General features: G+C 40.4%; 9 protein-coding genes across 10 annotated transcripts in view; 5 read left to right on the forward strand and 4 right to left on the reverse strand.

Annotated features, from left to right (window-relative positions):
- Window positions 1-1,892, reverse strand: part of kiss1rb (KISS1 receptor b) — a 3,383-nt gene extending 1,491 nt beyond the window's left edge. Inside the window, exons 1-3 of the mRNA XM_069682531.1 lie at window positions 1,451-1,892; window positions 987-1,221; window positions 507-631 (exon numbers count right to left, since the gene is read on the reverse strand). Of these exons, the coding sequence (XP_069538632.1) occupies window positions 507-631; window positions 987-1,206 (345 nt within the window). The 5' untranslated portion in view covers window positions 1,207-1,221; window positions 1,451-1,892. The remainder of the gene's footprint in view (window positions 1-506; window positions 632-986; window positions 1,222-1,450) is intronic.
- A 3,764-nt stretch (window positions 1,893-5,656) lies between these two features.
- isca1 (iron-sulfur cluster assembly 1) lies at window positions 5,657-9,914 on the reverse strand. Its single transcript, XM_069683321.1, has 4 exons — window positions 9,824-9,914; window positions 7,733-7,786; window positions 7,175-7,280; window positions 5,657-6,762 (listed from the first exon to the last, which is right to left on the reverse strand). The coding sequence occupies exons 1-4, from the start codon at window positions 9,902-9,904 to the stop codon at window positions 6,614-6,616; spliced, it is 390 nt and encodes a 129-aa protein (XP_069539422.1). The 5' UTR covers window positions 9,905-9,914; the 3' UTR covers window positions 5,657-6,613.
- An 830-nt stretch (window positions 9,915-10,744) lies between these two features.
- On the reverse strand, window positions 10,745-25,329 carry tut7 (terminal uridylyl transferase 7). Its single transcript, XM_069683161.1, has 29 exons — window positions 25,252-25,329; window positions 23,866-24,307; window positions 23,409-23,557; window positions 23,091-23,207; window positions 22,676-22,853; window positions 22,443-22,531; window positions 22,018-22,069; window positions 21,823-21,892; window positions 21,507-21,633; window positions 21,266-21,385; window positions 21,032-21,166; window positions 20,611-20,788; window positions 19,149-19,831; window positions 17,673-17,823; window positions 17,217-17,303; window positions 16,962-17,062; window positions 16,636-16,693; window positions 16,121-16,224; window positions 15,947-16,036; window positions 15,702-15,815; window positions 15,500-15,577; window positions 15,205-15,382; window positions 14,200-14,247; window positions 13,991-14,082; window positions 13,790-13,905; window positions 13,506-13,702; window positions 13,210-13,283; window positions 13,036-13,099; window positions 10,745-12,484 (listed from the first exon to the last, which is right to left on the reverse strand). Exons 2-29 carry the CDS (start codon window positions 24,287-24,289, stop codon window positions 12,426-12,428), a joined length of 3,933 nt encoding a protein of 1,310 aa, XP_069539262.1. The 5' UTR covers window positions 24,290-24,307; window positions 25,252-25,329; the 3' UTR covers window positions 10,745-12,425.
- Window positions 25,330-26,682: 1,353 nt separating this feature from the next.
- LOC138610971 (cyclin-O) lies at window positions 26,683-27,981 on the forward strand. The gene is made up of 3 exons (XM_069683864.1): window positions 26,683-27,012; window positions 27,154-27,339; window positions 27,421-27,981. Exons 1-3 carry the CDS (start codon window positions 26,683-26,685, stop codon window positions 27,979-27,981), a joined length of 1,077 nt encoding a protein of 358 aa, XP_069539965.1.
- A 1,526-nt stretch (window positions 27,982-29,507) lies between these two features.
- mcidas (multiciliate differentiation and DNA synthesis associated cell cycle protein) lies at window positions 29,508-32,029 on the forward strand. Its single transcript, XM_069682332.1, has 7 exons — window positions 29,508-29,597; window positions 29,675-29,747; window positions 29,866-29,945; window positions 30,377-30,437; window positions 30,590-30,813; window positions 31,373-31,483; window positions 31,595-32,029. Exons 1-7 carry the CDS (start codon window positions 29,508-29,510, stop codon window positions 32,027-32,029), a joined length of 1,074 nt encoding a protein of 357 aa, XP_069538433.1.
- Window positions 32,030-37,601: 5,572 nt separating this feature from the next.
- gpx8 (glutathione peroxidase 8 (putative)) lies at window positions 37,602-39,522 on the reverse strand. Its single transcript, XM_069683109.1, has 3 exons — window positions 39,306-39,522; window positions 38,882-39,143; window positions 37,602-38,154 (listed from the first exon to the last, which is right to left on the reverse strand). Exons 1-3 carry the CDS (start codon window positions 39,510-39,512, stop codon window positions 37,991-37,993), a joined length of 633 nt encoding a protein of 210 aa, XP_069539210.1. The 5' UTR covers window positions 39,513-39,522; the 3' UTR covers window positions 37,602-37,990.
- Window positions 39,523-40,813: 1,291 nt separating this feature from the next.
- LOC138609769 (cell division cycle protein 20 homolog B-like) lies at window positions 40,814-48,743 on the forward strand. The gene is made up of 11 exons (XM_069682417.1): window positions 40,814-40,822; window positions 41,273-41,489; window positions 41,910-42,016; window positions 42,317-42,377; window positions 42,765-42,878; window positions 44,113-44,330; window positions 44,486-44,580; window positions 45,517-45,745; window positions 46,661-46,786; window positions 46,869-46,992; window positions 47,751-48,743. Exons 1-11 carry the CDS (start codon window positions 40,814-40,816, stop codon window positions 47,846-47,848), a joined length of 1,398 nt encoding a protein of 465 aa, XP_069538518.1. The 3' UTR covers window positions 47,849-48,743.
- Window positions 48,744-51,082: 2,339 nt separating this feature from the next.
- On the forward strand, window positions 51,083-55,019 carry LOC138610737 (uncharacterized). 2 transcript variants are annotated; one of them, XM_069683544.1, is made up of 5 exons: window positions 51,083-51,197; window positions 52,081-52,449; window positions 52,555-52,863; window positions 53,107-53,211; window positions 53,300-55,019. In XM_069683544.1, the coding sequence occupies exons 1-5, from the start codon at window positions 51,152-51,154 to the stop codon at window positions 53,365-53,367; spliced, it is 897 nt and encodes a 298-aa protein (XP_069539645.1). In that variant the 5' UTR covers window positions 51,083-51,151; the 3' UTR covers window positions 53,368-55,019. The 2 variants fall into 2 exon arrangements, with proteins under 2 accessions (XP_069539645.1, XP_069539644.1); XM_069683543.1 differs by having other exon boundaries at window positions 53,107-55,019.
- Window positions 55,020-56,742: 1,723 nt separating this feature from the next.
- Window positions 56,743-60,009, forward strand: LOC138610262 (granzyme A-like). Its single transcript, XM_069682988.1, has 5 exons — window positions 56,743-56,828; window positions 57,029-57,170; window positions 57,449-57,587; window positions 58,737-59,012; window positions 59,103-60,009. The coding sequence occupies exons 1-5, from the start codon at window positions 56,765-56,767 to the stop codon at window positions 59,259-59,261; spliced, it is 780 nt and encodes a 259-aa protein (XP_069539089.1). The 5' UTR covers window positions 56,743-56,764; the 3' UTR covers window positions 59,262-60,009.
- The last annotated feature ends 2,393 nt before the right edge of the window (window positions 60,010-62,402 follow it).

Below are 62,402 nucleotides of genomic sequence, written 5' to 3' on the forward strand. Positions count from 1 at the left end.
TTGCTGGTTAAAAATTTAAACAACATGAAGCAGTAGGAGTTCAGTGTTTATCCAGTGGGTTTAAGAGTTTTTATAACTGTGTATCAAGGTGAGAAAATCCCTCCTCCTTTCTGGTTTTGGAGGCATAAAATTTATGTTTTCTAAGGATGTGACCATGCAGCCACCGGTGCGATTATAAGCTCATTTTTCCCACATTTTTAAAGATAGCAGTTATTATCAGAATCTACGCGTTGTTTAGCTACGAAAATAACTAGTTTGAATTTTCTTGCAAGAATGTAGTCTGGTTTTTTGGCATTACTTCGGTGGCTACACATATAATTGTAGTTTTTCTGCACATAGTATAGTGTCCATAATGCTACAACGACTCATGGGACTTTTAAATGTATTTTTAAAGAAAGACTATCATGTTATTTTGGTCACATTAATATGATGCTAAATAGTAGCTACTTCTTTTTAAGTAATTCTAGGACTTTTTTTGTGTGTGTTTATGTGTTTGTGTATCTTACTTGCTGAAGGTAGTTCACCAGTCGACACATGAACTCCCCAAAGATCCAGCTGGGCAGAGGGTACAGTGTGGCGGTGAAGGGCACGCAGCAGACCAGGAACAAGATATCTGTCGTGGCCAAGTTTACTGGAAGAGAGAACAAAGACAGTCAGCGTTAAAACAGAGAGAACACATGTCGAGGAGAAATGCATTTATGTGAGAAAAAAAATAACAAAGTAACAAAAACATTCTGCCTTTCATAATTCACCAACTATGTTGATGTTGCAAATAAGAAGGAAATGCATCCAACATGTTTTTAGATCTCAATTTTATTACATTTCTGTACTGCAGAAAGAATCCCCTCATCTATATTTTATTTTGAAAAGTCACAATTTCCTAAAGAAACTCTTTCTAAGAATCCCACTTCCTATATTATCGACCTGTGTGGCTTTAAAAACATAGTTCTTGCACACTGAAAAAAGATAACACTAACACAAGTTACCGATGTAGAAGTTGGTGACGGTCTTCATCTGCTGGTGCTTGGTGACCACATGAATGACCAGCGAGTTCCCGACCAGGCCGACCAGCATGATGAGGCCGAAGAAAGTGGGGACCAGCCAGGCGTCGACTAACACCGGCGGCCCCTGGCCCTCCGGAGCTGTGGACTTGTTGCATACAGAGCCACAGTCTGTACCGGGAGAGGCTTCTGACTCCATGATCATCCTCACAAATCAAAGCTTAAGACAGAAAGAAAGAAAAGAACATGCAAAGGTACTACATGAGATTTCAATATTTAAGGAGAAATTATTTTTAAAGGTCAAGAATTTCAGCAAAAAACACAGTACAACTTTATGCACATATTTATGCATGCATATGTATGTGCACAGTTTAACGTACATCCTAGACATCAGACTACCTTAATGAAATACTCAAGAATATTAAATAAGTAGAAAAAGCTTCTCTTACCTGTCTAGTGCCTGTTTGCTTCTGCAGTGATTCCACTTTCTGTTCTCTAACTCTGGGTTTAGAAGGTTTAGTCCCGTGTCGGCCAGTGCTGTGCTGCCGTTCTGTCTCGGCAGGTCTGAGATGAAAGCAGTGCTATAGAGCAGCAAAACTGGGAAGGGGAGGGGAGAGGAGGGGAGGGGGTATTTGGAAGTGACAGGAGTCAGAGAGAGAGAGAGAGAGAGACTGAGGTTGGAGAAGGAGCTTTAAAACAGAATCTCCATCATCACCTGTAATCACCCATGGCCGAGTGCCCTGTGAAAATGACTGCAGGTGGTTCTTCGTTATGTTAAAGACCCCCTCCAGTGAAAATCAAGTGTTTAACCTTGTAAACATCTCCATGTGGTGTTCTTCATGAGCTACAAGACATATCAGGGACAACATCAGCAGTCATCTCCATGGCTGGGCCTGTCTGCTTTTAAACTGCAGTGCACCAAGGACAGGCTGAACAACACGTTTTCAGATTGGCAGGTTTGAGACATCACAAACCTAAGGAGCCAATCCCGTTAATGGACGGGGTGATGCTATGCATATCATTATGTTTTTATTAAGTTATTCCTACATGTTTTTATTTCATCAGCAATGCAGGGAATGTCGATTCTCCTACAAAAGCAGGGAAATCACGTCTGGTACCGACCTACAAACCAGAGTGAATGAATCATGGAGGCAGACGGGGGTCGTGGTGACAGTACAGCTCGATCTCTCGCCTTCCCTTTGTGCACAACAAACTGTTTTAAAGCTGTCATTACATCTCTGAAAGCGATGGCTGCGAGGTAGAAAGTGGCTCAGCTTGCCAATTGCACAGTGTGAGAGAGATTAAGAGTTTTAAGAGCAAACATGACGTTTGTTGTTTTTGCAGTTGTTGAAATATGCCAGCAATGAAATGTCATCTGCAACTGAATGTTTCATCTTATATTAATAGAGAGAATATATTCAGCAAAAGAAAACGGATGTATTATCTACAGAAAACAAAAGGCCTATGTCTTGAGATAATAATAATATATATAATATAATAATTATGAAGACTTTCTGGTTCATTTGATCACATGATTTTAGCCTTCAAGATCCCCGTCATGCATCGGGGAGGATTCATAAAAGAACACACTGATGCATTGATCAATAATGGGTCCTATGCATACTGGCATACTGGATCTCTGACTAACATATGCAGTTAGATAAAACAACCTTTTGTTTTCCTACAATAAAGAAAAAAAAGGAAACTATCTGAGTGGTTTCAGTGTGATTTTATGATTCTTGTGTCTGTTGCTTTCGTCACTCATCAAAAGAGGTTGATCCTTATGAGTTGTGGTGAGTATTTTTCCAAGACGTCTGCGTGCTCTTCAGGACAACAGCTTCCTCTGGAGGTCCGTCAGTCATCAAAGTACCACTCATTGGTCGGACCTAGATCAGAATTAAAAATTTAAACAATAAGTGAAGGATGCACTGTTGACTTATGATCTGTCTATGTACCAAACCTGTGACCTGAAATGATCATCGTGTTTGCCATTTTGTGAATTAATATTTCATGATCAACTTAAACTTTTTTTCCATAATTATGAAAGTATTTTCATCGCAAGATTATTGTCATAATAACATTATTAAGGTTGTCAACATGTCAAATCTATTATTAAAATGCCTTTACTTTGACATCAAGAAAAACCTGCAATAGCAGGAAACACAACAACACAACTAATTTCTTCTGTAATCTTGTAAAAATGCAATAATTTATGTCCATGCAAAAACATATATAGTTATGCGCTGTAAGACAAGATTTATTATGTTAATCTGTCATTTATATTTTACTTTCAAGTGATAATCTCGAAGGTTTTTATTTAAATAAATGTCTGTTAAGTCTCTATCTATCGCTGAATGAGATAACACAATGGTGACTGAGTCTATGGCCCACTGATGAAAGCCTTTGCATTTGCAGTATTACAGACTGGGTGTCTGTGGCGACTTCTGCAGAAAACATCCCAAGCAGCGCCCAGTTAGTGACGTGTTTTCCATCACCCAGCAGTGGTTGGTCTGCCAGAGAGGGTAGGCGGAGCTAAGCGGCTGCTTTTCCGGTCTCTGCAAGTGTTGCGAGTAAACAGTAATCTACTATGGCTGAACAGACAAAGAAAAGATCGATGACTACAGATACAACTTCAAAAATAAGTGAAAATCCAAAGAAAAAGAAACAAACTCGACGCTCAGATGAAGGAAAACAGTCTAAAAAGGAAAGTGACCGTCAGCGAGGAAAATCAAGAGTTACATCCGGAGCCAACCGTGGACGTCACACATGCAACACTGTCTGGATATCTGGGAAGTGTGCTCCTGCAATTACCGTTTATCACCATAGGTGCCGCCAAAGAGAACGAAACTAAGATCTTCACGATTACCACTTCAAAGATCTGTTACAAACCATTAATAAGGTGCAGATACATTCGTTTTTTTATTTGCTATCATTGGCATTACGTCTTTCTGTGGGGATAAACACCGGCAAAAGGGGTGATGTAAAAGTTATCCTTATCAATTACTTATTATTGATTTATAAAGCATGAACATATTAGTAATTAACATTAATAAAGCTATTAGTTACAACTTGAAAACCCTTATAAAGCCCTAAAACCCCTTGGAAAAGTGGTACAAATGCTGACCTAAAAAAAACACATTTATAAGTTTCCATTAAGGATATCACAAACCGACTACAGCATCATGAGAAAAAAGTACAGTAAAATAGATATGAGCTTTCAGACTGTGTGGAAGAAGAGAAGGAAAGCATCTGTGTGTAACAAGAAATAGGATATTTACCAGTTTGAGAGATCTGTTTCGGCGGTGTCATTTGTGGTCCACTGGACTGCTGTTTGGTCCAGGCCTGCACACCCAGGATGTGTGGATGTATCTCATGCTTTTGAAGCTGTTCTCTAATGGAAGAGACGGACTCAGAGGGAGGCAGCATCTTCGACTTTTTAACCAGCTGTGCAAGAACGACAGTTTTGAAGGATGAGACCCCCGCAGGGATGAGGATAGAAACAGGTGCTGAGGCAGGAAGGCTTTCACTCAGGTGATCCCGTCTCTTAAACTGACACTTGGACAACTGGCTGATGTCTTCAGGAAGCTCGGCTCTGGATCTGAAGGTCTGGCAGGTGTTTGACGTGCCTGTGTTATTTAGGGTGGAGAGGGTGGTGGTGATGTTTCTAGGGTCAATACATGTGGTGTCACAAGGTTGTGGTTTCCTCTCAGCCAAAGCCTTCAATAACTCTGAAATCTGAGGGAAGCAGCAGAGCAGCAGAGGGGCAGTTTAACAGAAAAGTGATTAAATATCATCAACGACTTTTATCCCTCATTTCCTGAATACATGATAAGATAAGATCATCCTTTATTGATCCCCAGGGGGAAATTCGGGAATGATCCAGGCAATGATCCAGAAGTCCAATTTTAATGGGTGGTTGTGGATGTTTTTAGCCAACATACGCTTTTTGGTCATAAATAAATTGTGCTTCAGAGCATAAACAGTCAAATTAATATGAAATATAACCAAAGGAAAATGAAAGTACACCATGTAAATACTTTTTCATGACGATGCAACTTACATTTTCTAAGTTCAAAACTGTAACTTTCCCAACAATAAATCAAAAGCTGTGATAATCAATCAATTCCAAGCTGTGTTTTATGTTACAAATAGATCAAATAATGCGTAGAGACAAACCCACAGAGCATCAGTACATTACTCTTCTGTATGGGCAGTGTGTAGTCACCTTTAGACTTGATGATTACAGACCAAAACAACTTAATGCAAACGTAACATTTTAGAATGATTAATATCATGACAATAAGGCCAGTTTATACTGATGATAAGCCATATGTAAATCTAACAATTCTGATTCATTCATTTTTTAACTACCTTAAGGCCATAAGACTCTCTGCTGTCAGAATATCCATCCTTGTTTTGATCATCCATGACCTTAAAAAAAAAACACAAGCAAAATACCCACTTGTTTGTTCAATAATATTAAAACAAAAAGTGAAAATAAACGTTTAAAAATGTCCACACCTCCTTCTCCCCCTGCCTAAATACAAACAAATCAACAGAAAAGAAAAGGTAACCAGTTTGCCGTTTTCTGCTGATTTTACAGTAACAAGAAATCCATCTGGTTCAGACAACTGTGATGAAGATTCAAATGATAACAAGCCATCTCCATGACAACTGTCATGATGTCACAATCATCCTGGCCCAAATCAAACACTCAAACTGCTGAACTTAAAACAACCTCCACACAATTTTATATTACTGAATTTAGCTATTTATTATCTTATATGTACACAGACAAATTGCACAGTTACAAATATTAAGAGCACACAGTCTATCATACAAAGTTCTGGCTTTTATCAAGCAAAAAGAAAACCAACATAAACCTCATGTACTCTTGAGTGAGGGATACATGTTTGGTGCGTTGTTTTTTTGTGCGTTTGTGTGGTTCAAGGGAGATTTACATTCTTTGTATTTACACACAGAGATAAATATATACTTTATAAACTAAGAAAGCAAGACACTCAAACTCTTCCACTTATGCATACTGCTGGTACATGACATGATGGGATGATATTACACTTCAAACAGTAGATGTCGACCTTAAAATGTATGGACTTTGGTGGGTAGATTTAAACTTAAAAACGGAATACTAAATAGTATCATGATACTTCATCTTCCTCCTAGCTTTAACAACTAAAACCTGAAGTTCTTGAGCAAAGTTAAACCACTTCCTGCTGCGTACAAGTCATGGTGAAATTTTACGTAATTTCTGAAAATAATGTGCGTATGAATATGTGTAGGCAGCCAGTCACTAAATGTAAAAAAACATTGATTTCTGCATTAGATAACCGAGTTTTTGAACCTAAAGTTAATATGTATGAGACGGTTCCAACACTGATGGTTTTGAAACCTTCCTCTAAGCATAAACGTGGATATTTGATCTTAACCAGTGTGTGTATACTAGTGGTCCAAGGAAGAGCGTTGGCAGGAACACAGGCACGTCCACATCCCAGAGATCTCCTCATGTCCGACTTATTCGGTCTCTCAGTCTTTACGGACGGGACGGGGTTCAGAGCAGGGAGGGTGCAGGGAGGCAGGAGACTCCTGGATGCTCACATGTTGAAGCTTTCTCCGCAGCCACATGTGCCCTTGATGTTTGGATTGTTGAATACAAATTCACTGGACAGCTTCGACTCCACAAAGTCCATCTCAGTTCCCAGAAGGGTGAGCTGAGCCTTTTTCTCTATAAACACCCTCACACCTGCAAGAGAGTCAAAGTAGAGCCGTCACTACTCATAAGTTTTACCTTAACACTTTTATTTAACATTGTAAACTGTTAAAATCCCTTTAAACCCCACAAGAGCATGATTAAATTACAGCCATTGTGTTCATAAAATAATTATCCAACTTCAGCACCCCCTAGAGGTAGTATCAAAAAAGTATTTGTTCTTCATTTCCCCTTCATAACCTCAAAATTCTAAATCTTTTACTATAAGGAAAGGTAAGGCAGCTTTATTTTACAGCACATTTCATACACAGGGACAATTCAAAGTTCTTTACAGAGTAATAAATAGATGTAAAGGCTTTATCGTTTAAAAAATGCAAAGTCAGACAAACAAAAGACTCAAGACTGAAAAAGTAAACCAGTGTAAAGGAAATGAGACATAGCTCACCATCCTGCAGCACTTCCTCATCTGATTTGTCTCTCTCCTTGGTGTAGTCCAGTGTATAAGTCAGTCCATTACAGCCCCGTGTTCTCACTCCAACCTTCAAACCGATCTAGAGAGAGCCACGCAGACATTACTATACAGATTAATTTACCAATAACTACTCCAACTTTGTTATAAGATAAATAAACATGCAGGGCTACAGGGAGATGGGAAGCAGAAGCACCATAGAAATACAGAGTTTGTAGTTGTCCCAGTAAGCCAGACACAAAGCATTGAAAAGCGAGCCGTCAAAGAAAGGTGGCAAACCCATATTGAATATATAATTAACATGGGTATGTTAGCAAACCAGCAAAACCATTAACAGTTTTATGATAAATGAATATTAAGAGAAAGACATTGAAACCCATAAAAAATCTACTTTTTAAGAAGCAGGGGATACATTCCTAAGATGACTACAACCTGCTTTATAAAAAGTCTAAGCCTGAAAACAAAACAGAACCCTGTTCATGTTACAAAAGACAAAGAGAAGCTCAGAGAATGTTATCTGTATCAGTTACTCACATATTCCGGCTTGCCCTGCAATAGATGTCTGATCTTACTCACAGCCGATGGAGTCTAAAGCAAAGACAACAGAAGATGAAAGGTTACTACTCAGTTGCAGCCAACATATACACTGAATTGTGTCCACAGTTTAATGAAAAAAACTGCACCCTTGTAGCTCCAGCTGTAATTGAGCGTTTAGGCTTCCCTGTTGAGACGTTTAGGAGACTGAGGTGAACCACATAAGCCACACAGTTCTAATCTCTTAAAGCCGATAGGTAGCTGCATGTGTGAAACTGAGCTGCTGATGCCAAATGTAAAATACATCCCAGCTGTGTCAGAGCCTTTAGTGGAGCCTTCCTATCCACATAAAAACTGCAGAGTCACTCCAAATGTGTAAGTCCCTGCTAAAGACCCATCTTTTCGCGATGGCCTTCAACTCTAGTTGAGCTCAACCCTTCCCATTTTATCTTATATTGTCCAGCAATTGTTTTATATTTGTTTATTTTTTCCGGTTTTATCGCTGCTCTTATCTGCTTTATTATTCTTTTATTTTATTTATTTTAGTAATTGTGTTATATTGTGTATTTGGATCTTCTTTGTTGTACAGCACTTTGGTCAGCATAAGTCGTTTTAAAATGTGCTCTATAAATAAACTTGACTTGACGGACGGTTCCAGACAAAGGTTAATATCAGTGATCACATGACTGGTTTGCCTTCAGCCTTGATTTGTTTCATAACAATACTGTCAACCAAGTGTAATGATGTTGTCCAAAACCCTAACCAATATGCCATTATTATTCCTATAGTTAATAGCATTAAATCTATTTTCAACCGGAGTTTATATATTCTTACTTTTTTATTGTATCCTAATTTGCAAAGGGAATGAGGTTTACAGCACAAATTGAATTTATGATCATATTTGGTCTTGGTCCCAGACAGACAAAGAAAATAACTACAGCAGAAACCTTAAACGACACATCATCTGCAATTCTCTTTGTTGGGGGACATCCCACTACTTAACGTTCCCTTCAGCTTGAGGCCTTTATCAGCTCATAACACCATACACACACATTATCTCACAAGCACAGCACCGTAAGCAGAGTGCATTAGGCCGAAATTCACCATCAACATATTTATCCCGCCCATAACAACAAACCATGGCTATGCATTGACAGCTAGCGACACTGAGAGTTAAATTAGATCACATTGCCTGCTATTCTATTACCAGCAGCTTTCCGAAGTATATTCTGCTCCATTAGACCGCTTACAGTAAAGAGTGACGGTGAATTTAATGAGAAATTGAAGAGGTTGGCATGTAACAAATGTCTCACTGCAATCAAATCGAATATGTAACAGCAAGATATGGTCCACAAACATGAGGTGCGGTGCCGCCGTTTGTCATCAGTCTTGATGGTTTCTCTCTTTATTTCAGCACGCTAGCATTAGTTTAACTTTCAGTATTGCCAGATTGGGCGGGTTTCTGCCCAATTGGGCTTTTTTTAAATCACCTTGGACCATGCATTTTGGCCAAGGTTATGAGTTGGGCTCATTTTTATTGTTGGTTTTGAGTTGTAATTGGGCTGGAAGCAGTCAATCTGATCTGGCAACACTGGTAAGTTTATAAATTGTAGCAGAGGATAGCCTTAATTTTGTACAGCCTGGCGCAGTTTTCCGTGTTGTGTTAAATTGTTAATAATTGCCAACAAGCGGCTAATGTCAGTTTTACGGAACTGGTGGTAAAATACCAGGAAACTGCGTAGCTAAGCAACCTTGCCCGAGTCTCCAGTTAAGCCCATGACAATTATAACGTTACGACTTAGCGTCTTACTTACATAACCACTCTGTGTTTAATCGGCTAATATGGGTTCACCAACAAGAGGACAATATTAATGTTACGTGAAAGCTCGTAAAAGCAGAACAAATTGTACTGCGTGTAACGCTCAACTCACAGATGGTTAGCTTGGGTCGCTAGCTTAGCTAACTTTAGATCACGTAACGTCGAGACTACATAACGGCCGCTGGTGTTAACGCCACACTGTCTGAATTACAATACACTGAACAGGCAGAAGAGTGTTTAACATTAGTTTACAGCCGCTGTTTAGAACTTACCAGTGTCAGTGCTGCTCTTGTGGGCAATATCTTCCTTTTGCTGACCGCTCGGACGGTCGCTCGCACCATGGAGGCAGACATGTTTCTACAGTTGAAATCACAACATTGAAGTGCGCATGTGTGTAAAAAAATTGTCAACCGCCCCAAATACGCAGCCCGTTGAGTGATTGGTTAATATTCTGACAGACAGGGGCGGGAGCCAATGGCCTTACGGATAGAAGTTTCTAAATATCAGTTCCTGTTGTGTAACTTACTTGAAATATTACAGAGGTGCTGTAAGGTTTATTCTTCCCTTATAGGGATTGTTTCATCTCATTATTCTCCTATTACTTCTACCAATTGTGACTAAAAATGTTAATTCAATGTCCCTTTACAACTAGATGACTTTGAACTATATTAACCAAGGTCAATAATAAACTTAATTATACTCGCATTCTACTGTGCTGTATTCTGTGTCATAAAGGTCTGACTGAAAGGTTCGGGTAAAAAATAAACAAAAAATCCCTTAACCAGAATAAACTAACATTACAATCCAAACCTGAATAATACCCTGTAAGTGAAAGTCAACTTTCTTGAAAAATACTACACTACACAAAACATTTAAAAGGAACAGAAATAATTGAAAATGCCTTTAATCATTATAGATTTTTTTTTTAGAAGTATACCTTGATGGTGCAGTTTTTGTCTTTATTGGCTGCATTGCTAAATGTGTATATATATGAGACAAAGAGGGAAACCGATCTAAAATAGCAATCCATAATTTAAGTTTAATGAGTTATTTTCTGGGGTTGGCACGTCACTTCTGCGTCTTTCGCTTGAAACCTAGATATACTGCTTTCTTTCATTTCTATAAATGCACAAACACTTGGATAACCATATATTGTCTCCTATATATTTAGCTTCAAAGAAATATTCCACACCTGGATTTGATTTCAGTTTAATGAATTCTTTGAGACACAAAATGGATTGCAAGCCAACCTTTCCTGGCAGGATCGGGGTTGTTTAATAACAAATTAAACCTTCAAACTGAGTCCAACAAAAGAAATCCAATTAGGCTAGCACTAAATGAAAGCTACAATAAAATGATAAGTGTGATAACAATACCATCAACAACACTTTTTTTTTTATAAAAGTCAGCCATATTAGGACACAGTAAAGCCAGACAGTCCATATTCAAAGTTGAATTATAAGCAGGTCTTTGAGACATAAACTAGCAGCAACATAAATCGAGGGCATGAGCCCTCACAGTGCAGCTACCAATCTGTGGCAACATTACATCAAAATGAAGCCTTTGTGGTAAATAAATACATTTCTCTCTCCACTGAACTAACTGAGATTACCTCTAGTTTAAGAGAAGGGGACAGTGTTTGCAGCAGCGTACGCAATCAGCTGGACTAGTTCATTGGTTCTTAAAACCTTACCACTGAGAGCAAGGATACGACCTTTTTAAGCCAAATTTTCTCTACTATGTGCACTCTAGCACTTTACTTACAACACTTCCTAGCATGTATGGAGACAAATACAGGTCAGGGTTAGCAGAGCAAGTACAGTTTAACTGTCCGGCCACTGACACACAGGCAGTTTAAGGGCAGCATGTATTTATGAATAAATGGTGGATCAGCAGTCTCAAAAAAAGAAGTGATCCAGAAAAAGATATCTACAGGGTGACTTCTCCAATACAGAGACACACAAACACGGATATATACTGTAAGTAGAGCTGCTTTCAAGGCTGAAGGAGAGATGGATTGATGGATTGATGGACTGATGGACGTCAGTGCAGAGGACAAATTAAATAGGATTTAAAAAGAAAATCTATAAAAAAAAAAAAGATCCAAGCCATTATGAAAAGTACACTGCCATTCAAAATTTCTAATAATTACACGAGAAATAAATCTAAAATTAAGTAAAATCTCAAGAAACAAGTTGAAATTTGCCCTAAAACCTTGCATTATAAAATAAGGAATAAGTGAACAGAAAAGTGACATTGTGATGAATTTAAAATGGATCTGAGCTCGATGAAGTTTACAGACCTCTAACCATTTTATATAGCAGACCATGTCACATGTCTATTTGTCTTACTGCTGTAACAGTTCTTATCGTTTTATGAGTTTTTTATGTTGAGCCTAAACAGTCAAAAAGTGTTAAGACAAATATATAGTTTGTTGTCTGCTAAAAAAATACCTTATTGTGATCAAAGTTAATTACTGTCGGTCGCTTAACAGACAAATCTCACTTACTCACAATTTCTAATTTAAGAGATTTCACACTGAATCTGCAATGACATTGCTTTAAATGTAATGAATTAAAAAAAACTTGACTTGCAGTTTAGGTAAACAAAGACATGAGGTGCATGCACAATGGCTCATCTTATTAAAATGAAAGTTTTAAAAAGCTCCTCGGAGGAGGAGAACTTTAGGGGGAGAAAAAAAAAAACACATAAAAAGGCCCTATTTGGCTTCAAGTCAAGGCGTCCTGGCTTTGGCTTTTAACAGGCTCTCATCGGCCCGACAGTCCTTTTCAGAATTAAGGATCTCTGGATTTTGGGTCTCTCTCTGCCTGGACAGGAGGGGAACCTCGTAGCCTGTGTAACCACAACGTCAGCTCACTCCACTGGGCTCTTCCTGTTACCAGAGCGACCCAAATTTCGGCAGGCTAAGCTTCCTGAAACAAACCAGGGTGTAATTGTTAATATTTATTCCAAATCATTTTTTTAACCTGCACCCAACCGCACTTTTGTATTGTAAAAACTACAACTACTACATCGTATCAGTCTAAACTGACCGCTGTATTTGTTTTATTTGCTGCTTTATTTACAAAAAATCATTTCAGGTTACAAATTAGATCACTCACAAAATATATTCTTGGAGTGCATAGACAACAAGAAACAAATACAGGAGCAACACGCCGAACTCTAGCAAAAAGGTCAGCACATGTGATCTCTGGAAAGCTGGAGGAACCTGAACTTCCTGCAAACATTTCTCGCTCTCATTGTCTCTCCTCACCAACCCTAAGACAAGACAGTTGACTTATAGATATTTTGTGTCCATTAATTGGAAAATATGTGTTGGTTATCATAAGTGAAGTGGAATGTTGTATATTCCTAAAATGTAATTTGAAATAAAAACTTAAAATCAACTGAATGTTAAATAAGCAAAAACATGACTTTGATTGTTAGGCAATAATTCTCATATTGTTGTTGTATAGTTACATACCCGCTTGAGGACTTAATATCACATTTTGTTGCTTTCTCTTCTTCTCTTCTTGTATGGGTGAACCCTGAACAAAAGGAGGATACACAGGAGCAACGTTAAAGCAGTGCACACAAAGTTTTATCCACCAGCTTCAGTGTTTAAATAAATATTTTGGTGACAAACTTCAGATCATACCTGTTTCTCTTTTTCTCTCAAGTTCCTCAAGTGGGCTGAAGAGGGCGAGGAAAAGTTTTCCGTCCTCATATTACCTGGAAAATGACAATTTAAAAGACCATAAAGAAAGCAGCTGAATTCCCTTTATTCTACATATATTGTCACTTTGAAATAACTTCTTGTAATCTGCTTTCTATTGCATTAAAAATATAAAAGGACAGAACAAAAAAACAGTTCTACTGAGGTGTTGAAAAATATCCTTTGGAGTCACTAACAAAGCAATTGGGAGAAGATAAATAGGGAAACTCAGTTTGAACCTGCAGGGCTTCTGTAGAGCTGACAGTCCTTCTTGATGTGGGCAGTTGATCCACACAGGTAGCAGCAGCGCATCTCCAGTGCATCTCTTTTCCTCCAGTGATCACTCTTGTGTCGGACCTGATCCCTGCCGTCCTCTCCGTCCATTCTGTCTCGCAGGTGTTCTGGCCTTTTCTCAGAGTCCCGTCTATGCTTGGACCTATGTTGCAAAACATGTAGCTTAAAACATGGCAGAGACAGACATGTATCTGCAAGTAAAGACTGTGACAAATGTGATTATACATACTTTTTACGCATGGGACAGTCTTTCATGAAGTGGCCAATCTTGCCACAGATGCGGCAGCAGCGGTCATTTGGAGCCACTTCTCCCTCAGTGAGGACTTCAGGATCAAAGAAGTACTCCTGGGATGAAGAGAAGCCACAATGTCAGTGCCTTGATAATGTCACCACAATGTGTAAGTGTGGAGTTTAAAGAGCAAATACTGACCATCTGACTGGGGTACACGGGAGGAAAGGCTCTGACTGGTGTGCCAAACACTGTTCGGCCGTTGATGAAAGCCTTCATGATGAAGTTAGTCACTGTTTTGATCACAAAAAAATGTGAAGTGAGAAATCAAAGGAGACACGTGAAAAGACAAACATTGAAGAGACAGGTAAGATACAATTTGAAAAAAGGACAAACAGTAGTTGGCATACTTTTCCTGGACAGACCAGCACCAAGATTATGATTCAGGTCGAACGGATCTGTAATATGAACAGAGAAGGGAAAGCAACACAATTTGACAGTTCAAAATATTTCCAGGCAGCCATACGAAGTCAACATTGTTATTCACTAATGATAATACTTTGAACTCTGCCAGTGCATCCATAGATAGCAAATGACATCACAATGAGCAAACATATCAATCTTTAAATGCTTCATACCATAGACTGTATAAAAAGATGGACGACATGACAGCTCCTTAAAAGTGATCCAAAACATTTTGAGCGCCCCCTGCTGACTGGCTGCAGTATAGCTCATAAAGCCCACCTCCTCCATGTTAACAGATGGGACAAGAGTCAAACTATAAAATCAAAATACACACCAAATACAAGTGTTCATTTTTGTGACAAGTTTAGTTTTAATTAGTTATGTTATGCTGTTAAAAGGATGATTGACAGCTCTGTTGACAAATACGTCTCCTGCAGCTGATCTGTTCAGGATTAGCAGAGTGGAAGAGGAACGATGGGAGCAAACGTAACTAAAAAAAAATATCACTTCAGTCATTGAAGTTTCCATATCTGTGAACGTCTGCTTCAGACCAACACAAGAAGCTGTTCTGCTGTTAAATACGCCGACGTGTGGGGTCTTTTTTTCAGTAAGTTAAGTGTGTGTTTTGGTTAGCAGAAGTGGCTACGGCGGCTCCATCGACTGATCTGTACTGCGCAACTCTGGCTCCAATTGCTCCGTCACGGGGGCTGTTTTGGCATCAATTTCATACAATGAGAGCAGATGGAGACACATCGTCGATCTATATATACAGTCATTGCTTCATACCATTAGAACCTGTACAACCTTAGATAAAAGGTTATGCAAGTAATTAAAAGCATTGAAACCAAAACACATAATTCTGTTGCATCTTCAAGTGGAATCATTCTTTATTCTACTGTGTTTTATCATACACCATAAATCTGGACCCTTAGTGTGTCACACTAGCTGACCTTCAATCACAATGTATTTGGACGTCCACTGCTTGTTGAAGGTGGTGAGGCGGCCGTGCTGACGGATGCAGATAACATGGTCCCTGAAGTCAAAGTCCTCAGTGTAAAAGCGAAGCAGGCCGAGCCACAGCTCCCCCACCGTCTCAGAGTTGGTCCTGTACTGTGGCCAGCGACTGGGCTGCAAGTAGAGGAACGAGAGATCGACACATACGTAAGACACGGCATGAAAAGCATTTTTATTCACTGAAATTTTAGAGGGGAACTTATGCTAATTTTAATAAAAACAAATGCTCACCAGTGTTTTTAAATCATCAAAGAAGTACACGTTCCAGCCGTCAACTAGCACCTCAGGCTTCTTCTTTCCGTCATAAATCTTTAAGAGACAAATAAAAGATGTTGGTGGAAAAATAAACATGAGAGCTGCTACAGAAGGTAGATCAAGTGCACCTCAACTCAAACTCCTCCTCCTGTTTCCCCCTAAACAATGTTGTTTGTACCTCTTGCAGCACGGGGATAACAGGTGGGTTTCTCTGCTGGAGAAAGAACAGCACCATGAGGGTGTAGGCGTAGGACGAGAGGCTGCCGCGTGAAGCATCCCCGATGTCACACATCTGTAATGGGACAATACAAATCTGATAGTTACACACTTACAGGCAATATAATTTACAGCTTAATATTAATATCATATTACACTTGGGACACACAAAGGCACCTTAGCTGTGAGTGTGGCAAGCATTCTCACCTTGGCAAAAACCTTCATAACGTAGCAGAGGATCTTCACTCTCCAGTCGATAGCAGCATAAGAAGCTAGCAGGTGTGTGTTGTGCAGGGCCTATAGAAGAAAAATGTTTCTGTTAAAGCAAAGCAATTTGAGACAAAATGATATTTAAAAATTAACAGAGAGAACAAACCCTACCAGAGTGTTGTAGAGGCTGATGTCTCCCTCCAGGCCGGTGCGAACATGGTAGAACTTCACGATGGGGACTTTAGCTGTCGTGATGGGCAGGATGTTCTTCAGGCCTGGGGACAGGGTGCAGATTTGGAAACAGCTTACATGTGCACTGTACTGACATAGTTCCTCAATTTGACAAATACATGATTTAAAGGGAAAGTGTATAAAACACACAAACTATTATCAACAAATTAAACATGATGAATCTTCTGTGAGCCAACAGAAGTATGTTTGCCATATTTTCCTTTTCAAAATCAGCTCAAATCTGTTAATAAGAATTTTAAGATTTTTTGCCTCAGTGGTATTTTTCCCCTCATGTTAAACAAGGGAGACATTCTTCATTCAAGGTAGGCTCTCTGATGCAGACTATTACAACATGAGCCGACGAGCTAAAAATGATTACAATATAATAAATACAATTTGAAGCATGTCTGTAATCTTGGGCTACTTAAATAAAATGTCTTCAACCTAATACTAACCTGGGTGTTTCTTTAACAGCCTTGCCAAACTTTCGATTATATTGATGCAGTCAATGTCCTGTAGGAGAAATACAGTTTATAAATGAAAGATCAGAATTAGATTCTATCCATCAATTAACTCAGCAGTTTCAGAATTAAGAATTCAGTCAGGCATCCAGATTTAAACGACCTACACATAAAAAGGTCTTAACACTTGACTGAACATGGAATTCAAAAATAAGCAAAGAAAGCTGCTAAAATTGGAGCGTAGCTGACCACAATGACACAATGAAAGCCTCCACACCTGTGTATGCAAATAAAACTTGCAAGACAGAGAGTTCACTTACATCTATGGTTTCCTGCCCCTCCAGCACCATACAGATGTCTAAGTCACTCTGTCTGAAACCAAAGCCATTTTTGGAGGATCCAAACAGCTGTAGCCGAGCTCCTGTGCATCAAAAAACATGATCTGTCAGTTTCCTCAAAGAAGTGCACTCTGTTCTACCGTTTTAGTGGTTAACTGGCAAGTCAATAAAATGAAATGTCAGTGACATCATGCTAGTAAAAATGTAAAACACAATGAAAGAGGTGGTCTACTTTACCAGCAAACTGTCGTCTAACAAAGTTCTGCAGGTCTTGAAGGATGTGCTCTCTAACGCCCACTTCCAGTTCATCTGGGGCAAAGTCAGCTGAAAAGGACACATCCAAGTTAGGTTTACTAATATCATTCACTTTATTGTAATGATTTTAAACAAGCAAGACATTTTTGGCACAGTATTGCTATGCTGATTTAATGGTGTGGTGGTAAAAAGCAGAGTCTTATGAGTAAAAAGAAAATGTTTCTGTATGAGCCTCAAATTTCAAACGTGTTTGTGCTCAAGCAAAGATAATCGAACCCTAACCCTCTGGACAACTACCAAAAAAAGCTTTTCCACCTTGACTTCAAACCTCACTGGCAATTATAAGACATTTTATGCAAGTAAGAAACAGGTTAGTTGAATACTTCTTGCCATTTATGTAATAACCCCTGAGCCAAAATAAAGGCACATAGTACTTACTGTAGCACTGCTCACAGACTATGTTAAGGACATTGAGAAACTCCGGTGTTAGTGGAGGTAAAGGATCCAGCTGCACTTTCTTGAAATCCTCTGGGCAGTCTTTCTTCAGATGTCCATCACGCTTGCACAAGCTGCACACGACCATATGGGACTACGAGAGATTAAACTTTGATTAGCTTATTCGCCACAACTTCGTGTCTCGTCAAACACCCCATCAGCTACATCCCAAAGACGTTCGATTATTCCTTCTAAAAAACACATATTTAAACATAAACATGCCTTTTAAAAGATCAACACAGGCTTATAAATAAACAAATGAAATAATTTGGTTACGGTAGAACAGACACTCAGCGCTCTGAGCGAGCTGTGCTGTGTTATTTAAACATGGGGCGCTGGTTTAGCTCAGTTGGTAGAGCGGGCGCCCCATGTACAGAGGCCACGGTCCTCGTCGCACTGATCGCAGGTTCGACTCCCTGTCTGCCGATCACTTGGTGCATGTCATCCCCCACTCTCTACTCCCAACATTTCCTGTCTATCTTCAGCCTGTCCTGTGAAATAAATAATCTTTAAACATAAACATGTCTTTAAAAAAAAAAAAAACACCTCTGTTACTCTGGGGGTGAGAATCTCTCTCTCTGGCAGGGCTGGGATTAGAATTCTCCGCCATTACCACACGCCACACAGTTCCATCATTCTGAGAGTGCGTTCCCTTGACAACTAGCCTATACTCGCGTGCTGAACATCTGTACGCACGACCTTCGTCCGAGTAGAATAAAGCAAAAACTTAAACAAGAAGAAGTAGGCAACAAAAGTCTGTCCTGTCAGCTAGTGTCTGGGCAGTGTGGAGCTGGCAGTTGGTTTTCGGAACATTCTAAAGGGCCCGATCAGACAGAAAGCGTTTTAGCAGCCGGGGCGGCTTTGTTTTCATTGTTTTCAATGAGAGGCTTTTTGCGTGCTGCCTTTGTGTTGCAGAGCACCTCACGTTTTTTCCGCTCTGTGCGCCTCGCGTCTTTGAGGAAACGCTCCGAGCGCCTCAAGTTGAAAAAACTTGAACTCAAAGCAGAAAAGCGCCCGACGTCATTGCCGTTTTTTTCTCATTGTCCAATCGGGTGAAAGGAGAGGCGGGCCTTCTGTCAGTTTACAATATAATGGTTAAGTTAATGACAGCTAATGATTCGGTGGTTGCCTTAACAACAGTAGAAGAAAGCTGCCCCCAGCTGCTAAATCGTGCTCTGTCTGATCGGGTGTTTACTTCCACAAAAAAGGCAGTGCGGTGCGCCTCGTGTTTTACAACCTGCAAAACGTGTTCTGTCTGATCAGGCTCTATAGACTGCAACCAGCAACTGCCAACTTTAGAATGTTGAGGTGAGTTGGGCGTCGTCTGGGCAGGGTGCAGTCACCTTTGAACACTTCTCTACAGAGAGGGTTGCATAGACGCTTCATGTAAAGTGAAAACTAACATGACACTTTTCTCACCTTGCCTCTGGTGAAAGCTTGCCTGGTGAATCCATAAGATTGTTTCTTCTGTTTTTGGTTTGTATTTTCCGTGTTCTCATCTTTACTTGCTTCCTCCAAAGGTGAGACACTTTCAGCTGCCAATGCCCCCTCCTCCTCTTCCTCATCCATTGAACCCGGTGTGTCCAAGTCTGGACCCTCCTCATCAGACAAAAGCTCCTCCCCTGAGATCTCGTCCACGGGGAAAATGTCCTCGTCCTCTGTGGTGAAGCTGTCCAAGTGTTGTCTGTCATGTGAGTCAACATCAATATCGACATCTTCATCCTCCTCATCCTCAGAGAGACTGCCTTTGCCCAGGTCCACTTTTTCCTTCTCTCGCTCTTCATCGGAGTCACTGTATTCTTCAACTTCCTCCTCTTCCTCGATAATGCAATCAGAGTCTTCAGGACCATTTTCTGAGGCTTTAGGTTCATGATGTGACTGAACACTGAGCTGACTGAAGTCAGACACCATCCCTTCATTTGAAGCCTTAGAATTTGCCCCTTTAGCGGCTCCACGCTGTGCCGGTGTCTTCTGACCAGCAGCTGGCGTGTTGAGCGGCAGTGCAAAGTACTTGTATGTGGTTTTGAGGCAGTGGACGATGTACTCAAACATCTGCTGACTGTTCACTGTGCGGGCCACATTTCTCTTCACAGCAAATGGGTCTGAACAAAGAAACAGTTACATAAGTTGGAGGAGAACAATGTAACAGTAATCACTGTTCTTATATGATATTATTTAAAGTGATAATCTCAAAGATTTTCATCTAAATAAAGTCACTATCTATCACTGAATGATGTAACACAATGGTGATTGAGTCTGTGGCCCACTGACGAAAGCCTTTACATTTGCAGTATTACAGACTGGGAGTCTGTGGTGACTGCCGTAGCTAAGTGACTGCTTGTCTCTGCAAGTGTTGCGCATAAATACTAATCTACTATGGCTGAACAAACAAAGAAAAGATCGATGACTACAGATACAACTTTAAAAATAAGTGAAAATCCAAAGAAAGAGAAACAAACTCGACGCTCAGATGAAGGCAAACAGTCTGAAAAGGAAAGCGACCGTCAGCGAGGAAAATCAAGAGTTACAACCAGAGCCAACTGTGGACGTCACACATGCAACACTGTCTGGATACCTGGGAAGTGTGCTCCTGCAATTACCATTTACCGCCAAAGAGAACAAAACTAAGATCTTCGAGATTATTACTTTTAAGGGAATAAACATCTAGGCTTGGGGATTTGAAGCCACCACTGACAAAATCATGAGTATCAACACGTTCATTAATGGCTGGGAAATAAATAAACTTTGAAATTTTGCTTTTGGTTGACATCAATGGCAACCACTTGACAACTATATTTTCCTTTTTGACAACCAAAAGCAACTCCCCAAAAGTCCCCGAAACAAAAACTTTTAAATTAATTTGAAAGAGAAATCTTCTGACCCTCTACAGCGATGCGTTTCTTTGGCCAGTCTTTTATCTCTCTGGAGAGGACAGCATTCGTCCGCACACTAATCACATGGTCAGCCATGATGAACTCCAGCGAGTAGAAGCGAAGCATTTCAACCCAGAGAAGCCCAACTTCCACAGGCGGGTGAGGGCTCTGAAACACCAGCGGAACCTGAAAGGGACATACTCTTACAGATCAGTTAGGAGGGAGGATTAAAGTGCATAAAGACATTCCCTTCCTCAAACCAAACAAACTGTACATAACAACCTGTTACCAAAAGCAACCTCGATTTATCCGCCCCCTTTTTCACTGTGAAATTCATCATAAAACTAATAAAATCTATTTATCAAACTGACAAAAAATAAGGAGCCAATATTCCTCATCTCACAACAACATTAGTGTCTTCATGCTTACCTTTCCCTTTATACAGGAGCCCTCTGCTGGCTTTGAGGACTCTTTGGAGGAAGGAGTGTAAGCCCAGTGTAAATATCCGTCCTCCACATGCGTGAGGTTGAAGTCTGACAGCCTACTCAGTGAAAACACCTTAATCTAAAATGACAATCAAGACAATTAGTTTTAATTATTAACAATCACCAGGGACAAACATTAAAAAATATATTTTCCAGATCAAGATAAAGAGAAACACACCTCCTGTTTAAGGTAGGTAGGCAAGAGGGACTCTCTGCGCTGCTGCAAGAAGAAGACAACCATGAGGGCGAAGACGTACGGCGGCAGCCCACCCTCCTCTGCACGGTCGATTTCACAGATCTGAGCAGGAAGCAGGGACAACGCGTTTTATAAATGTCATGTATTACACAAGTTATATACACACTGAGCCCCTTTAACTTGTTGTCTGGCTGACAGGTCCAAGTCTTAATTGGAAACATACCCGAGCCCAGTGTCTGAGGCCCAAAACCAGCGGGAGGAGGAGATTTTCCCGACTGGACAGAGCAGAAAGATAGGAGGTGGTTTGGAAGGCGTTGTCATTCCCTGCACTGACTTTGCAGAGCAGGCCGCTGTTGAGATAAAAAAAAGAGTTTCACTTTTCATTCGCTGGTATAGATACTGTGCAAGTGGTAACAAACCCTGATATGATCACTCTTCCTCTCTTAATGTCATTAATATCTCAGAGATCACAACTTCATAGTATTTCTAAATCATAGAAAATAAAACATCATCAGTTAACAACTGTGAGAGATACACACCTCTTTTTCTCTTTGCAGATGACCACAGGCACCCTGGCATGAAAATCGGCTTCCAGTTCAACAAACAGAGCTGAGGACACAATGAGACATGTGAATTCTGAGACTATGACAGTGTAGCGCATGACAAAGTTATTTTGGGTGGAACAAGGAAAACTCTTGTTGTTAAATGAGTAAAATGTGTAAGAGGCGACTCACGGCTCACAGAGAGGGTCTCCTTGACCAACAACAAGACGTCTGGCTGGTGCATCTGTGAATAGATTCCATAAATAAAATATGAAAAGGATATGTAAATATGGCGTGTCCTAAATACTCTAAACAACCACATTTAAAGCTTGTATTATAACAGTATCCTTCTATATTTAAAGTTTTCCATTAAGTCATGGTGGACTGTTGTGTGAGGTTTCCTGAACTGCATCTTGTGAAATGAAACCTAAAATTTACACCTTTAAACATGAATACTTTCATGTCTTCTTTGACAAAGCTATTTATGCTGTGTCTTTTTTCTCTTTAGAGAAGTAGGAGTGTTTTTATTTAAGATGAGAAAACCACAAAAAAAAAAAAGTTTAATCCAAGAGAGGAAAACAGTCTTCACACCATCAAACTCACACTGGGCTACTCACATGAGGTGGATACTGAATGTCAATGTTGACATCAGAGTCCTTAAATCCAAACTTAGTGCAAGATGATCCATAGAGCCTGAGCCTGATCTCTGCATTGGAGAGAAAGGGAGAGGAAATTAATGTAAATCATTACTCAAAGAATAATTAACTAATGTTAAGCTGAGGCAGCCTGTCTGCTACAAAGCAACATCAACTGTAGGATGAATTCAAGTCTCCGTAAGTGACTAACTTACCAGACAGGGCAGACAGAAGGAGGTCTTGCATGATGGAGACAACACATTGTCTCTTCTCAACATCCTCGTCACTCATCCCATGTTCCCGGACAACTGCATCTAGCGCAGCACTCACAGCAATGATCTGCTCCGGACCAGGAGGCTGAATTTCTGTCAGCATCACCTGCTCTTGCTTCTCCTAAAAAACAAACAGATACAGGATAATCAGGTTTGTGTTGGATCTCTTGCACTGTTTTATCTGCCACTGTTCTGTAAAGCACTTTGGTCAGCTTACGTGGTTTGAATGTGCTATATAAATAAATTTGACTTGACTTAATGCATCGAGATGATTACTGCACAATGAGAGTATAGTATCCTCATCAGTCTGTAAACATTTACTGTAAACGGTGGTATACATAATTAAAACACATCTCACCCTGGCCCTCTTCTTGTGCCGCTTGTCTCGGATATGTCTGTAAGCGTCAGACACCGATTCCAGAAGAACATCGCACAGGGTGCAGGTGTAAAGTGCAGCAGGGTTGCTGTGGGATCTCTGGAGGATGTTACAGAAATCAGACAACAGCTGAAATCTTTTTACAAGTTCTTAAGTCAGTTCTAGCTCTTAAACATACCAAATATTGAATCAGTGAAACAACTATAATGAAAGAAAGAATGCCTTATCAGATTGTTGCATCTCTAAAGCCAATAGACACAAAGGCTGTAAATTTGGGTTAACACACTTCTGCCATTGTACCTTTTTCAGAGGGTAAATCTCTTCTCTGTTAAGCCGCCTCTCTGCTTGCCGTAGGCTGCGCAGCTCTGTGACTGAGAGTGTGGACTCTTCGTGGCCCCTGTTCTCTTCAACAAAATCTTTCTTCTTGTTTCTGTTTCTCCGTCTTTTCCCTTAAGAAAGAAGTGCATGTGTATAAACTATATTACCCATGATTTTGTTGAGATAAAGCTTTATTAGTAGTATATAAATGTCTTGGATGATGGATGGCAGCAAGTTCTTACAGTAAGGCTCAAACTAGACATACATTTACAGCAGCCTACATTACTGTGACATTGACTGAATCATGGTTCACAGCATTTTTTAAATAGTCAATAGATATTGATGCCTTGGGCAGACAGCCAAAGATATTTTTTATGGTGCAGATAGTCTTAGAAGTGTTCCACTTTTTCCTCTCAGGATCTCATTTCCAAGTCCTCACCTGATTTACCAGGACCGCCATCGTTGTCCTCTCTCCTCCCCTGCTCCCTGTCCTCATTTGGACCTTCTCCTTGGGTACTCCTCCTCCAGTGCTGCTGCTGCTGCTGCTGCGAGCGCTCTCTCCAGTTATCCTCTCGGCTTCCACCACTATTCTCAGGACCTGAGTACCACCTCGAGTCATCCCTCTGCGAGGGGCTGTGACCTCCTCTGAATCCACCAGGGGAGTAGCTCATGGGCCCCAGCCCTCCCTTCTTGGGACTGGCTCGATATGGCCCGCCATGGTTCCTGCCCTGCTGACCTCCATCTGATCTAAAGTTCTGTCCTCGACCCTGGTCCTGGATCCGCCAGCTTTCTCCCTTGTCTGCACCTGCTCCCCTCTCCCAGCCGCCTTGCCTAGCCCGGTAAGGCCTGCCCGAGTTTTCCATAGTTCACTTATGCTAAAACTGCAGGAATTAAATGTTCAGTTAGATATCCCAGACTTAATGATGACCTGATAAACAACGAGATAATCTGCAACAGTCTTTTGATGAGCAGGCAATTTAGTTGCTTTTGATTCCTTTTGTGCAGAAACTTGCATTGGCTGCAACTGCTCACAGCTTTAACAACTCATGTAATTAAATTCAGACCAGACTGTTGCAGAGCTTTGCAGCTGAATTCAGAGAACACACAGACACTACTTGAATTCAGCGTCTGCTTAATTCGAGACAACGGTAAAGTTGTTAAAGTAAAATAGAATACACGACAAAAATTGTTTCAACTTTTTACAAACTGCGGATAACCCTTAACTGACTTTTAATAGCTATGCATACCTGGTAAAATTTTGCCCCCGTTGAAAAAACATGAAAACTGTTGCTTCTCGTGTACCCTCAACTATCCCTTATATAACAAATCTAAAGGGGTTACTAAGGTGAGTGTTGACGTTCAAATGCAACGTCTTGTGTTACCTTCCTAACTGTGACATTAGCAAACAGCCTAGCTTACTTAAGGAGCTTGTTATGGCATGGTGCTAGCGTCAGATAGCCTGCTAGCTTCTGCAGACTTGATTTGCCTAAAACGTTACTACTTCCTGTTCCTCGAGTTAACGGCGTTCAACTTTACTCCATATGTAGCTAGTATGCCTTCAGGAAATTAGGGTTGGTCGCCAATATTGTCGTTAGTTAACTTGTCACATATATCTCAGCTAACGTTACTGTTAGCTACTGCTATCTAGCTTGCTAGCTATGACAGCTAATGGATAGCTGGCTAGCTACCCAGGTAGCAAAAGCTAGCGTCAGTGTTTATTTCATAGTTTTTGTTAAGCTTTTCAACCTGCAGCTGCGTTAAGAGCAGCCTAAAGCAAAAAGTCAGTGATAATTTTCCATACAGAATATTAAAATCGTTTAAATACCTTTCGTACGGGTACAGAGGGCATACTTGGAGGCTTGATCAGGTCTGACTTGGTGTGATCGCTTGTCTTGCACTGGAGTTTGAAAGGTGACGTCACGTACAGGCTCTGTTTTGTAGCCGTCAGCGTTAAAGTTCCGCCCACCGCAAAACCCAGCACTGCTCCTCTGATTCTTAAAGCTCCTGTGAGGAGGTGTTTTTTTGCTGGTAATGAAACAGACTGATATTAATTCTGACTATTCTATAAGACACACAAAAGCAAACCAGACCATCAGCTACAAGATTGATTATTTCTATATAGTTATTGGTGTCAAACAAAGCGATGCACTGTATGCTGCCTTTGTTTACATTTTTCAGGGCAAAAATGTAAAGTGTGTGATTCATATGACTGTTAAAGAAAGCAGGATAATATTTTTTTGTTAAAAACCACCAATTATGCATGTATACAAGATAAAATCAGCAAAGAGATAAGAGGTACTTCTTTGTCCACATGGGGTGCCAAAATCGACACAAGACAAAAGTTCCTCACAGTAGTTTTAAATGTGATAAAATCATAAAAATATGAAATAGTATGGTTTTAATATTTATTTCTACTCAAAAAGGTAATCTGAGAAAACTGCTGAACTTAAAGTGGGGCTTTCTTAACAAATAATGACCACGGACACATGAAAGAAGAGCATAACCTCGGCTCCACCTATCTAGTTTTCATTTGTTGCTATTTTTAGTTCCTTAATTTGGCATTATAACGGCACAATTTCATGCTATGAGAACAATTATATCGTCTAAGACATAGGCTACCCATACAGTCGATCCATTTGTTTCAGTATTTTTAAAACAAATGTAAAAATGTAAATGTTTTTACTCCTCTATGTCTGTAAACTAAATATATTTTTAACAAGATGTTGGAGGACGTCATCTTGGGCTCTTTCATCGTTTCTGACATTTTATTAGAAGAAAAACTGATTAATCGAGAAAGCCATTCGAGAGATTTATCCACAATGAAAAGTGAATCAGCATTTTACAAATGATGAAATCAAATGGCGTTTTACATGTGAAATATAGATTATTATAACACATGTAATAATCGTGTTTCCAGTGAAACACCAGGGTTCATTTCATGTTTCTTTTTGAAAGAACAGATTTCTCCTTTAGTTTTGTCCTAAAACCGGCGGACAGACAGCAAAAGGTGCAACATATGGCTTAAGGTTTGGGCTAATTAATCCCTACATGGGACAAATGATGTTTAGCCCCGGTTGCCCTGGCGACAGGAGAAAGGTGCGCTGCACGAGCGGGATAGACCCCGGGAAACTGACGTCACCAGACGGAACTCTCCTCACAGTCCCTCAGTCAACATCCAGAAGAGTAGACTTCGGTAATACACAGGGAGGGGACTGGTGGCCGTTTTGTAAACGGGCTCAAGTTAGAGGTACTGGAGATGGTGTCATTTGAGGACGGTGAGACTGTTTACAAACGGAGACGGACGACCCCAACAGGCGCGCGCACACCGGTACAGCAACGGCACACTGGCCGACACAGAAAGCAGAAACTCATCTCCAAGATGAGTGACTCTGGTTTCGAGGAAGACTTGGGATCCTCTCCGACTTCATCCCCGGTTCGGATAGACGTGTCCCCGCTCCGGTCAGACGAGCCTCCTGCAGGTCAGCTGTCCCCCTGGTACCTGCAGTACGGATACATCGGTTACAAGATCCAGAGGGAGAGAGAGGAGCGGTTTCATCCCTGCAAGAGCATGGCACGCCAGCCACAAGTAGGTTTTAAGACACTTTATTCAGTGACATTTCAGGGACCAAAAATATTACCATTATGGAACAAAAGAGAAATGAATGAATAATGGACGAATGACATGGATCTGCTGCTAATACCAATAGTTTCTGTTTTTAATTTTCAGTTGACTGCAGAGGCTCGGTGTAAGCTGGTCAGCTGGCTCATCCCTGTACACAAACATTTCCGTCTGTCGTTTGAGTGCTGCTGCCTGGCTGTGAACATCATGGACCGGTTCCTGGCATCCACACCTGTGGCTGCTGACTGCTTCCAGCTACTGGGAGTCACTGCTCTCCTCATAGCCAGTAAACAGGTTGGTGAGGAACTGATGTTTTCTTCTTCTTGTTAAGATTTCATTCAATATAACTCACTCCCTTCTCTGTGTTTCACCCAGGTGGAGGTGGGCTCACCGCGGATCAGCCATCTCCTGTCCCTCTGCTGTGACGCCTTCACTAAGGAGCAGCTTTGCAACCTGGAGTGTCTCATCCTCCTGCGTCTCAACTTCCGCCTCTCTGCACCCACCCTGGCCTTCTTCCTGGACTATTACACCAACTGCATTGAGGCTGCCCGGCTCGCATGTGCAGATGGTGACAGGGCTGAGAGAATTAATCCAGACACAAAAAGACCCAAGCGGTGCAGCAACCTCGCACGAAAAGTGTGCGAGTTGAGCCTGGCTGACTACGCTTTTAACAAATACCCTCCATCTCTGACTGCTGGTTGTGCACTGAGGCTGGCCAGTGAGCTACTGAAAACTGAACCAGGGCCTATTGAGCATAAAAACATCCATTCACCAGAGGAGAAGTGGGGCAGTTTTATGGATGAACTATGTACACAACCAGCTTCTAAACAACTATCTGACATTCAAGGAAGCCACAACCACAATCTGGTCCAGGAATGCAAAGACAACCTGGAGCTGTTGGTGTCATTGAACCAGGAGGCATTGGACCTGCTCTAAGTGTGTGAACACTCGCATGTTAGCAAAATGCCAAATCCCCCCTTGTTTTTAGGTGTTACATTGTTGGGGTTTATTTTCAGAAGTAAAGCCTGTGTTTATGCAAACCTCATGTATATCTCACAGACAATCCGCTGATTGTCACCACTGAATGTTTTACAACTTAACATAGTTGCTTTATATAAAATGATAGTGGGTTATTGTTTACCAAAAAATATTTTAATATATTCTGCTTTTTTAATCATTTTAAATCAAAGTCTTTATTTACTGTATGTGCACTGACTTGCTGCAGTTATGTTACTGTTGCAACTTCTTTTGATGAAGGACCCTGTACAATGTGCTGTATTTGTTGATTTGTTGAAATAAATGATCAGTAAATGAATTTGTGTTGGTGTCGGATTAGTAATAACATGAAGCCATAAATCAAACTCACACAATGTTTGATAAAAAATAAACAAGGCCTTACATTTGAAATAAGCTATCCAGATGTCAAGAGGACTTAATGACATAAATATGAACTCATGCAACATTTAGATTTAAAAGTTGTCTTTGTGGGCAACAGCTTTCTTCTGGGTTTTTTACGCATTGCTGTGCTTAGACCAAGCTCCATATGGCATTTAAAAGTGCTCAGTTAGATAGCTGAATTAGAAATAGCCAATTTTTTCAGACTTTCAGAGTAGTTAATACCTTTGTTATTTTGCTGTATTTATGTGGCTTAAAGTCTATTGTAGCTGTTTGCATGGGGGTCAGTTTACCATCGTCATTACAATCTGTTACATCACTATTTGCAACTGAACTGTGCCAACACAGCCTGGTCCATTGAGGGGCTTTCTCTCCGATAATCCATTACGCGTGGCATCTCGACCTGCTGACACGGTGTCGACCACACAGGTGCATTCAGCGTTAAGGGCCAACTAGGCTTAGTGTTGTTTGTTTACCAATCGAGGCATTTGTCACCAGTGTTTACTGAGCTGTCTGCTCTAATTGCCCTTTTCCTTTTCCACGCCGCGCTGAATGTGGCAACAGGCCTTGACCTAATGTGTGTACATATTTTACGCACAGTCAAAGAAAAATAAGATATAACCATATAAAAAAGTTCTGTTGACATCATTGTACACTCAAATTATCCGTCTCGACCGTGTTTGTGTCTGTAACGAGAAAAGTTGGGGGTTTTTATTTAGTAAAATAGTCATACTGGAAATAGCCACGCCAGGGTCTACGTGCGCCTCTGGCAGGGCGCAGGGATATCTGGCCGCAGGCAGAGGGAGGGCAGCTCTGACGCAGAGGGCACCTGCTGTAATGGCGCCGTTATTGCGCGGTACCAGTTTACACTTCAGGGCAGAAAACCGTTAAGTCTACACCAATTTAATCTCCGAGGACGCTGTCACTCCCTGGAGACCAGAGAAGTGCATTTGATTGGGCCAAAACTGTGAGGCCGCGGCATGGAGAGACACAAACCGGGAGAATGTCGTCTATATCAGATCTAAATCAAACCAGGATCCTTCAGTCCTGCAGCCAGAGCTCAGCTGATGAAGATGCAAAGAGGCAGAAAAATGTCTGAAAACGTGTGCCCAAACCAGGCAGGTCGACAGGAGAGGAGAGCTGCAGGAAACAAAAAGGTATGACATCTTTCTCCTTGCATTGATGCACACAGAAAAGCTCTGTATGCTGGTGTTAACAGACTTTCTACCTGCAGGATAAAGTGCTGGTGCCGAGAAGCAGCAGTCCTGTCACTGTGTACGTGGAGCTCCCCTGCATCATTGAGCAAGGTATGCATCTTTGACATCATGGTTCATGCACCGAATTATGCGCGTAAACGTAAAGGCATGCGTGTGCAAACAGTTATGTCGATGGTTGAATCATGTAGACGTACTTTTTGTGTTGCAGCTTTTTCAACGATCGCGTGGAATGATTTGGAAGACTGTGCGTCAGTGGCGAGACCGAAGAGCGATTCCCTCGCTTCTCAGGTGAGGAAAACACCTCAGAGAGAAATAAAGTTTCTATCAAGGGAACTCTAGTTTTTGTGCCATCTAATTACGCAGAGAGAGATGATGTGTTGGACGTAGATCTCAGATCACTTCCAGGCTGTTAATGTTTGACACGATGTGCTGGAATGAGACTGCTGTTTACTCATGACACGCAGGCTACCGCTAATTGGCTGGACCTCACAAGTTTTGTCCACAAGCTGCCTCTTTGGCACAGCTCACCGTGCGCAAAAAACGCATTACGCGACATCACACTCGCTGAAATGACTACAGAGACACGTTCTGCCATTCATCCACATTACCATGCGTGGTCGTGGTGGGGTCCTCAGGTCTGGGGCAGTTATGATTTCTTTGTTGACGGAGTTTTTAATGCATATTATGTGTCTTTTAACCATCCTTTTTTACGCACACAGATGAATGAATCTGATGCAGATGACCAAGACTTTGGAGATTATGCACTGGATTTTATGGCAGGTGAGTAAAGCGAACACAATCTTTACAAGCAATTACAGTGTGAGCTTTATTACTGCTAGTATACTAATAATAATAATAATAGCAATTTTAACATCATCATCCTTTTAAACATTCAAGAAATCTAACACCTGGGTTTTTGTCTCCTCTGTCAGACTCTCCTGCCACACTGGAGAGCAGTCTGTCTCCAGCTGAACTGGTGCCATTTCAGGGATGTGTCATACCTCCGCTCACCCCTCAGAGGTACATGTCTTCAGAGGACAGCTTTGTTCACTGTTCCACAGAAGCAGGAAACCTTTCTGCCCCGGACGGAGCTCTGTGGAAGGGCATCGCCCAGTGCCAAGAAAGAGCATGGAGGGAGTCGGAGGTTAACAACCAGGTAAATCCTTACAGAGAGATTTTGGACCAATGTACCATGTGCAAGTCTGGTCTCTGTTTTATCTGGACTTGATGACTTTTGTGCACATGATAAGTCAATATCTATATGTGATTTATGTTAAGATGGATCTAAATGATGCAATAGTAATATTTATAGTATGTTAAAGTTAAACAAGGAAACCCAAAGCCCTGTGACCTTTGACGAATTAAAGCTAGAGTTGGCAATTTATTGTAGCAGCATTTGTTTGTTATACTTTATGAAATTTTCTTATCATTATGGCAGCAATCAAACAAAACAACTGGTATATGTAGCTGTCACTTACCTGTAAAAAGCTTATATTCAACAAACGTCCTTGGAGTATTTAATGGTTAAAGGCACAAAAAGGCAGATTTAGTTGTTGTCTTGTGAAAGGTGCAATATGCTTACATTCTAGCTCTGCATATTCGTATACATTTGTAAACACAAACTTGGGACTGCATTAGGAAAGGAAAGCGCTTTCAACTCTGCAACACCCCGTCTGTCAGCATGACTAAACATATTTGTCTCTTTGTGTCTGCAGCTCCAAGAGACTCTACACAGGAAACAGGAAGAGATTGACTCACTTCAGGAGAGGAACCTTCACCTCAGACAGCTGGCCAGCCGAGCGAAACACCTGGCCTCAGTGCTGGAAGTGAGTACATGACTCAGACATGCATTTGTTCACCTCGGATACGATATATTGTTTTAAATGATATCTAATAATTATGTCTGTTTGTCTTGTGTTTTCACCATTTTCTTTCAGAAGCTGATGACAGTCAGAGACCCGAATGTAAGAGAGCCAGTGATGCCTGGGGGTGACAACCCTTCCCTGAGTCCCTGTAAGAGGCAGCGTCTGGATGAAGGGTATGAAACTGAGTCGTCTGACTCAGTGGAGGACATGCTGAGGGACATCAGCACACGCTGCAACGCTGTCCTGCACAGTATTCCCACTGCAACAAGACCGCAGCAGGAATCAGAGACTATCCGCATGTTCGGTTCATTCTCAGGCCTACAGACTTCATTTTCCACAGACAGCAGCGTGACGACAGACAGCGCAGAAGAGAGCGTCACATCTTTCAGGACTTCTATCAGGGAACACGGCACCATCAGGACTCAGGTGTTTCCTCACGGACGAGCTTTCACCACGACAACAGAGCAGGGAGGATACCGCTTTCGCTGGGTTCCCAACCACAGCTGAAACCAGGGTCAGCACACGTAGAACTGGGTCCATTAGGGCCTCTAATTAGGGATGTGAAAGTGCCATAAGTCTGTGACCCACCGGAAGGAAGTGTGGGTGGGCAGTGACTGTTAATGCTTAACCGGAAATCTATAGTGATATCTGTGAATGATTAAATGATGTCTTCCTCAGGTAGCATGTAAGGTAATCAGTCAGAGGTGGTGCCGAACAAAGGAAATAACACTGCCGGAGCCTTTGTTTTCTTTGTGTTTCTGTTTACAGGCCTCTAACTATAATGATCCAGCCAAACAAAAGAGCAATACTGTGTTTATTTTTACACCTCAGTATATTTTGTCTTGGAAATGTGAAATGTATTTACAAGTTTTTGAATAAAAGTGATGTTTTATAAGGATGACTTTGAGTTTTTGTATGCAAAGTGGACACAAGTGATAGTCAAACAAATGAAAAGAAACTGTTTTAAACGCAAACTTTCCTTGTTTGAGCAGTGAGACAAACGTGACCTCACGACCTCTTAAAGAGGCCGGGACTTCCTCCCCTTTTGTCTCATGTCTGAGTGACTGTGTGGTCTGAAAAGGCCACTCGGTCATGATGCCTGCAGCCAACATCCTTGTTTTTGACATTGAAATAGATTTTTATTTTTTTTTGGTTCCAGTCCAGGTGTTAACGCGGTCAAATCTGTCCCAAGTTTCTCACTTTTTTGCACTTTACCTACATTTAAGCACCAGTCAAAACTGTTTCTGTATGATACATACAACTAAACAATCAGAAAAGTGTTACCAAATGTCCTTTTTAAAACTAGGACAAGAAAAAAATGTAGGAAATCTAAAAGAAGAGATGAACTTCTCTAAAGAGGATGTGACCTCTGACCTTTGCATATCTGTGATGTAATCTTCCTTACAGACTGATTCGAACCTCAGGTCAGACACCTGTTTAAACTTCCCAAACCTGCGTCTGTTTACTTTAGAGAAGTGAAGGCATCGCTGCAGCCTGCTGGGGACAGTTTACAGGACTGCTGCTGCTGACATCAACAACACAGATGGAGATAAGAAGAACCTGATAAAGAGATGGGGGTCTGATTAGCACAGGCCTGACATCTCATGTAGAGATCATAGAAAGCTACATTACTCCACCACATTTGCCTGACATCTTCAGTCACTTGACAGATTATAATTTCTCATAACCCCCTGTCTAGTCCAGACCGTGGAAAAGCAAAAAAAAGAACATAAATAACACACTGACACTCATTTTATTGTCAGATATCCATCGGTAAAAAATTTTCATTCAGCTGTAGGTTTAACATTCGGATATCTATGTAAGAACAATCTATTGTTGAGGTTGGTTGATTGATGGATTACTTTTTCTATGCAGACTGTAAATTGTCTTATTTGTGAACCATATTAATCTAATCATATCAAGCATAACCGTAACCATAAACAGGACAAAAAAGTGCAATGTTTGCAGAATCTATAGACCTTTACATTATATCATACTGACCACTTCTGACCCGTCAGGTTGACCACACACTGCACTGTTAACTGTTTCAGCTCCTGCTGCCGACGTAAATCAAACAGGACGCTTGTTGTCAAACGTTCACGTCAGCTTAACTCGACTCCAGACTTCATCCATTTTTACTGCAAACAAACAGTTCGTCATTGAGCAGCAGCGTCGAGGAGAGAGGGAGCAGAGCTTTGTTTAAGCTGCTTGTGACACATTTGACCGGTTAAGCTAGCGCCAAACTGCGGGGGACAATGCTTAAGGGGAAAGGAAAATACAGACACAATGAGTTTCTAAGGTGACTGAAGCCAAACCTGGAGGGAGGCTGAAAGGCAGACAGAGTCCCGCGGGAAACAGGGAGGGGAACAGAAAGAAGCATTTAGAGGGGTGCTGATTTAGCCTGGTGAAAGTCTGCCTGGCTAACAGACATAACACAAATTCAGGATTTAATTTAAGCCTTTTTCTTCTGTAAGTGCAGCGATATCAGTGCACATTTGACAGTTTAAACTATAAGCTACAATTTTAAAAATGAGAACAACATGAGACATACAGGGACAATGGTCCACATAACGTTACGTATCATTAAAACAGACACAAAAATATAGTATCCTACATCAGTTAAATGACCTGCTTATTATTATGCTATTTATAATGGATTTATAAAGAACTGATAACTAATTAGAAAGTGAAATAAATGGCCTCTCAGACTTACAGGACTTTCGATCATTGATTAATTAAAGGTTTTGTGTGGATTATAAAGATGTTGGTACCGTCAGCATGTGCTGGCTCCTGCGTGTCACTGAGAGCGTGCACCTGTCGCACAGTTCACAGGCGCGAGCTCGCGGTGTGAGCGCATATGGAGGTGGCAGGTGGCGAGAGCGTGCGCTACTCTCGCGCCGTTCAGCCCACTTAGCGCCACAGCAGCTCGTCATTAAAGGCCCGCGGACTCACGGTCTCTTTCCCGCAAAACTGCGTGACTGTTGAACAGAGGAACTGTTACAAGTGTGTTGTTGCTGTGGGAGCAGTTTGTCCAAAATATTGACTTTATTTAATTTTGTTTGTGTTAATATGTTTGCTGATATTTATCGTCAAATTGTTTACAAATAGGCTTCTTTATAATAATAAAATAACTAATTAGGGTATTCCATTTAAGTTTAGCAATAACCAACACCTTAACGGCCAACATGAATAAAATAAACTATAATATTCAATTTAGCTGTTTATTGGTATAGGCTTCTGAAGTACAAAATTATGTTATATACTATAATACAAGTTGTATTTTGTATTAACTGATTTGTAACCGCTATAGTGGCTACATTTTCTATCCAAATAGGCCTAAAATGTATTGTTACAACGATTTTAGCCTAAATTTATGAGACCTAACTATTTTAAGCGTTGCTGTTTCTTATTATTATGTATTATTTCTGCCTACTAAAGTAAAAAAATTTTTTTTTATAAGAGTAGGTAAATATAGGCTATTCATTATTACTTCTTCTTAATGTTTAAACGAGTTATTTATTGCTTGAATTGAACAGTTTGAAAGGCTCTAAACGAACCTTTCCCTTCTTTACATTTCCCTATTAATTCCTGCTAAGATCACGGGTATGTTCTTCAGCAGTGACAGAGGTTGAATAATGGGCTGGTACACAAAGATAAACTGTGTAAACTGACACCTCTTAACGAAATAAAAGCCTGACCTTGTCTGGGGTAATTATTTGATAACAACATCACCGCGTTGCTATTTTCACTGTTTCTATTTGTCTCCATTAGAAACCAGGACGCGGAGGGGATCCCTCAACACAAACAATAGAAAAAAATCACTCCACTTCACCGCCAATAGCAGAGCAGTGGACGGTGCTTCCCGCTCCGCTGTCCGCCCGGGAGGAGTATTTAGCAGCGGAGCTCGTGCAGGAGAGCAGACGTCAGGTGCACGAGGCATCAACCTGCTTCTCAAACAGGCTGAGAGGGAAGAGAAAGGAGGTTTATTCGAGTCGTGGAAATTGAAGATGCGTCTAAAAAGTGGATATCCAAATGACTGGGTGAGTGTTGTATTTAATTAAATCTTAGAAATAGCGTTTTATGTCTTTATTAATATCACTTATGTATGTCCTGTTGCTGTTACTGCTGCTACCAGGCAACAGCTTCAAACTCTAAACACATGGCTGTTACACATACTGCAACACTTGTCCGTTACACGATGATACAATTAATTTACAGCTACTCTTTATAATTTTAATAGCCTACAATTATCCAAAACCTCCTGAAAAGTTAATTTGCAAAAAGAGATTTCAGACTTTTTTTATACTTAACGATAGAACGAGCTGTTTTTGATGAGTCACTTTGACTTATTTTTCTTTTGATGCAGGACAGCAGAGTAAGAATGCAAAGATATTTTGTGGGAAAGAGAAGACACTGCCCCTTTAAGGTAAGAGGGGGAAAAATATGAGAAAAATCTACTTTCAAACAGTTCAAACAGAAATTGTGCAGCTCCTGGTCCAGGTGGTTTCAGTGTGGCAGTGTACTGCTGCTGGCTGTTAGCTTTGTGATTGACAGCTGTCAGCTGCACTCCTCACTGCAGCAGACCTCAAACATCCTGCTGACTGACACTGCAACAAACTTCACTTCATTCACCTGTGAAAATAAAAAGTTGAGTAAAGTAGGGAGGATATGGTAGCATGTAACATATTAAACTTAAGATACAGATTGAGCTCAAATATAGTCAAATCCACACATTTGCATACACAGGCTGAGGAGTTGTGGTTGGTTGGGAGGCAGTGTAATGTTAGCTGACGTTTCTTTGGCCAGCTCACACTGCTCTGCTACCTTAACAGTCACACTCACTTCATCACTCATTTTTTAAGTCGTGAGAAATGTCGGCACATCAGGAGATACAAGCATCTAACAGGAAATTGCTAATGAGAATGAGGTTTATTTTGTAGTAAAGACCGATGTAGACAGCTACAGCTTTCTTATTGCTAAGGTGGCGTTGTCTTCCAGGTCTGTTATGGTGGCTGGCTGGTAGGCAGTGTCTTGTTAGCTGGTTGGTTCTGTGTGTGCCAGCTTACCTGCTGCTGCCCTCCAACTGTCCACTTAAATCAACAAACAGAACTTTTGTAATAAAGATAAATAGATTCAAAACAGCTGGTTAAGTTTCAGGGCTTTTAAAAATGTTTTTTATTAAAAATCTAACTAAGAGCTGCAAGCGTTCAACTATTAAATTGCTGGCCAACTAAAAAACTTTTTTTCCAACTTTTTCTGCGATTTTCCAGCCCAAATTAGGAAGCAATTAAAAAACAAAATAATCAACAGACTATTGGATCGTGAAAAATATCATTAATTACAGCTCCATTCAGACTAAGAGGAGACTTTTATCTAAGACATTGAAATAACTGGGTTATAAAATTGGTCAAATCAGTCCGAGAGTAAACAGTTTACAGCAAAGGACAGGAAGTGCCTTTGTTTCCATTTTCCATGGAAAAGATTGGAACAGTCAGAGTTGTGATACTCCTGCAATGCCAAATTGTGCCACAGGGGGGTGTCTCCCTCCTGCTTTTGCTGTGATGTACTAGTAAGTTGTGGTCAGTCCTGATATGTTACTTTGACTGAGGTCCACAAGAGATAACTCTCATCAGTAACGGGTTGGTGCAGGTTATGCTGTCCATGTTCTACTGCTCATGTGTGCATTATATGGTCGATGTTTAATAGAATAAAGTGGAAACTGTGGAAATCTCTATTCCCTCGTCTGTCGAGTCTTTAAGCTAACTGGCTTTCCCGGAGCCCTGACTAACTAGCCACCGCTGCCAGCTCTCTCTACCTACACCACCAATGTTACAAGATTCAGTGAGTGATATGTTTGACACAGCAGGAGGATTTGTGTTCATTACAGAAAACTTGTGCGTGTACAGGACAGGATCAGTAAACGTACAAGACGTACCACTTTGTCCACAGGGGTTGCCAAAATCAACACAAACCGAAAGATCCTCACAACAGCTTTAAGTAACTCTAAAATTCTCTTTGCTTTTGAAACATAAACAACCTTAAGACTTAAAATCAAAAATGTAATTTTATTGTAGGATGGACAGTTTGCTGGGCTCAAATCAGTCAAAAGGACCAGAATGTTATGCTTCTCCTTAAGAAGTAGATTTAATGTAAACATAAAAAAGAGATGGTACAAAGAACAGCCTTATTTAAACCCAAACACTTCAGTGGCTAAACAATCCTTCAGCTGCAGCAGTGGTCTTTATCAGGAATGTTCATCATGATTGTCAATATTAAACACAGGATAGTCCCCAAACACACACACAGGCTCACACACATATTAAATCTAGCTGTGAGTGACTCCTCTTTGACTTTGTGGCTAAAACTAGTTGGTCTTCTCGTCCTGCGTGACATCACTCTGCCACACTTGCTGGAACAGTTCAGTTCAGTCAGTCCTCTGCTGTCAAAGCGCAGGAAACAAGCCATGCATCATAGCTCCACCCGCTTCTTCAGGATGATCTCTCGCACCAACGCCGCCACCTCTTGTCGCACGCTCTCCATGGGCTCGTCTGTTCGCCAGAAGCGCACCACTTTCCCCTCCGGATTCACCAGAAACTTCCAGAAGTTCCACTTTGGGAGTTTCTGCACAGAATCTGCAACACAACACATGAGCATACACTTATTAATGATACATCTCACAACCTAGGCAGGTATAGAAAGAACACAATTGTACTTTAAAGCTCCTGTGAGGAACTTTCTGTTTGTGTTGATTTTGGCGCCCCCTGTGGACAAAGCCGTACCTCTTATCTCTTCGCTGATTTTGTCCTGTACATGCTTAAGTGGTGGTTTTTAACAAAAAATCTATTTCTGCTTTCTTTAACAGTCATATGTATCACTCAATTAAAATTTTTGCCCTGTAAAATGCAAACAAAGGCAGCATGTAGTTAACCGCTTTGTCTGACACCTACCCCCCTCCAGCCGTTTCAGGCATTGAAAATAACAACATAGAAACAATTGATCTTGTCGCTGGTGGTCTGGTTTGTTTTTGTAGGTCATATAGGGTGATCAGAATTAATTTCAGTCAGTTTCATAACCAGCGAAAAACTCCTCACAGGAGCTTTAAAATGCTTATTTATTTCTTATACACCTAAATAATAACCGAGTTATAATCTGGTAGATTACTTAATCTTCAAATCATGGCAAAGCTTGGTGCAGTCAAACTCCAGGCAGACAGCTGCTTATGTGAAAATACAGGGTACATCATTCTAACTTCAAGGAAATACAGACTTATAACATAGTGAGACTGTGGAGCTAACATATAGTGTTTGTGTAAAATATAAAGCACAGATGACGGATGTGTTTGGAGGTCTTTCTGCCCACCTGTGAGGAACCTAAAGGCAGGGTCTGCCTCTGAGCCCATTATTTTGATCTTGCTGAAGAAGGGGAAGGTGACGCCGTAGTTGGACTTGGCGAAGGCCTCGATGTCCCTGCTGGTCCCGGACTCTGTCTCCCCGAACTGACCGCAGGGGAAGGCCAGGACGTTGAAGTGAGAGGTGCCTAGCTCCCGGTGGAGCTCCTGCAGAGACCTGTAGTTCCCTTCTGTGTGCTCGCAGTGACTCGCCACGTTTACAACCAAAGACGCCTGTTTGGGCAGAGAAAAGAGAGTTAATTATGTTGTAAGAAAAGCTGGAAGACATGCGTCTTATACAAAGAAAGTTGTCCCTTAGATGACACTAGGTAACTTGTGAGAGGTTAACACAGATTGACTCTTTAACTTAACAAACTGGTGATGATGTGGACGTACTTTTCCTCGGTACTTCTCCAGAGAAACCGTCCTCCCCTTCGCGTCTTTGGCCTCAAAGGAATAAAAATCCTTCGGTTTTCTGGGCTTCACCAGCTGCGTCTGCAGGAGGAATAAACAGCCCACACCGACCGTCATGCTTAACAGAACCGTTAACTTTTTCGCTTTTGGGTTGGAGGACTTAGCAGGGTAGCCCCCTAAGGCCTCCATCTTGGAGGGGGAAGAACGAGCCGTGCAGGAGGAGCGGGTGCTCGAGCCCAAAAGTTTCGGGGCGGATCGGTGAAAAGAGCCAAGTCAAAATTGCTTAAAAACACGGAGACAATACCAGAAGCTTAGTTCTAGTTCCTTCAAAATAAAAGTGAAAAGGCATGATCCTGTGCTCAGTTCTTCCTGACATATTAAGTGACAAAGCACGTTTCATCAGCATTATACAAACTTTTGACAGAGATTTGTTCTGCTGAATCGATCTAGCTGTAATTGCTCATAAAAGGTTTAGCATATTAAAGCTCCCGTGAGGAGTTTTTTGCTGGTTATGAAACAGACTGAAATGAATACTGAATACTATCTTCATAGTTATTTTTAATGCCTGAAACTGCTGGCAGGTGGGATAGGTGTCAAACGAAGCAATTAACTGCATGCTGCCTTTGTTTACATTTTCCAGGGCAAAAATGTAAAGTGAGTGATACATATGACTGTTAAAGAAAGCAGGATGAGATTTTTTGTTGAAAACCACCACTTAATGTACAGGACAAAATTAGTAAAGAGGTAAGAGGCACAGCTTTGTCCACAGGGGCGCCAAAATCAATACACAAACAGAAAGTTCCTCACAGGAATTTAAAGAACATACACCAAAGGTTTACTTAATTTCACAGTTTTAGTTTTTGAGTGTCTTTTTTAAGCTAGCAACAAGTCAATTAGCTAGCTAGCTAGCAACAACTGAAAACAAGCTAGCAACTCCATAGTGACATTAGCAACCACCTAGCAACAATCCAGAGCGTCAACACTGCAGAAACACAAAGGACCTGTGACCTTCTCAGCAATGGTTCTAATATATTATTCTTAAATTATACTACCATGTAAAATGACCCAGTTGCAATTAAAAGTGCTGTTTTCAAAATGCCACTCAAGAAAAGGTGCAAAAGTATCAGCATAGCCCACACTCAAAGTACCAAAAGTAAATGTATCCCAAGTGGTCATTTGTTGAATTCCATTACACCTACTGGATTAAAAGCTAATTAGAGCAAAGTTGAACTATTTTTTTTACTTCTGGGTTGCTTAATCTAACATATTAAATCTTTCTTGATTTTTTCCCAAAAGGTAGGCTAGTTTAAAGTTGAAGTGGGCTATAAAGAAGCATAACGTGTAAATAGGCTTCTGTAGTGACTCTTAATGTTTGTTAATTGTTATAATTCACCAAATACATTTGGGACATTAATAATAAGCTAAACACTGAATGTTATTATTAATTAGCAGTTACTGGTCTGCCCCTGGGTGAAGCCTGTCTGATAGCTATGGCAACGGTTACCCAAGAGCCTGGTATAAAGGCAGACAGTTTGTCATGATGTGAGTGGATTGTGTATAAAATAATAAACGGCACGTCGTTGCGTTGTCAGAGAGAGAAAAGTGTTTCAGCGTTTTCTACACTACTCAAGTAAAGTACAAATAACTAATAGGCTAACTATCACAGCATCTTACTGATTTAAAAATGTAACTATAAATTTAGAAATTGTATGGGCTAATTATTTAAAAGTGTGCTGTCATCAAAATACAATGTACAGTTAAACATGATCAATATTGCTTTGAAAGTTTCAACCGGAAGTTATGCTTCTTATATTGCGTGCTTGACACGTAGTTAAGTGGTTTGAAGTTTGCAGCTTTCTTAAGTTCATACATGTTCAGTATCTTGTGACTACCAATACAACTAGTCCTGTATTTTTTGGTTTAAACTCCAAAGTATTTATTGTCAACAGGGACAACACGACGTCCATCACGTATCGTACAAGCGGTTCAGGAGGAGGATCATCCAGAGGAGCAGCAGCGAGGGTCCGGCTGCAAGTACACCTCTGACCACTAGGCGGCAGTACGAGCCCAGCTTTGAGTTTGATACGGTCTGTCAGAGGCTGGAGCTGGACTCTCCCGAGAGACACCATGAACCGGAACACAGAGTCCTGCAGGGAAACCCTCAAGGTATTTATGATATAAACAACACACCACAGAAGAATGTGGAGGAGACAGCCGGTCTGTGATAATGATCTCACCCTCGCACAAAACATCCGGTACAGTTATCTGAACAAAACTGTGTTCAGTAAGGAATTACCCAAAGTCAGACAAGTACATTTACTCAAGTAGACTACTGTGCCGACTGTTAAAATTAATCTTCTTAATCACTGCTGCTTGTGGCCCTTTACAAAAAAATCCCTTATTTCAATTAATGTTGATGCCTAAGTGGTTTAAATATCCGATATCTCCACACAGCATTCACCCCAAAATCAAGTATCAGTCAGTTATTTGTGTTTGTTTTGTTGTTGCAGTAGAGTTGTCACTGCAGACTACAGCACTGTTTTGTCAATGTAATGATGTTGTATATGATATATCTCCTCCCATCAGAGACAGCGTCGGCAGGAGGCAGGTCTCACTGTGTGGCCGATACACCCAGGATCACACCACCTGTCTCAGCATGGCGACATCGTGCCACAGAAAATGCCCCAGAACAGGTTTGTTTCAGGAACTTGTTCTCTTGTTACAGTGCAGCTATTTTTGTGTGAATGTATGTCGGTCATGTCATGTCACAGATGTAAAACCGTTCTGCAGGCTGCGTTTTCTTCATACACGATCACATTGATAATAATGTAGAAATACCAGCAAGACAGAAAAATAGAAGGACATTAATTGTCTCTTTGTAAACTTCTTTTCAAAATGATCTTACATGGACAAATTGTTGCAAAAGCTAACTTTTACAAGATAACCATATAAAAGACTAAATATGCAAAATAATCATTCTATTGTTTTTGCAGGGATGGGTTTGGAGAGCTGCAAATCAAGAGCATGGAAAGACTCAACAGGCTGGTACAGCATGAATGATTTCATTTCTATACAACTACTTACAACTGCATTGCCACACACACACACAGAGTGAAAGTCACACACACATAAACACAAAGATTGTTTGAATGATATGTAGAGCGAAACTGCATGATGTCATTCCAGGAAATGGACTGAACGTCTTGCACCATCTGCAGAGGTGTTTTTAAAGGTCCATGTGTATGTGTATGTTCTATTATATCATCTCTAGTGGGATAAAGAGACGTACATTTTGTTGTGCTACATACACACACCTTTAATGTAGGTCAACTTTAACACGTGTGTCTCTACTGACATCTCATCGACAGTAAAGATGTTTTGCTTTTGATATACATTTTGTGTTTGTGTGTGTTTAAATGTCATATTTTAACATTGCAGCTCCTCATGAGACACAACATGACATGCAGCCGTTTACTACTCTGGACAAATCCTGTGTTAGTCTGCAGGGAAAGGCAAAGATGAAGTTGGCGGCACCGTCACTGCAGAACGACTACTGTAAGTGAAAATCCAAACCTGCATCATTCTCACAAAAAAATCTAACTGAGCTGTTTCTACTCTAGATTCTACTAATAGATTGCAAATATATGGTTTCCTACGCATAACTAAAGTATCAGTAATTCTCTAAACCATTTGGATGCTTTGGTTTTCAGAATCAGAATCAGTTTTATTGGCCACGTATGTGGGCACATACAAGGAATTTGACTGGTTTTTCTTAACTCTTTTCTTAACTATGTACAGACACGCAAACTGACATACTTCACTTAAAACAAGGACAGGTTAGACAAGGTAACACAAACTACTATATATATTATTTAAAAAAAACACAACACTTATAGACAGGAGACAATAGTGCAATGAACAGTGCAAAGGTGCAGAGATAAATATTGTTATGAATCAGGTTGTTGTGTACAAGAGGTAGATAGTTGTAGTATTTTCAGTATATAGAGAGAAGTATGTAGTTATACAAGTACTATATAATATAAGTATATCATTTTTGGCAAATGCTATTGAAAAAGCAGGAAATCATGTATTTTTGGGGGGACTTTTTTCAGCTGTGGATTCACACATCTCTGGGGTTCAAGTGTATTTTTACAGTCGCAGAATGATGTACGTGCAATTTACTGAAAATACACTCCACTCCTAAAGTTTTATGGTTATGAAGGAAATTAGTCGTAGCTCTTGATGTGTTTTTAAGTTTCAGACAGCAGTGAAGATCAATGACATAGAGAAACAAGATACACCAAGCTACACAGACAATTCTTGTAAATAGGATCAATTCATTATTGGATTTGGTGTAGAAAACAATAATATAGAATACTTCTGGCCTTGTCTTTTATTGGACCATGTAAACACACACACACACACACACGTTAATGGTTATGGATAGAATGTATTCCCCAAAATTGTGCGTGTGGCCATAAGTACCTACATAAGTAGAATTAAATTGTACCTGGATAAACATAATCTTACTGTGATGTCTTTCTGGTTTCTGGTGATGGTTGGGGGTTGTGTTTGGGGGCCCTTTACCTTATAAAAAAAAATCAGTCAGAAACTCTTCCTGTCTGTTTTAATGACCTTTGTAAGGTCACATCTAGAAACACCTCACACTGCTGTTTGGATTAATGAACACATCATTGCTAACTAATTAGACTCTTGTTTGCCTCTACATGACTTGTCAGTCACAATATAGACTCTGTAGTCCTTCTCTCTATCCATCTCTTCTCTTCAGACTCTAATCTGCTCGCCTGCAGTTGTAATGGTATGATTGCATTAGCACTGGGCTCTTCTGTTTACCTTTGGAATTCAGAAACCCAAGCTCTGGTGGGACATCTAAACCCGAGTCAACAAAGAGGACCGCCGCACCATCAGACTCAGTCCGTCTTGTCTCTGTGCTGGAGCAGAGACGGCGGAGCTCTCTGCATTGGGACCAGGCGAGGGGAGATACAGGTGAATGCTGTGCAGCTTAAAGTAAATGAGCACACAGAGGGTGGAAACTGATTAATAGAAACTGTGGTCGGGGGGATTGAGTGAGATGTGTGAAAACCTAGTTGAATCAGCCTGCTGACGGTTTGTGGTGTCTCCGTCTTTCTTTGGCGCTTCAGTTGTGGGATGTTGAACAGAATCGGAGGATGAGGTGTTTGCCACCACACCTTTCTGTGGTCAGAGCTCTTTCCTGGAAGCAGCAGTTACTCAGCAGGTATGTGCTGCCCCTATACTCCACACAAAATGAAACTCATATAGTGAGTGTTGCATGGACGGCCAGCTCAAGATCTGCCTGTTTAGACTTGCTGTTGTGTTATTTATCATCATCCATTTATTCTTTCTATAATGTCTTTCTATTTTTATTGTATTTATCTCTTCTATCAGTTTCCTTATTCCTTTTTTAAGCACTTCTACTCCTAAAAGGGTCTTTGGGAATAAAGTAACTCACAAATGTATCAATATAAACAAGAATGACACGGAAAACACATTTTCAGCCACCTCCAAATCTATACTGGTTGAGGACTTCTAGATGGTAGTGTAAATGAACATTAATCGCCAATTGTATTATTATTGTATTTACAGCTATCATGGCCAGTATGAGAGGGTGCACTGGCTATTTGAATGAGGCCAAAGAAGCCATTTCATGCAGACGAAAGTTACAGACATGGAGGTTAAGTTAAATTACTTGTGTCTGAAACTGATTGTTATAACTTGAAAATCTCTACTAGTTAAACTCTTTAGCTTAAATAAATGTAGCGAGTATTAAAAAGGCCATGACTGTTAGCATAAATAGCCCCTTATACACTGCCAGCTCAAGGCGGGATTACTACGCCTCTGTTACGTCCTGTCCTCTATGTAAAACGCACAGAGGCGGAATGGTGGGGCAAAGTCGTTCCGCCTCTGAGCCAGCATCGGAGGTAGTAACAAAGGCGTAACGGCTTCTGTGTATACAGCCGAGACGGCAGGCAGAACTGCGCCGTGTGTGTATATATGAAGCACGCTGTGTAAAAACACATACTGGGGCGGCTTTACGCCGCCGTTGCTTGGTCCAATGTAAAATGGCATATGGAGCTTTGTTATGGTGTAAAACGGGGTAATATCAAGCGTTCAGTGTTCATGACTGTTGGTGACAGTTTGCACTTTCTTCCAGTGGCTCTGTTCTCGGACAGATCCATCACTTTGACCCTCGGGCTCCTGCACCTCTGGTGGGCGCAGCTGTGCAGAAGGACGGGATCTGCAGCCTTCAGTGGTCACCAGACGAGGATCGGTTGGCCAGCGGCTCCACAGAAGGTCTCCTCTCTATATGGGATGGCCACGTCGCAGGGTTCACGAGGTCACGTCGGCCGATCACTACGATGGAACAGCCCAGCGCTGTGAAGGTCAGTGTATGCTTCATGATGGGCCTGAGAGGGAAATTCCTGTGATCAACATGACTTTTCATCTATGACCATGTGTTTGTCAATATGATCATGCCTTTGCTGAGAATTGATTCTTAACTATTGAAGAAATGTGTCTCATGTGTTCACCATTGTATTACCTTGTTTACGTTGTAAGTTAACGGTAAATAAGAGCTCATTGTAAAGAAGTTTAGCCTGAACGGGAGATTGAAAACTCTTCCTGTGTGTGTGCTACATTATGTTCTGTAACAAAGACATGAGATTGAGGATGATAAGCATGTGACACACACAGGATGGGAGAAGAACAATGTGCGATAAAACAAGTTAAAGCTCTGACTAATCACAAGCGCTCAAATGGCATCTTGAGTGTGATAATGTGCATCCTGTTCTTTAGTGAAAACCTAAAGTCCACTGTCTTAAAGTGCTACAAGAAGGGGAAGAAAGTGTTATTCTTCAGTCATTACTTGTGCTGGGTGATATTTTGTTACCCTCTCTCACCAATCGTAGACAAAGACTGATTTTTCAGTTGCCACAACAGGCCTTTAGTGGGAAATCAAACTGCCACTACGTGTACTTTGTATTCTTTATTTGGGGTTAATAGGTCATTCTGTAGAGATCTGGTGCATCTTATTTTTCTTAGGATTGACAAAACTACAATCATACACTGCTAGCAACTTCATGCTCCGTTGTATGACTAGCTGATGCATAACCTTAGCTAATGTTAACTTGAATGGTGAGATAATGGTTGGTAGGCTTAAGGGTTTAGCTGCTTTTGTACAGAGGTTTAAAATAATTACTTGATCCTTCAGCTGTTCACTTGGTAGGCTTCTGAAACAGTCAGACAACATGCTGCCCATTGTGTGCGTGCTTGTGTATTCATTGTGTTTGTGTGTTCAGGCGATGGGTTGGTGTCCATGGCAGAGAAAGATGATCGCTACAGGAGGAGGGTGGAAGGATGGAGAGCTGAGAATCTGGGACACAGATTCTGCAACCTGTGTGACTTCTGCAAACACAAATTCACAGGTGCGTAAGACTTAAAGTGCATTAGAGGTATCTTTTATACATATCTGACAGATTATTCCTAATCTAAAGACTCTAATTGCAGATCTGTTCTCTACAATGGGCTGAAAAGAGGAGATATCTGGTCACAGGTCACGGCCTTCCTCATCACCAGGTCACCTGCTGGAGCTGGGACTTTCCCTCCCTCAGCCCGACCCACCAGCTCACAGGTTAGAGAAGCAGAAACACTGTTAATGAGCAACTACAGCCCTCAACGATTTCTGTTTAACACATTTACAACTGCCTCATAGGAATAAAGTAGTGCATCATTAGGCATGCTAAGTAATATTAATGTAGCAGCATAAGTGTGACAGTTTGACAGTAGGCTCAGCCCTGTAATCCATCGTGACATATTTAATCGTGCTGACTCATTCATGTCCTCAGCTTCTAGTGAATGTGAAACTAGGAATTTAACATAATAAAAGTCACTACTTTTGATACGAGCGGTCATAGTTACAGAGGTGTTGGGAATCGTGGGGGGGGGCGAAAACACTTATACGTCACGGCATCTTTTCAAACTCCTTAAAAGAAAATTAAAGATTTATATTATTGTTATTTATTTAGTCCAACAATGTAGTTACTTTGATGTTGATTTTGAGCCAAAAAATCTGAATGAATTGCCATTTAGTATTACTTTGTTATTCAAAGTCTTCTCAGTCTTACATTGTGTGTAGCGACTACAGGAAACAAACTTAGAAGTCGCTGAGAGGCTGAGGTAGAGCCTGGATGATTTGTGCTAACAAAAGATTCGCTATGATTCAAAAGTAGATTTGAAAAAGATTCATTAATGAAAAGAATCAACTCATTATAACGTGCACAAAACTATAGCCTACTTAAAGTCATGACAGAGATCAAAAGAGGGTTTGAACATTCAGACATATGTAGGACAAACGTTTTTTTAAATGTTGAACTGTGTTTTGTTTTAAAGGTCATTCTCAGCGAGTCCTGCACCTGGCCTCAAACCCCAACAGCACTCAGATTTTCTCTGCTGGAGCGGACGAGCGTTTTCACATCTGGGACATGTAATTATCGGCACCCCCACCTCAATGTAGTTCTAAGCTGACCAGACCTGTGTGAAACCACACATAGAGGCGACACAGTTTCTTGGTAAAGGCATTGTCTAGAGACAGCAAACTTCCTGTTCCCTTTCTGAACTAACCATAATGGACCGAAAAAAAACACTGAAGACACCAAGAAGTTACTCTTATTTTACACAATATATTAATTTTAAAGGAATAAGGATCAGTTTTATTTTTTGAAGATAAAATAGTAAAGTCATGTAAAAATAGTACAGAATTCACCCAAAAGCAGCCTATAGTAACATGCAACTGGCATGAACATAAAAAACAAGTGTCTGCAGGGAGATTGTGTAAGATTGAGTCTTTTCTGTGGCACATTTTAAGCAAGAAGTGCTTTCCAATACAGAGAGACAGTTACTGTATGTACAAAATGATGTACCATCCCTAGCCCCCTTAAACATTCCCAAACAGGAGTTAATTTAAACATTATATCTGGTGGTATTTTTGCCCAATAGAGCTGTATCTGGCAGAAACATAGGACTAGTGGTCAGAAAAGAATATATAATAATGTGTTTCAAGGCATTGTTTAAAACTAAAACAGAACCAGTAGACAGCAAAAGCTCAAATATCTTTTAGATTTAAGCAGCATGTTTGATAGTTAGCAGTCAAAAACACATTTATGAACTCTCTAGGCAATGAATATCCGAGGCCATTTCTCATTGCTGTTAAAGCTAGCTTTTTAAAGGAAATACTGTTAATGGGACAATTTAACATTCATTTATTTATTCATGTAACTTGTAAAATGATATTTTGTTTTGTGCATGTTTTGATTCATGCCATTAAATGTTGCTTCTTGTATGATAATCTTTTTGCCTGCCCCCTAAAACCCCCTGCGATATGTAACCCAATAAACATTGTCATATGTGGCACTTTCAACCAAGTCTGAAGCTTTTATTCTCTCCTACCTGTCTGCTTAATGTTGATTGTGTTCTGGCTCTCTCATCACCAATCATTTACTGGTGAGGTGTATTACTTCCTAGATTCTTATTCCAGGGCTAAAAAAACTTGTTGTTTTTTTTTAGAGGTTAATTAGATTGTCACATGAAAGATACACATCAATAGAGTCAAGTAAGGTCCTGCTGGCAAAGACCTGTGTGTTGAATGATGTCTCAGATGCAAGTATGTGACCAGACAAGACCTGAGAGAACTCTGTGTGCAAAGGTACCTGTGGTGAACACTTCCTTTAAATAAGAAAAGGCCTTCAAGAAACGCGATGCATCTTATGGTTAAATTGTGCAACGTGATGGTTTGTCACGTCGGACATCTTTTTCTCAACACCACCACCACAACACTTTCCATCAAGATACAGACTGATAAGATTGTCAAAAAACAAATCGATAGATTAAAAATAGGCTTAAATATATACTAAAATACAAAAGTTGTAATCTCTAGATCCATCATTTTCTTTTTGCAGTCGTGTATCTCTAATCTGATTGGCAAGTTAAGGCCATTGCACAACCATGCAGCATTATCACACATGATATCTACACTGGAAAATGACGCAGCTACACTTTTGGCATGGCTTTAGGGATCACAATGTTGGTCTGTCAGTTGCCTGTGGGTCCAGACTGAAATATCTCAACAATTATTGGATGGATTATCCTGACATGTGGAACAAACATGCATGGCACCGGAAGAGGATCCCCTATAACCGTGGTCACAACTATTCGATGGATTGCATCGGGGACATTCATGCCCTCTTCCAGTTGCACTGAAACAACTTTGGTGGCCCTCTGAAATGTCTTTTAGTGACATCATCAGACCAAATGTTCAATTTGTCCATTATTTGTTTTATAATAAATAACTGCAAAACCAATAACATGTCCACAGTGTTAAGTCCTAATCAGAAAATGTCGGCATTTATGCTAGCAATTAAATGAGAAACATGGTTAACCTTATGCATGTTAGCCTTGTCATTGTGAGCATATAAGCATGCTAACGTTAGCTTTTAGCTCAAAGCATCGCTGTGTCCAAAGTGTCTAGAGTGATAGAAGGATATGAGGGGAGAGACAAAAGGGAACATCATGCAACACAGGTTGCTAACAGTTGACACCTTAAACCTTTTGGTCACTAGGATGCTAACCTGTAGTGTGATTTTTGACATGTGTTTGTAGGTTCTGATGCTTTAATTTCACTCTAAGACCAAATACCTGGATATGTTACCAAGCAAACATGCTAAATTTAAATGCAAACTTGGAAAACCTTAGCCTCTATACATTAGCATGTTAGCCGTGAAATTTTGTGCATGTTAGCCAGCTAACAATAGGCTTTTTTTGGGGCTAAAAGCAGCACAGTAAACAGAAGTACAGCCTCTCGGAGATGCTAGATTGACTGAAGCAGTGACTGGGTTCAATTCAGATCAGTGGAGCCCAAGACATCGGGTTTCTTAAGGTAAAAAAAGAAATCAACAAAAGCATATCCAACAATATCCAAAGAGTAAATACACAATGAAATTTCAAAAAACGCATGAGCAAAAGTGATATGAACCAACAACATCCATAACTTACAGATACTCACAAACACTGTGCATAAGGCCAACAATGCCGGCTAAACAAGAACTCTGACACAAGTGTGAGTCCTTACTGCTCCTTTTTAGAGTCTTGAAATGATCTGCACTGTGAACACCTCTCTCACACATCCAAATCAGTTTTCAGTTATTCACCTTTGGTAAACACAGAGCAGAGGATGATGTCATCCATTCAGGAGGCTGTGGATTGTTCTAGTAACTTATTATCAGATTCAAGTGTCAAAGTCATCAAGTACATGGAAGCAAAGTTTGTCCAGACTCTAAAAATAGATTTCAGGGCGGAGCTAAGTTTCAGTATTTTGCACCTCCTATAAAAGCTAGAACACCTTCCACCTGGTGTTCAGTTTCATTGTTCAGCCTGTTCTGACACTTGGGTTTCCTCACAACACAATCACCTGCTTTATGTTTTCCAAATCACAAAGCACAGATTCACATTGTTCTATGTATAAAAAGTAAATCATATCAATGAGGGAAGTTGATGTTTAAGTAGTAAAGTATGAGTTGGCACATTTTTACTGACAATAATGAATGAAAACATCCTGCAACAGCCGTAGCCACTCCCATTTTCTCCGCCTCCTGCCTCGGCGCATGGCGTGAGCTGATTCTATAAACTTCCCAAGCTGAAGGAGTAATAAGCAGACGCGGGTAAGAGATCAGAGAAGAGCAGATGGTTAGCTGAGGAATGAGGAGATATTTCAGAAACTTAAACACAGACTCTACTGCATGTTTGCCTGTGACACACAGTTTCTGCAGCGACTGGCTGTTCTGGGTAACTAATGCATAAAGTAATACGTTGTCTTAGGTAGAACTGTGACACTGCACTTTATGAGATTGTTTTAATTTGTAGTTTTATTCAATAATTTAGAGGAGTCATGTACAATTAAATGCAACAATCCAGCAGCTAATAGGTGTGTTATTTCTAAGTTAGAATAAATGTCATGTTTGCAGTTGTTTTGTGTCTTCGCGCCTCTTTATGCTTTTGTCACTTTGTTGTTGTTTTGCATCCTTTTGTGCTCATTGGGCATCTTTTACTTGTTTTGAGTCTCTGTAGTCATTTTGCATCACATTGTAGTTGTTTTTTAGCATAAAGCATTTTTTGCAACTTTTTGTAGCTTTTTTTAAAAGTCCTTGTGGTTGTTTTTTTGTGTATCTTTGTGGTCATTTAATGTTACTTTGAAGTCATTTCTTCATCTCTTTAGTAATTTTGCATTGAGGGTATTTTGTGCCTATTCGTAGATGTTTCGGGGTCTCTTTCAGTAACATTTTGCACATAAGGTAGAACTCTTAGGTGCTGCTGTTGGGTTAAACACTTCAGTATGTTAGTATTATTCCATGTTGGCTGTCTCACACCTGCCAAAATCTTCCTTATCCAACAGGCTGATGCTGATCATCTTCTGAACAGATACTAAATAATACAATGCAGTAGTGTTAATGTAATCTATGTTGTGCAGCTGTAATTTGCTGGATTGGATTTTGTTGTCACACACACAGTATCTGATAGAAAAAATAAAGTCTGATCAGAATCATTGGCACCGCAGTGATGCATGCACTGCTGCACAAACAGGAAGTCAGGCTACACTGTCAGGTTGCTTGTGCACTGAAGCTGTTAACTTCTGTTCTGTTTTCCTCTCTCTAACTATTCTCTGACATAGTGGTGTGCCATGGATTGTCAGTGGGGAAGACAATGCCACGTTACGTCCTGGTCCAGAGACCCATGTCCTGGTACAAAGGCCGGGAGTTCTGTCAGAGGCACTACGTCGACCTCGCTGTCCTGAGCACCAAACAGCAATACTTCACTCTCCTGAATGCCACTGCTGGAAAAAAAGTCAGCTTCTGGCTCGGTCTGCAGCATCAGAACGTCTACAGTCCGTGGAAGTGGGTGGACGGGGAAGAGCTGAGCTATGAGAAGTGGTTCAGGAGAAACTATCAAGCTCACTGTGCAAGTTTGGAGGCCATGTTGAAGAAAGACAAGAAGCTGCTGGCTCGATACTGTGATGAGACGCACATGTTAGTCTGTCAGGGTGAGTTATGTTTCACTTCAAACAGGTAAAATAGTGACCTGGGAAACATGTGAGGGGTGACTTTAAACCTTTCTGATCTTGTTCATGTATCTCTCTCACTCTCAGGTCCAGTTTCTCCACAGCCTGTGATGGTGAAGTCCGTGGGCTCAGATCACGTGGCTCTCAGTTGGAACGTCTCCACTTTTATGCAGATGACACCACACAGTTACAATGTGAAGATATGCAACCCAACATGCGACACGCTCATCTACCCCTACACTAATGGCTCTACCTTCATGACCATCAACATCTCCAACTTAACTTCAGCCACAGACTTCTTCATTCAGATTTCTGCTTTTGTTGATCGAATTGATAGTGTTACTGGTGGGGAAAGAATCCTTCAAAGTGACTCTACAGCTTTACAAGTCAAAACAGGTAGGAAGGACTGAAATGTGGTTTATGTACTGTGAATTTTGTGTGCTTCAAGTTCATTACATAATTAGTAATAGCCTCTTACACTTCAAGGAGCCATCAATCTTAACTAAAATAACTGATAAAATATATATTTTACTGCCGTTTTAAGGGTCATATGTTTTTTTCACAAAAGTCTAGACACCAGCGGCTGGTCTACACTTATAAATGAAATAATAAATGAATACATTGTATTCTCTTCCCCAGTGGACCCTCTTGGGCGGCACGGAGTCATCATTGTCACTTTGAAGTTACTCAAGCTTGTGTCTCTGGCTCCTCCACTGTGGATTTTTTATCGTATCCTGAAAAAATGCAAGTCTCCTATCTTGTGTAAGAAAATTACCATACTTATATTCGTCCTCCTTGCGTCTCTCATGTGTTATTTTTATTTCTTCTCCAGATTATTTTAAGGAGTCAGATCTTGACTTCTCTACAGATGGAGATGCCAACTTTGAAGATTCAAGTTGACCTGACCCCTGAGAAAACCAGAGGAACTGATTCGAAAGAGGTTTTAGACTGCCACAAAAACACGTTCTAGTTTGGGGTTTAGATGACAGGAAATTTTTTTTTCATAGTATTCATAAAGGAATTAAAGCATAGGGGGCCACGAAAGTCATGTGAAAGGTAGTTTGAGTGGATGGATGGGTCAAACAAACACAATTCTACTACATCCATAGTGCCTAGAGTTCCTGTCACTGGGCAGGTGAGTTATTGGGTTACTTCATATGAGTAATGTGACTTCCTAATATCATATTTACCTTGTAGTACTGTATTTTAACCAAAACCTGGACCTTTTCTTCTCTAAATGTCACCAGGTACTTTTGGTGCCGAAACAGTAAATAGTGTTTTATGTTTCTGCTTACATGCAGAGCCAATGATGGTGCCTCACACTGTCCAAAGATTGTCAAAGTCATGGGAAGACACCAGGAAGTGTCTTGGTTGTTTGGAATTTGTTATTTGCCTATTTGTCCCTTACACACGTTTAATGTTCCAGTTAATGTAGTCATCTAACAGGACCTTGTTTTGTAATTTCAAAGTCCCCACAGCTGCTTAAAGTCAACATGTTTCAGCTGAATCATTGAGGAGTAACTCAGAGATGGCCCTGAAAGTGGGTTTAAATATAGACTTGAAAAGAAAATGTGGCAAAAGTCAACAGAAATGTTGTGTTGAGCCCAAATATAATAGTAAGAATGCTGAACTTTTACTATAAAAACAGTGTTTATTTCCTATTAAGAGGAAAAAAGTAATAAGAGTTTGGAGGCGTTTTGTGTCATATTTTATTGGCTTATCAGATTCTACTTTGTTGTTGAACTGTAGCTGGCAGAGTTTGCACCAGCCTCCCTGTTAATTTGTCGGCAGCTGATAGAGGATAGATTAATAAGAGGGACAGGCAAAGTATAAGCTATAGTTATTTTATCTTGCCTCATAAATCCTAACACAGAAAATATCTAGTTAGTTAGTTTATTTCAAAGTGCACAAGGTCGGTTAAAGTGAAATGGTCCAGAGTTAGCTAAAGCCTTGATCTAAAGCCTGGACTATGTTTGTTTCAAGTCACTGCTTAAAAGGAACCTGAATAATTATAGCAAAGTATTTTCACAGTATTTTTATTTTGAGCCATTTCTTTTTTTTTTTTATTTGTTATTCATATTTTGCTTTATCACGTATTATAACTTTATTTTTACGTACTTTTTTTCAAAGTGTATATGATGAAAATTTGATGTTTATCACCATCGTTTTTAGTAGACAGTGTTGAACATGTCACACATGAAACACATGCCTTTTGGTGGTTTTACATTTATGTGAATGTTTTGGAAACAAAACTAAGAAATTGCATTTCAAAACAGGAAAAAACAGTATGTAATGTAACATTGCATTAGAGTCTTCTGATTCAAAATTATCTCTCAGTTTTGAAACCTAAGCTAAACGTAAAACACAAAATAAGCATTTAGACAATGATGATGTTAACACCAAAAAAGCTTGTCGTTCTCATGTTTCTCAGGCCTTTAGGTTTGATTGTTTAAGATCTGTGGTGCCTTCAGGATATGAAGTTCTGTTTTAGATTTTGAACTATGCTGTATTCTATAGTAGAAACGCACTGTAAGCAACCTTTGCTCTCTTTCTTTGGTGGCTGCTTCTGTAACCTAAAGTCATATTAATAAAAACAAAACGTAAGATTGAAATGACTCATTTACTGAAAATTGAAGCAAAGGATCTTTTGGGGGTCATGCTTCTTGATTTCTGTTAGTAGGTTGAGAAGATTGATACCACTCTTACATCTACTTATATGACAAATGTGAAGCTACTGCAGCTGCTAGTTAGCTTAGCATTGAGGCTAGTATTTCTAGTCTTTGTCCTAAGCTAAGCAAACCAGATGTAAGCTTGTTTTAAGCTAGATACATCCACAAGGGTCCTGGGGTCTTGCCTGTCCGTGCAAATCTGATTTTTTCAAAGTACAAAGATAGGAATGGAAAGAGAAAATTGAGAACTTAGCGTGCTGGCCTGGTGAGGAAATACAGGCATCTGTACAACTCCAAGAAGGAGAAACTTGCAGAATAAAAGACCTCCTCACACTTCCACATCCCTAAGGCTGAGCCCAGCCGACCTTAGGATTCAAGCAGCCAACATGAGTTGCAATTTCATTGTTTTTGTCACCACCCAAAGCTCAAGACCATCTGTGAGGGTTGGAACACAGATTGGTAAATACAGAGTTTTTGCCTTTAGCCTTAACTCACTCCAAAACAAAACGGTCCAGTACAACACCTGCATTACTGCTGACGCTGCACCAATTTGCCTGTCCAACACATTTTCCTCTGACTCAATATCAAGATCCTGAGATGCATGAACTTCCTCTCAAACCAGAGGAAGCAATCCCCCGTATTCTGGTTTAGAACCATGGCCCCAGACCTGCAGGCGCTGGCTTTAACCCGGGCTGCTTCACACTCTGCTGTGAACCACCCTAGTGTATTTTAAAGGTCATTGTTATATGAAGCCAACAGAACTACATCATCTCCAATTCTGAGGCACCTGAAGCTGACACTCTCTTAATCCCAGCTTTGCCCTCAGATCCTGTCTATGAATATCTAAAACATGATCGGAGACAAGGGGAAAAATCCACCAAATCCACTAAACACTAGAAGACAACCCTGCAAAAGGCCAAGCTGGTCCCCTGTTAAGCGGCCAGGGCAGATTTGCATTGCTTTCTCAGGAAGGCTGCGCAGTGTGATTCCCAAATAATTGCTGCATAACCTCTGATCCCCATTTTGAAAACAGGATCCACCACCCTGCGTTTTAAACCAAACAGTGTGGACGTAGCCTTTCACATATATATATTATCAGGATAGTTAAGAGTGGCATCAACTTTTTTATGAAACTCTCTGCAACAAAGCAAATAACCATATTTCCTCAAAGTATTTCAATGCCACACAGATCAAAGCATCCCACTCTGTCAGCCGTCCATTGAGTTTTGTTTTAATCTCATTTCCTGATTATTCCACCAGTTCTCAGGATTTCCACTGCATCATGCTATGACGTAATTATAAACAGTCATAACTGAAGCTGTCACGGGTGAGAACGGCTTCCAGTTTTAGCTGTTGCATACGCAGCCCACCCATGCTGAGACGTCAGTGCGCTGACAATGTGAGGTGAGCTGCTTCGCGTAAAAAAAAGCCTCAACCGCGCAGCCTGTGATAAATATGGTAAATGAAGAAAAAAAACGGTTACCACGCTGTTAAGGTTCTCATGTCTTGCGTCCATTTTGCTGACTCTTGCATTTCCATGGTCTGACCACATCCTTTGTACTTAACATATAAAGACAAGTGTTTGCACAGAGGGGGGCTTCAGTGCATTCAGCAGCACTTCATGAAACATGTTGTGCCTCAGGGATTTCACTGTTTTTATCTGTTGTATGGTCCTCTTCGTTGTCCAGCCGAGTGAGTATTATCTTCTAAATATTGTAGTAATTTTCTTTGTGTTGTCTTGCTCATTCATGTAAACATGCAGGATGCAAAGTGATGCTACTTTCAACATTACAATGCACCTAGACCAGTGATGCTTTGGTGGATTGATAAAACTGCTGACTAATATATCTACATTTGTATTAATTTAACTAGCAGGGTGTGTTGTGTTTTAGGTCACGGCTCTGAGATTATTAATGGGAAAGAAGTGAAGCCCCACTCGCTGCCTTTCATGGCTCTGCTGAAGGACAAAGTGCCCCTCTGTGGAGGGATACTGATCAGTCCAAAATGGGTCCTGACCGCTGCCCACTGTGTCGAGTGAGAACAAGATGCTCACATGACTAAAACTGGCAAACCTCAGAATAATATTTTAAATGATTAGTTTGTCTTGTAAAAGGACTTTTGCACACTGATATTTAAAGTGTTTCACTTTATGTCACTGTACTAAAGCAGCTCCTAGTGGGGGGATTTGTAAAGGTTGCATTTAGAGAATCCGATTAAAAAGGCAAAATGATAGCAACATTATTTTATCATCAGCATGTTAATCTTTTGTGTAGATGAAGTTGCATTTAATGCTGTGCTTCCTGCTCTTGCAGCATGAAGGAGGTGTTGCTGGGGGTCCACTCCATCAATGCAACGGAAAAAAAATCCTTGCAGGTCCAAAAGGTTGCAAAGAGCATTCCTCACCCCTGCTATGATGAAGTTGAGAGAGTCAATGACCTGATGTTGCTCAAGGTAAGATGACTTTGCATTAAATGGCAATAAATTACTGCCTATGAGGCAAAGATGCAACAATCTGCACAGGAAAGAGATTGAAGATTATTGAGGAAATATTTGGAGTGGTTTTGTTTGAATACTTCTAAGCTTAATCCAAAAGGCAACTGGACTTGGTTGAAGTTCTTGAGGATGTTTCACCTCTCATCCGAAAGGCTTCTTCAGTTCTAAACTGACTGGTGGACGGAGTTAGAAATATAAGCCTCTGTAGGTCATTAGTGTGCTAATAGATGTGTAATCAGGGGTGAGTTGTTAGTCTGAGCTGTTGACCTAGTATCACTCAGATTCTTTAGTACCCTCTGGTGTTAATGTGACGTTAGGCTCAAATGATCCTGAGTGTGATCTCAGCTGTGTGGGCAGAGAATTCAACACTGCATTGTAAGTGAGCGATAGGTGGTGTCTTAGGCCACCAGCTCTGTTAAGAGATGTTTTTTCTAGCTTAACATAGATGGCTTCCTTGACACCTCTTTCAAACCAGTCTTCTCTGGCCAGGATGTGAACCTTGCTGTCTTCACATGTAGGTGGACAGCTGAGTCTTCAAGAACTTCAACAAAGTCCAATTGCCTTTTGGATTAAGCTTAGAATTACCATGACCTGGATGACTGAGAACCTTTAGAGACATTTTGTTTAAATATTTTGTCAAAGCATAAACCAATCCAAAAGAAAAAAATGCCAGTGTGATGAGCGATGGGCACATTGATGAGGAGAGTTTTCAGAGAGGCAAAGTATACCTAGGGAACAGGCAGCATTGTAGAACCATCAAGTTATTACTTCAGCCAAGGTAGTGGTTACAATCTACTATAAAATAAGTTGTGACAAGAGGATAATCAAAATAAAAATAGAATTATAACTTGACATCAATGAAAAAAAAAGACTTTTACTATGAAAAAAATGGTCTCACAATGACCGTCTATGGCTGTGAGGTGTTTTTTACCCATAAAAGTGAAATATGATTTAACATGAAGGTCCACTAGAGGCCTGGTCCATTTAGTGTAGCTGGAAACATAGACCACTGTAAGTACAGATTTCAATAAGACTAAATGAGACTAATGTGAAAGGCAAAGTACAGACAGTCTGCATATATCTTATCGATTCCTTTTTACATTTCAGCTGAAGAAACAAGTAAAGAAATCCAAGACAGTGCAATGGCTCGAATTGGGAAACGCCATCAAAGAACCAGCAGCTGGCACCACCTGTCTGGTGGCTGGATGGGGGAAAACTAACAACATCGCTAAGCAAATGTCAAATGTCCTGATGTCTGTCAATGTGACCGTGATCGACAGAGCCAAGTGCAACTCGCCTCAATATTACAACCATACACCTGTTATCACCAGCAGTATGATATGTGCTGGCTCAGATGGGAAAAATCGTGCTGATACCTGTCAGGTAAGTACGCTCTGTCCAGGAAATAAACATATGTCAGTAGCGTAACTGATATGTATGTGTATAAATATGCCATGTTTATTCTCTCTACAGGGTGATTCAGGAGGGCCACTGTTGTGTAAAGGACAGTTAGTCGGAGTGACTTCTTTCGGACGGAAGTGTGGCCTTAAGACAAAGCCGGGGGTGTACGCTTTCCTCTCACCAAAACAGCTCAACTGGATCAAAAAGACCATGAAAAAGTCTGACATATAAGTCAACCCTGCTGATTTTTTTATTATTTTTGCCAGGGTAACAATAAGCACAACTGTATTGTGTATTTTGTGTATATATATATATCTATGTACGGTGTCCTTGAGTGCCAAGAAAGGCACCTTCAAATAAAATGTATTATTATTACTATTATTAACTGTCTTTGAGCCTCTTGTAGCGTTCACTTTTTCCTTATTAAAAACTGTATTGTAATATTGTTTGATAGTATTTCATCACAGAAAAAGAGCAAGTGATTTAACCGATGAGGAACTTTGAGTTTGTGTTGATTTTGGCGCCCCCCTGTGGACAAAGCTGTACCTCTTATCTCTTTGCTGATTTTGTTCTGTATTTGCTTAAGCGGTGGTTTTACAAAACAAAAAACAAAAAATCTCTTAATGCCTATCTCCTATCCTCCTGCATTTTGAGAAGTACTTCAGCAACTCCAGCTAACATTACCTTAAGACCTATTACTTTAAGGTAGTGTTGTATGGCTAAAAGCATTGTTAGCCTTTATGCTAAACATTACAAATTTGAGTAAGACATAGTACTACTGTTTAAGAATACAGAAAGGAAAGATAGTATGTTATATTTCTGGTCTTCATAGGTTCATATTTAACTTCCTTTTACAGGGTTCTTGTTTAGCTGCAAACAATATACCACGAGCCACCCCGCTTATGGATCTAATGTAAGCTTACTTTGCTGGCGAGATGGATACAGCTTGTAAATAATGCTAATTGTGACAATAAAATTAACTAAAGAGCAAAATCTGTTTGCCTTTTGTATTTTCCTGCTATACAGTAACGAATTTCGAAGACCAAAATGTATTTCTCTTTGGCAGGCCTAATTGCAGGTATGTGCAGAAGTGCTTTGTCGGATTGACTTACCTCCCCAGCGCCCAGACAGCTGACCGGAAACACGCCACTGTGCACTGCTTGGAATTTTTCGCGGGAATAGCCCACCAACTTACAATTAACATGCCCTGTCTTCCATGCATTACCCCATCTAGTACATAGTATATTAATAGACATAGATTCAGATGACTGTGCGAGGGAAGAACGGTAGCCTATATCTGGCGCATGCTGTCGTGCTTACATGGTCATGAAGGAGAGATGGCAGAGAAACAGCAAAGAGGAAGACATCAAAGAGCGTCGTAAACTCAGAGACAAGAGGCTTCTTGGCCGGTGGGTCACATAAGTGTTGCTAATTTGCTTCCCCTTGCTTTGCTATCTCATGCTAATGTTTCGATAATTGAGGCAAACTTACCCTCAGGTAGCAGACGCTCTAGTTTCCGCCATATTGCAGTTGTTAGGGTCGTTTCCATGGCAATGCACGTCCATGAATTTGTAGATGGTGCTTCTGAAGGCCCTGACGTAAGTGATGGGGGGGGGGTTTCTTGGGCCGTCAAGGTAAAACATCAACAATCTTTCTACAGCAAAACCGACTCCAGTTTCATGGCAAAAAAATTATGTGGGAGTATTTTCAAAATTGAATCACTGATGATGTGATGTTTTATAAAAGTAATTTGAGATACTCCATTTTTCCCTTACAGTTTTTTAAGTGCACAACTGCCCAAGTGGTGTAATAGCTTTTGTAATTAAAACCAGGCCAAAAGGCAACACGCTTATTTTTAAAGCTGTAAAATAAGGATCCTATCTCTGTTAAGATGTTGTTAAGAAAACAAAAGTGGCATTCATGTAAACCAACAAGATTCACCTAAATATATTTTCTCTGTGTCTCTCACAATGCAAAAGTGTTAAAGTAGTTACTAACAGATCTGTGGTTCAGTTCTCTAGTTTCAGATTGTGTGAGATCAATAATCAAATTAAAAACTTTTAAAGTCTGAAGAAACATAACAGACCATTTTGTTGTTCTGTTTCCCGCATTAGGCGATTACAGTAATATCAATAGCAACACAAAAAAACAAAATGCGCTGACTCACACCAGACCACAAAAGACAAATTCACACGGCGTATCTGAAGACCCCATACAGGAAGTCTGCACAATGTCACAATGATGCATATCTGCCCTTTTCAAGTTAGCAGACGGCATAAATACACAAACCAACAAAACCACATCAAACTTCCAGTAAAGGGAAACGTTTGCACTCATAAGATTTTTTTTATCTCCTTCATCTCTAATACTGTTGTTCACTCTGATTACTGAGAGCAGAAGGAGCCTGTTTGTCTTCCTGCAATATTTAATATCTACTTAAGGCTCTTGAGTGCTACTTTTGTGACCTGGGACTTTCTGTGATGTTGCACTGGCACTTATACTCAAACCACGTCACTAGGTGGTGCTCTTTGCTGCACTTATTGTTGCAGTAATTTGCAGACAGCAGATGTAACTCTAAATGGTGGTGTAGATGGTTTCACTCAGCTTAAAGTGACTTCATTTCTTTAAAATGATGAGTGTATTGTTTGTTTGTTTTGATCTACACTGGATTCTGTGTGTATCCCTTTTCGGTTATAAAGTTGAACTATTCCTGCCTAAATACTAATCAGCAACCTAGATACCTTAATTCCAAAATTGTAAAATGTTACAACAAACGATTGCTTGACAAATTAGTTTGATCACTTTTTGTGTGCATCAAAATATATATATATATATGATTTTAAAAAATGATGCCGCCAGAGGTAAGGTGAAGATCTCATACAATGTGTTATAGCTCTTCCTGAGGCAAACATGTGTCCATCCTAAATTTCACACAAATCCGTCCAGTATTTGATGAGATATTTCACTCAATAAATGCCATGATAAATGTCAGTCTCATGGCACTAGAGGACAAGTCAGAGGATCACCAAAGTTTGTAGGATTCATTCTCTGGGGACCATGAAACTCTGTAGAGAAGTTCACGACAATCCATTCGATAGTTGTCTAGATATTTCAGTCTTCACCAAATTGGCAGGCCAACTGACTTTGCCACAGAATAAGCTCAGTTAAAAGCCAACTTCACAACCAACATGTCATTTTGACGAGAGGTCTGTGTAGAAACCAGAATTATCAACAAAAGAAAATATAAACAACTTGCCTTGGCAACTGACCTGCTGTAGGAAAAAAACGCAACCCCACCCAGGAAATTCCTGCGTGTCCTTTATTTGAGCTCTCAGTGAATTATCACTGACCAGCGATCTTACCTGTGTTTAC

The sequence above is a fragment of the Semicossyphus pulcher genome, unplaced genomic scaffold (genome assembly GCF_022749685.1).
Source record: "Semicossyphus pulcher isolate SPU_LCO1_2020_fin unplaced genomic scaffold, fSemPul1.0.p SCAF_6, whole genome shotgun sequence".
Classification (NCBI taxonomy): domain Eukaryota; kingdom Metazoa; phylum Chordata; class Actinopteri; order Labriformes; family Labridae; genus Semicossyphus; species Semicossyphus pulcher.

Excerpts from the sequence above, each read along its gene's own strand:
- LOC138610262 (XM_069682988.1), top strand. The coding sequence starts at position 56,765 with ATGTTGTGCCTCAGGGATTTCACTGTTTTTATCTGTTGTATGGTCCTC. Across the intron at positions 57,171-57,448 it reads ACCGCTGCCCACTGTGTCGA|CATGAAGGAGGTGTTGCTGG; the intron begins GTGAGAACAAGA and ends CTGCTCTTGCAG. Across the intron at positions 57,588-58,736 it reads ATGACCTGATGTTGCTCAAG|CTGAAGAAACAAGTAAAGAA; the intron begins GTAAGATGACTT and ends TTTACATTTCAG.
- LOC138609769 (XM_069682417.1), top strand. Across the intron at positions 44,581-45,516 it reads AAGCAGCAGTTACTCAGCAG|TGGCTCTGTTCTCGGACAGA; the intron begins GTATGTGCTGCC and ends ACTTTCTTCCAG. Across the intron at positions 45,746-46,660 it reads AACAGCCCAGCGCTGTGAAG|GCGATGGGTTGGTGTCCATG; the intron begins GTCAGTGTATGC and ends TTGTGTGTTCAG.
- LOC138610971 (XM_069683864.1), top strand. The coding sequence starts at position 26,683 with ATGGTGTCATTTGAGGACGGTGAGACTGTTTACAAACGGAGACGGACG. Across the intron at positions 27,013-27,153 it reads GCATGGCACGCCAGCCACAA|TTGACTGCAGAGGCTCGGTG; the intron begins GTAGGTTTTAAG and ends TTTAATTTTCAG. Across the intron at positions 27,340-27,420 it reads TCCTCATAGCCAGTAAACAG|GTGGAGGTGGGCTCACCGCG; the intron begins GTTGGTGAGGAA and ends TGTTTCACCCAG.
- isca1 (XM_069683321.1), bottom strand. The coding sequence starts at position 9,904 with ATGTCTGCCTCCATGGTGCGAGCGACCGTCCGAGCGGTCAGCAAAAGG. Across the intron at positions 7,281-7,732 it reads TGCAGGGCAAGCCGGAATAT|ATCGGTTTGAAGGTTGGAGT; the intron begins GTGAGTAACTGA and ends GGCTCTCTCTAG. Across the intron at positions 6,763-7,174 it reads TGAGGAAGTGCTGCAGGATG|GTGTGAGGGTGTTTATAGAG; the intron begins GTGAGCTATGTC and ends ACTCTCTTGCAG.
- mcidas (XM_069682332.1), top strand. The coding sequence starts at position 29,508 with ATGAAGATGCAAAGAGGCAGAAAAATGTCTGAAAACGTGTGCCCAAAC. Across the intron at positions 29,598-29,674 it reads GAGCTGCAGGAAACAAAAAG|GATAAAGTGCTGGTGCCGAG; the intron begins GTATGACATCTT and ends TTCTACCTGCAG. Across the intron at positions 29,748-29,865 it reads CCCCTGCATCATTGAGCAAG|CTTTTTCAACGATCGCGTGG; the intron begins GTATGCATCTTT and ends TTTGTGTTGCAG.
- tut7 (XM_069683161.1), bottom strand. The coding sequence starts at position 24,289 with ATGGAAAACTCGGGCAGGCCTTACCGGGCTAGGCAAGGCGGCTGGGAG. Across the intron at positions 13,906-13,990 it reads CCGTGTACCCCAGTCAGATG|GAGTACTTCTTTGATCCTGA; the intron begins GTCAGTATTTGC and ends TCTTCATCCCAG. Across the intron at positions 13,703-13,789 it reads GACTGTCCCATGCGTAAAAA|GTCCAAGCATAGACGGGACT; the intron begins GTATGTATAATC and ends TTTGCAACATAG.
- LOC138610737 (XM_069683543.1), top strand. The coding sequence starts at position 51,152 with ATGTTTGCCTGTGACACACAGTTTCTGCAGCGACTGGCTGTTCTGG. Across the intron at positions 52,450-52,554 it reads GCACATGTTAGTCTGTCAGG|GTCCAGTTTCTCCACAGCCT; the intron begins GTGAGTTATGTT and ends TCTCACTCTCAG. Across the intron at positions 52,864-53,106 it reads AGCTTTACAAGTCAAAACAG|TGGACCCTCTTGGGCGGCAC; the intron begins GTAGGAAGGACT and ends TCTCTTCCCCAG.
- gpx8 (XM_069683109.1), bottom strand. The coding sequence starts at position 39,512 with ATGGAGGCCTTAGGGGGCTACCCTGCTAAGTCCTCCAACCCAAAAGCG. Across the intron at positions 39,144-39,305 it reads TGGAGAAGTACCGAGGAAAA|GCGTCTTTGGTTGTAAACGT; the intron begins GTACGTCCACAT and ends CTGCCCAAACAG. Across the intron at positions 38,155-38,881 it reads TGCCTTTAGGTTCCTCACAG|ATTCTGTGCAGAAACTCCCA; the intron begins GTGGGCAGAAAG and ends GTTGTGTTGCAG.